The 72,089-nt window shown below is 41.8% G+C and overlaps 1 protein-coding gene and 1 pseudogene across 2 annotated transcripts; one reads left to right on the top strand and one right to left on the bottom strand.

Moving 5' to 3' along the window:
* Nucleotides 1–15,105: 15,105 nt before the first annotated feature.
* On the bottom strand, nt 15,106–54,318 carry LOC111978075 (phosphatidylinositol 3,4,5-trisphosphate 3-phosphatase and dual-specificity protein phosphatase PTEN). 2 transcript variants are annotated; one of them, XM_024007870.2, is made up of 10 exons: nt 53,279–54,317; nt 28,679–28,763; nt 28,423–28,467; nt 28,281–28,324; nt 27,923–28,161; nt 27,547–27,688; nt 25,669–25,737; nt 24,980–25,146; nt 20,543–20,833; nt 15,106–20,407 (listed from the first exon to the last, which is right to left on the bottom strand). In XM_024007870.2, exons 1-10 carry the CDS (start codon nt 53,355–53,357, stop codon nt 20,222–20,224), a joined length of 1,347 nt encoding a protein of 448 aa, XP_023863638.1. In that variant the 5' UTR covers nt 53,358–54,317; the 3' UTR covers nt 15,106–20,221. The 2 variants fall into 2 exon arrangements, with proteins under 2 accessions (XP_023863638.1, XP_023863639.1); XM_024007871.2 differs by lacking the exon at nt 25,669–25,737 and having other exon boundaries at nt 53,279–54,318.
* Nucleotides 54,319–62,290: 7,972 nt separating this feature from the next.
* LOC111977926 (phosphatidylcholine:ceramide cholinephosphotransferase 1-like) lies at nt 62,291–66,278 on the top strand (annotated as a pseudogene).
* Nucleotides 66,279–72,089: the final 5,811 nt, after the last annotated feature.

The raw sequence follows: 72,089 nt of genomic DNA, 5'->3' as shown, positions 1-72,089 counted from the left end.
TGTCTTTCAGCTGCACAAAGAGGAGGTGCCATTCCTTCAGAAAGACCTGATTCAATTGATATGTATTTATTATTACAATACTATACATGCTATATATACTGTAATTATGTAGTACAATTTATGAACAAAAACACATATTTTTGCAACACATTACTTGAGTTGCTTTGAAACCCTGTCTGGTCACATACTGTGTGTGGCCATTTTGTGTTAATTTATGGTTAAAATACATCTTTGAAGATAAGCGTAGTAAGGTTGTTGTGTGTTAGAATGTTTACATCTGACAGACTGAGTATGTACTGCTGCTTTACAGGACTATTTTGTCTTTAAGTGGTATTCACACACGCACACATACAGATGCGATAGATAACACAAGGCCTCTATTCACTGTCATATCAACCCAACCCCCATCCCCCATACACACACATATGCACAACCGTCTCACTACACAAAGGAACCGTGCATGTGTGCAGTCTTTCCCATGCGCGCGCGCGCAAACGCACACAGCTGGCTGCTGGTCTGTCTGACCTAGTTGTGTGGGCTGCTCTAATGGAGAGAGCTGGCCCTGGTGGATTATAGGGATGGAGCTGATTTTCATTTCTGCCCTGTAACTCACAGATGGCACAGGAGGTCGGCAGGAGAACTGGAGAGGTCCCTCTTCAGTCTACACACACTACACATACATATACTGTATATGTATAGCATATGTATGCAGGGTCCCTATCCACATACTACAATACTTCACTAAACCAGCACACACACATACATGCACAGAAGGGGTGGAAAGAGTTTACACCCTGTGCTCTTGACCTATTCATGCTCAATAGGAAGGAAGTGAGGAATCACACTCATTTATTTGTGGTCGCGGGCGTTCAAGTGCAGGTCTTAAGAATTCCTCTTTCGCTAGTTCTTTTGTTCTCTCTCACGCTCTGCTAAAATCACAGAGGAAGTGAACAGACATGAAACCGCAGCACATTGTCATGTACACTAAGTGTACAAAACATTAAGTACACCTGCTCTTTCCATGACAAACTGACCAGGTGAAAGCTATGATCACTTATTGATGTCACTTATTAAATCCACTTCTATCAATGTAGATTAGTGGTCAACAACCGGTCGAGTGCTCAATCTCTAAGGTATTCATAGTCGGCCACCAAACATTTCTGTAAAAACAACAGTCTTGTTCCTATTTTTGTTTTGTTTTTGTCGTTGTCGGTAGGTGACCTTGATTCAGCAACCTTAGTGCCAGAAAGGCAAAGTGTTCCCATTTTGAACCATTTCATTTGTCTGAAGGTAGAACTCTGACTACCCGGCAGGCCCAGAGAGCAAATCAAGTGCACCTTTAGGCCTACCGTTGGCCAATTAGATAGCTCTGATCATCATGTCTGCACACCTCGAGCCATAGGCTGTAAAATGAAAAGAATAAGCCTCAAGCGCACAGCACAGTTGATACTGTGAGATTTCAAAACTTTTAAAACCATGACTAGAGGGACTCAATGAATACAGCAAAGAGCTGCTGTTTTAATTAGTAAGTTAATCCAAGGTATTTAATTAGCTGTTCAGCAGTCTTATTGCATGGAGGTAGAAGCTGTCTTGGAGCCTGTTGGTCCAAGACCTGAATCTCCGGTACTGCACTAGCGGGCAGAACAGTCTATGGCTTCAGATACTGCCTGGTATAGATAGCTACCCCCCCCACATACACACACACACACACACACTCACATGCACACCACTGGTGTAACACTGTTTCTCTGGACCCCCACACGAGTTTGAAAAATGTAATGCGTGTCAGCCTATAGCCAATATACCAATCGCCATGTTGCTGCTGCTGAAACTGCGACATGTCTATGCGACTACAGGTCCATGCGACTACATGCCCATCAAATCGATGATAGGCTTTCTTTGGTGCCAGGGTATGTATAGATTTGGTTTAGATAATGGATAAATGTTTATTGGTAGGCATATTTGGTCGTCATTTTCTAATGTTAAACCTAACATTTCACGAAGCTATACAAGGTGCCATATGCTGCCATTTTTAGACTGCTGGCTGGTGGCAATAATGTAATTACTTATTCAGTAATGAAAGTTGGAAATTAAAACATTGCAGATTGTACCTGATCCTGCATGACACGAGCTATAATTGTGTGCTCTCCCAGCTTGGATAGAAAGTTGTTGTGCTGAAAACCAGTCTATTAATGCCAAATAATACAGTCAGTCCACCCTCAAAACATTACCGTACTAGGGATTGTTTTCATGATGCAGTGTACTATTTATAGCTATATACCATATTGAGTTGCTATTTAGCTGTTATTTATGAACTTGTAATATCTGTCTCAGTATGTGAAYCTCATGTATCTGATGCTGTCTGAACCAAAAGAGTATAACATATTGCCACTGTAGCATTTGATTGACTGATGCTTGTTGGCAAAAGAAATATGTATAAAATAATTAGCCAATCAGCTTTGAGCTGAGCTCAACTGTGGGTTGTCCTGGTGCAGCAAAAGCCCCCCCAAGGAGGCCAGTTTGGATTTGGCTTGACACCAATCAAATCACTTCCTAAGCAAAACGTACTGTTCAGAAAAACGTGTCTGTTTCTGGTCTGGTTGTGTTGATGTTCTGCAGTAGCTAGCTTGCTAAATTCTCTGTACAGGCAAAATGATTATGATGGACATTCTAATGTAACCGTGAATGAATATGTTGTGCCACTGGCCTGAGAATTGAAGTTCAATATGTAGCTGAGTAGGCTCACTTTAACTAGCTAGCTAACTTAACTGGTTCATTGTTACCCATGAGAGAAAGGGAAAGGGGGATACCTAGTCAGTTGCACAACTGAATGCATTCAACTGAAATGTGTCTTCTGCATTTAACCCAACCCCTCTGAATCAGGAAGTTAGGCTAGCAAGTATTTTAGCTAGATACCCTTTGACAACATAAACTAAAAGTGTACTGTATGATCGAGCCATAGACCATTTGGCCAAGATGAAAGAGAGGAGGAAGGCATTGGTGTTCAACTAGTCTACAAGTAGGGTGAGTAATAATGTTTTGTTTTACTTGCACGCACACACAGACAGAAATCAGTACCATGGATAGACACATGATATTTAGCAACATTGATTGGACACATTTTTGGGGGTATCTTTAAGTTTGTTTTCAGTTCATTAAACTAAGCATGCAGTGCAGACACAGGGTTTGCCGGTACAGAGTCAATGTGCGGGGGCACAGGTTAGTCGAGGTAATTTAGGTAATATGTACAGTTGAAGTCGGAAGTTTACATACACCTAAGCCAAATACATTTAAACTCAGTTTTTCACAATTCCTGACGTTTAATCAGAGTAAGAATTCCCAGTCTTATGTCAGTTAGGATCACAGAGTGATCCTTGGACTGCAGAGTGAAGGAAAAGCAGCCAACAATTGCTCAGCATATGTGGGAACTCCTTCAAGACTGTTGGAAAAACATTCCAGGGTAAGCTGGTTGAGAGAATGCCAAGAGTGTGCAAAGCTGTCCATCAAGGCAAAGGGTGGCTACTTTGAAGAATTTCAAAAATAAAATCTATTTTGATTTCTTAAAAAAATGTTAGTTACTACATGATTCCATACAGTATGTGTTATTTCATAGTTTTGAGGTCCTCACTATTATTCTACAATGTAGAAAATAGTAAAAATAAAGAAAAACCTTTGAATTAGAAGGTGTGTCCAAACTTTTGACTGGTACTGTATATTCAGTGTATTTTACATACATTACCAACTTGGGGTCATTTTGACCCCTAGAAGAAACTATTTTAAAAAGCAACAATCATAGCAAAATATAAACTTACTTTTTATCAAAACATCATTATACATGTAAATAATGTTATCTGAWTTTTTTTTTTACCCAAACAGATTGTTATTTTCCATATTCCGTGAAACTAAAATATAAAATGTACCTCATAAATGTGAACTTTAAAAAAAATACAATCCACATTAGTATAAAAAAGTGGATTCAAATTATTGTATTGTAGTATAACTTAGTTTTTTGAACTTTTAAGTAAATATAAATGTTGTCATATTTATTATGGTAAAAACTATTGCAATTTAAAGGGGGAGTACACAAAACAATTGAAATATACTTAATTTGATTGACAACAAGTGATTCATCCATTGATCCTGAGAGACATTGACTAAAAGTTTGGTGTGGTTTTCATTACTTACTTACCCCACAGCCAGCATTAGCATCGCTGTTAGTGAAACAATGGGAGTGTTAGGGCCTACGGCAGGATGCTTCAGAGAGCATGCCCAAATCCTCAAAGTCAATTCAAACCAAATGTTATACCACCCAAAATACTAAAAGAAGTTGCACATTTAGAATATTGGAGGGTATTATAGGAATTCCAGTATTTATATAAAAGATTCAATGCAGCACTATGTGTACATTGAAAGGGTCACAACTAAGCATATATCTAAGGTTACTTAGATTTTGTATACGGTCATACCTAATTATAACCAGTTATAACCATAAGAGAGTGCATAAGGTGCTACATCTCTGCAAGTGATCTGAAGATCACGCCAACAAGCCCCACTCCACACGTTAGCGTTGAGGATATGTATAACCACAGAAACTTGGATTCAAATATACTTTTTTAGATTTTTGGATTTAGATTTGCCCTAGAATAACTCCTTTTATGGAGGAAACACACACCAATACAGCTCCCTTTGTAGATTCAGAGTATATCTGAATTCTGTTTTGCAGTTCTATCTATACCATTTGCAGCCTTTGCATACAGCTTTCTTTTTTTTTAATGCACAAAATAAGATAATTTGGGTTTTGTACACAGCCATATAACACATGGTATAGAAAAGTACAATCTTAGTTGAATACATGGGGAGCTATATATTTGCAGATGATCTGTCTAGCTGGACAAAATATGGTGGTTTGGATAACTTGTTATTATTTCTGCAGAGAAACCTAGAACTCAAATAAAAGGTCCCATCTACCAAACTACCATAGGCTGGATTAGGTGTTTTGGCTGAGGTCAAAATGACCCCAAAGGACTTAAAAATGTTTTTAAGTCCATACTGATAAAGAAACACTAAACCATTTTTTTGATTTATTCAGAACAAGTTAATTGACAAAGTCATGAAAAATCAGAAGAATTGAATAAATCACTTTTGGGCTATGATAAAGAATGTGCCTCTTGGGTCAAAATGACCCCAGACAGTAGTTTGAGGGTTAAATACATTGATGATTTGTCTTTGTCAGGGTTCATACTTGATTGAACAGAGTTATTGTCTAGAGAGAGCCATTAGAGCTGGTCTTGTCTATCAGGGTTCAGTGACAGAGTAGAATCAGCTGAATAGTTCTGTAACAGGTCTGTAATCAATAGAGACGATATCTGTAAGTGGTTTGTCTGGATCCAGGTCATGCTAGAGGGATGGTAGTTCTTCAGTCAGAGTAATTTAAGCCTATGTCTATCAGTCCATGTTATTCATACAGACGTCTGGGTCCTCAACCTCACCATCATCCTCTGCTTCATTGGCATTTTGGTACTTTACTGTTGAAATGTAGTCTCTTCAAATAATCAATGTGTTATTTGCTTCAAAACATATGAGTGTGTGTGTGTGTGTGTGTGTGTGTGTTTGGGGTTAGAAGTCCCGGTCTCTGTGGGTCTAAGTGTGGGTCATGTCGATCTGCTGCAAAGTAGTTTGAGAGGCAGGCAGCGTAATCTGTAGGCAGGCTTTGTGCTGCTCTCGGATTAAAGACATTATGTTTCAAACCTTTCTCACGGCAGTGATATGCCTTCAACTCTCTCCCTGTCCCTCTACCTGTGTCTGTGTGCCTGCATGCATGCCCATGTGTACGCCAGTAGAATGTGTATGACAGTGGATTCACACAGCTGGGTTCAAGAAAAGGACACATTCCTCGTTATTTATGAATCGGTTGGGTTTTAGCATTATCTGAGACGACACATGCATGTCCTATTCGTCTCTTAATTTGCCGTCAGCAGCGCAGCGTAGACGTGGCGTATCGCCTCCAGTGTTTGAGGGGAAACAGCTGCTAATCCTAATCCCCTTCCCCCCTCGGGATTCTGTCAAATCACAGGCCCATTAAAAAGCCCTGGCTGCCTAGCACTGGTTACAGAGAAATATGAACACTACCCACTAACGCACATTCACAAACATACCACCACACACATAGTCACACGCACAATATCCTACCCTAGACGTATTGATGTACGCCCACTAAAATTCTCAGATGCTTGGTACAGTATATCTTATTTAGAGGCCTTATGCTATTACCCATTCTCACACACATAAACCCACTTCACATCCCCCTATACATGTCCATGATTTAAATATCTAACAAGCATCTATCTTTTTCCTATAACTCTCTGCATATCAATCATGTCAGATAGCAACACTCATACAGTGGGGCAAAAAAGTATTTAGTCAGCCACCAATTGTGCAAGTTCTACTTATTTTCCACCATAATTTGCAAATAAATTCATAAAAAATCCTACAATGTGATTTTTTTTCTCATTTTGTCTGTCATAGTTGAAGTGTACCTATGATGAAAATTACAGGCCTCTCTCATCTTTTTAAGTGGGAGAACTTCCACAATTGGTGGCTGACTAAATACTTTTTTGCCCCACTGTATGTGGTCAGGACACCTTTATTTTTTTATTTTACCTTTATTTATACAGGTTTTTTCTCATTGAGATTATCTCTTTTCCAAGAGAGACTTGGTCCAATAGCAGCAGGGGGAACAACGTTTCAGACAAAACAACTTACATACACTAACACAACATTAAACAAAACTATAAACACACATACAGTACACCAATTACATATTACACAAAAAAATATATATATACAGTGGGGAGAACAAGTATTTGATACACTGCCAATTTTGCAGGTTTTCCTACTTACAAAGCATGTAGAGGTCTGTACAACAATTTTATCCCTGATGTCCTTACACAGCTCTCTGGTCTTGGCCATGGAGAGGTTGGAGTCTGTTTGATTGAGTGTGTGGACAGGTGTCTTTTATACAGGTAACGAGTTCAAACAGGTGCAGTTAATACAGGTAATGAGTGGAGAACAGGAGGGCTTCTTAAAGAAAAACTAACAGGTCTATGAGAGCCGGAATTCTTACTGGTTGGTAGGTGATCAAATACTTATGTCATGCAATAAAATGCAAATTAATTACTTAAAAATCATACAATGTGATTTTCTGGATTTTTGTTTTAGATTCCGTCTCTCACAGTTGAAGTGTACCTATGATAAAAATTACAGACCTCTAAATGCTTTGTAAGTAGGAAAACCTGCAAAATCGGCAGTGTATCAAATACTTGTTCTCCCCACTGTATATCTTGACTAAAAACAGCTGGCCTAAAAACAATTACACTCTTCTGTGATATATACATCGATCAAGTGTTTAAACTCCACCAACGAAACTAGATCATCACATTTTGAAATGTTCAGGAGAGAATTCAAGGACCACGGAGCTAAGTAACTAAAACTATTTCTACCATGACCTGTTCTAATTTTTGGTACTGTTAGAAGCAAATCAGAATGGTACCGTAATTGATATTTATTTACTGACCTGACTAAAAAAGAACAGAGAAAATGGCATTTTACCCAATATGGCCTTATAAATCAGTGTATACCAGTGTTTAAGCCTACGCAAGGTCAATGACGACCAGCCAACAGCGCTGTAGAGATCACAATGATGTGTTAGACGTTTCTGATTTGTAATGAACCTGAGGGCTGCATGATACACTGAATCAAGTGCTCTCAGGGTAGTGACTGAGGCCTGCATATAGATATATATATAATATCACAAAAATCTAAAACTGACAGTAATGTACATCGTACCAGCTCCTTCCTGGCCTCAAAAGAAAAACAAGCCTTATGCCGGTAATAATAGTGTGAGGGGAAGGATATACTGTAGCTATCGTATGAGCACACGCACACACTGCTGCTCTCCTCTCGGTATGGGGATGAGACTACAGCGGGTGGGTAACAATCAGTTATCAGTGTAAGGATTAGGGGCTGTCATCAGCAGCCATATGCCTCATATTACCTTCTGCTGACACTTGATAAAGAGGGAGAGGAGAGAGGGAAGATTACACCGGCTCTAAGATTTCAGAGTAAAAGTCAGGTAGAGGGACATGTCACAGTAAAGGCTGATAAATGTGGTCTTTATTCCCCTAGAGGGTGCAGGCCAACACAACTTAGCAGAGAGACGCTTTACCACCACACCCCTGAGCCAAGCCAAATGCAAGTTCCTGTGTGTGTGTGGAGACTATTTCTGTGTGAATAATTTATACTGTAATTGTACACTGTTTATGGACATGTACACATGTACAGTATGTGCTGGTGACTATGCATGCCGTTCAATATGCAATGGGCACTGGACACCAGTCAACTCTGCTTATAACACACTTTAGGGAATGGAAGGGCACGTGCTAGGCTAGTGTGTGTTGGGTAGGGCAGTGTTTTCCAACACCCCTCCATTCAACTCATTGAGGGCTTGATGATTAGTTGAAAAGTTGAATCAGGTGTGCTTGTTCAGGGTTACAACAAAAATGTGTACTGTTGGGGGTACTTGAGGACCAGAGTTAGGAAACAATGCGGTAGGGGGTTAGTGGTGGTGACAGCAGCAACGGTTTCCATGTGCTTCACAAATGCATAGTTCTACATTGAAACACACACGCAAACTACACACACACACACGATTCATAAAACAAATGCACCTATGGCTTATGTCACATGTCAAACTCATTCCAAGGAGGGTCGAGTGTCTGTGGGGTTTTCGCTCCTCTCTTGTACTTGATTGAGTAATTGAGGTCACTAATTAGTAAAGAACTCCCCTCACCTCATTGTCTAGGTCTTAATTTAAAAGGAAAACCAAAATCCCGCAGTAACTAGGCCCTCCATGGAATGAGTTTGACACCCCTGGTTTATACAATAGATTAATGGAAAGAAAAGGCCCAACACCCTGAGATGTTGTCAGACCTTCCTTGGGGTTAAAAGGGAGGGTGGAGAACAGGATACATCACCACATATTTTTCGGGAAAGTAACCAATTTTAGGGTCAGTTTTTTTGTTTAAATATACTTTTTTTTTTAAAGTATTTGTATATTTATTGGATAGAGACAAAAGGAAGCACAGGGTGCTGAAAGAGCAGTGGGCCAGATTTAAACCCAGGCTGGCAGCAGTACATCGTAAATGCACTCCAGAGGCAGCGGCTTAGACCGCTAGACCACTTAGGATAAGTTCTAATGTTCTAATTTAACCTTTTATTAAACCCATGGCCTGCCTTTCCTAATACGGTATATCACAGGAGGTTGCTGAAGGGAGGACGGCTCATAATAATGGCTGGAACAGAGTAAATGGAATGGCATCAAACACATGGAAACCATATGTTTGATTTTTTTTGATACCATTCCGCTCCAGCCATTACCATGAGCCTGTCCTCCCCAATTAAGGTGCCACAAACCTCCTGTGCAGTATATTGTGTATAAGCCTAATACATGCACACATGTATCTCCGACTTGTGTCACCTACCAAATGTCAACTCTAAACCTCCCATTTGGTATTTTATTAGGATCCCCATTAGCTGTTGCAAAAGCAGCAGCTAGCTACTATTTCTGGGGTCCACACAAAACATGAAACAATACAGAATGACATAATACAGAACATCATTAGACAAGAACAGCTCAAGGACAGAACTAAACTCAGCAAAAAAAAGGCATCTTTCTTTTGGTGTTTTTCAGAGTCAGTAGAAAGGCCTCTTTAGTGTCCTAAGTTTTCATAACTGTGACCTTAATTGCCTACCGTCTGTAAGCTGTTAGTGTCTTAACGACCGTTCCACAGATGCATGTTCATTAATTGTTCATGGTTCATTTAACAAGCATGCAGTGTTAAAACTCTTTACAATGAAGATCTGTGAAGTTAATTCATAAAAATCCAACTATCTTTGAAAGACAGGGTCCTGAAAAAGGGACGTTTCTATTTTTGCTGAGTTTATATGAATGTTATCTGGGTAGCTTATCAGAGATAGACATAATATTGAAAAGAGCAGATAAAGCAAGAGAAAAAAAATATGCGGGGTTGAGGCTACGAACCCATAGGCTTGGCTCTCTCATCCCTTCCAGACTTCTGGGAGGGAGGGTGGACAATGAGCCTGTCGTAGCGGATGTACGCAATGTCCCCACATGCTCTGGCAGCTTTCATGGCTGGATCAGTTCTTTCCTCTTCTGGCGCACAGCTTCAGGATAGTCCTCGTTGAGGAAGATATACGTTCCTCTCAAGTTCTTGGCTCTTTCCAGAACAGCTACCTTGTCCTTGAACCTCAGGAACTTGACCACTATCGGCCTGGGCCTGTCGCCTGGGCCGGTGGTGGGTTATCCAGTCCTGTGGGCGCGCTCAACCTCAATCTTCCTGTGGTCCATCTTCAATTTCTCAGAGATCATTTTCCTTACTTTGTCCTCAGACTCCATCCAGGTCTCATGTGGAGATTCTGCAATTTCGTCCACAACCATATTGTTTCGCCTTGATAGTCTGATTTATATGTCATTGTTATCATGGATTCACAGACAGAACTGATGTCCTCTCTCAATGACTTATAGATTTCTGTCATCTTGCCGTTCTCCTGTTTCAACTTGTCGAGCTGACCCTGGGAGAACTGCAAACTGTTCTTCAGATCCTGGACCTCTCTGGTCAGGTCGTCCATTCTTTTATTAGTAGAATCCACGAGTATTTGGACAAAACACTTGAAACTATTTTCTTGTTGTTGTAACAACTGCTTATAGGTCTCTTTTTTGTTCATTGAAAAGATCCTTCACATGTGATAGACACCACTGGCACTGTCCTCAATGGTACTCCCGCCGGCTTTGGTCTTTGTCATGGTAGCTATCAACGTATATTAGGATGTTTTCTCCTCGCAGTTCCAGACACGGCAGGTCACGGGGGAAATTGAAAACAACAAACAGCAGGGATCTAGACAGCCACAAACCCTGGACAATCTGCGGTCCCAGCCACAATGGCTAACCGCGTCACGGCTGCGTTCAAGAACACCTCGCTAGCGCTGCAACGCCAAATAGCTCCTCAGACCCGTCCTTGGTCAGCAGGATCACTGGAAAGATACAAGCAGTCCCAGCAAATGATGCCAACTGCGTCACGGGATCCAACATAAGAAGCTAGGTAACTACCAAGAACTTTCCGCTACAAGACCATGGTGCTTGCCTACGGAGCTGTGAGGGGAACGGCACCTCCGTACCTTCAGGCTCTGATCAGGCCCTACACCCAAACAAGGGCACTGCGTTCATCCACCTCTGGCCTGCTCGCCTCCCTACCTCTGAGGAAGTACAGTTCCCGCTCAGCCCAGTCAAAACTGTTCGCTGCTCTGGCACCCCAATGGTGGAACAAACTCCCTCACGACGCCAGGTCAGCGGAGTCAATCACCACCTTCCGGAGACACCTGAAACCCCACCTCTTTAAGGAATACCTAGGATAGGATAAAGTAATCCTTCTAACCCCCCCCCCCCCTTAAAAGAGTTAGATGCACTATTGTAAAGTGGTTGTTCCACTGGATATCATAAGGTGAATGCACCAATTTGTAAGTCGCTCTGGATAAGAGCGTCTGCTAAATGACTTAAATGTAAATGTAATATACTTTTAAACAACAAACTTCCCAAACAAACAAAACCGAGCTATTCCTCGTTCCGCGGAGTCCATGTTCTTCTCTATTCTACTTCCTCGTTCTCTATAGTTCCTATTTGATATCTGGAAGTCAGACCTACTTCATATAAGCTCAATATACAATATAATATTTATCTGTCACCTTTCTCTCTTGTGATTCATTCATTGTATGACAACTAAATCACACATTTTGTATAAAAAAGAAAAACYAATGCATTATTTGAAGCTCTGAGCCTCTCTGTTAGGAAGAACACTCAGGGAGAGGAGAGAGATATTCCACAGATGTTTCTACCATTTATTATTTTGAGGATCTTTTCAGCTGCAATACCCCTCATCAGCTACTACAATAAATGACCAAAAAAAGTGAGGTGAGGCACTTTGCATGTGGACCATACTGTATGTGTGAGCCAACAGGCAATATGCTTGTGTGTCTGTGTGCATATAGGGGTGTGAAATGTTTCAGACTAAATGTATCTGTGAATTAATTGGGTTCACATTAGGACTGAACATTACTTTCAAAGTTCTTGAAATGCCCTGCATTGACTGACCTTCATGTCTTAAACTAATGATGGCCTATTGTTTCTCTTTGCTTATTTGAGCTGTTCTTGCCATAATATGGACTTGGTCTTTTACCAAATATGGCTATCTTCTGTATACCACCCCTACCTTGTTACAACACAACTGATTGGCTCGAACGCATTAAGAAGGAAAGAAATTCCACAAAGAAATTTTTAACAAGGTACACCTGTTAATTGAAATGCATTCCAGGTGACTACCTCATGAAGCTGGTTGAGAGAATGCCAAGAGTGTGAAAAGCTGTCATCAAGGCAAAGGGTGGCTACTTTTGAAGAATCTCAAATATAAAATATATTTTGATTTCTTTAATATTTTTTGATTACTACATGATTCCATATGTGTTATATCATAGTTTTGATGTCTCACTATTATTCTACAATGTAGAAAATAGTAAAAATAAAGAAAAACCCTGGAATGAGTAGGTGTGTTCAAACTTTTGACTGGTACTGTATATATTCTCAAATAAATAACTCATACAATTCTAAAACCTCAAGTTTACAAGGCAATCATATCACAATAACATATCTTCTGAGCAAAGATCATCATGATGCATTCAGATAGGAAAATAGACATTTCTATAACTATGTGGGTGTCATTGTGCAGCAATGTACAGTAATGGGTAAGTAGAGTGCAGGGCAGAAGMGTTGTGATCACTAYRGTAAKAGWTGGAGTTGACTGTGTGAGGGCTAGAGGCCGAAAGGACCGGAGCACTCCTATCAAGCAGGGCCCACATGTGGGTGCACTCGGAGAATCTCCATAGCTTGACCTGCATGTATTTATAGAGCCCAAGTTATATTGAGATCATTGCAAATGTTGGGCTTAACTCTCCTACAGCCCCAGTTGAATCACATGGAATATTCAACATATCAAACGTAAGGGTAAAGAGGACACTGCCTCGACAGACAAGGAAAGTCTTGTTTGGATAAGTTACAATTGGTTACATGATTCCATATGTGTTATTTTATAGTTTTGATGTCTTCAGTATTATTCTACAATGTAGAAAAATGGTAAAATAAAGAAAACCCTGGAATGGGTAGGTGTGTCCAAACTTTTGACTGGTACTGTATGTGCTTTCAATATGATTCTGTAAATGTGTGTTTGTATGTCTGTACTCTTTTTCCACAGGCTCAGTCGTGCCGCTGAGTCTTTGGTAACTTTACAGCTCCTGTGTTTTTTAAAGCTTTTGTTTAATTTCGACTTCCTGTTTTATTATTGGCCTAATACAAACACAACACAGCTGTTCAGCCAGGCAGAGGGGTGGTGGAGAGTTGCCAGGTCCTGCTGTGCTGAGCCATACTTTGCAACTGCCCTATTTAATCATAATAGTGTGTTTGAATCTATATATTTGATGTAAGCTCTACCCCTCACATTAACAGATAGTGCTGTGAATGTATATAAGATGGTGAAGCCAGAGAGATACACAAGGAAATACCATGAGAAACCCAGTATATTAGAAGAGCTATTCGCTATACCAACATCATGCTGCGTATTTATTTTATTTATCTATATATCACTGCGATGAAGGTCTAATTTAAAAACAACATGTGGGTTGCCAGCTTGAACTGGAATCTTCCAGAGGCCAGTGTATTACGCTTCAGTCTTTATTTACCCATAGAGGGCTGAGGCATCTCTCCCAACTCAACCCATTCAGTAATAATCTAACATACTAGGTACTCTACTCTCCATCGCTCTAGCCAATTACAGTAAGGCCCCAGCGACTCCTGCCAGACTCATTCGCTGGCGAGCTGCGTGTCTTTGATGAGACCGGGGGAGCAACTCTTAATAGAGTAGAGGGGGATTATGTGACTGACTGTCCCTGTGGTGGGAACACTTTTTTTTAATACTTTATTCATATTCTATTTTGTTAGAGGACAAGTGGTCTCACTTTAGCCAGGGTCCTGCTTCCTATCAGTGACATGGTACTTAATCCTGTTACTCTTTCATTTGGGGAGCCACAGAAGTGTGGGGAGCGGAGTAAGCTGCTTTACCCAGGCACAGGCAGCTCTCTCTCTCCAGGGCTGCGTCTCAATTACCAAGAAGTCGTGTGGAGTTTTCTATGTTTCAGCTGCTGGGATGGAGAAAACCTGGTAAAGCAGACAGGCGGACAAGCCCACTGGCATAATGATAGCTGGGTATGAAATCAACTGCTTATAGTTGAGAAAATTGGCATCCACTACAAGACTATGATGCTTGCCTACAGAGCAGCAAGAGGAACTGCCCCTTCCTATCTTCAGGCTACCTATGCTCAAACCCTACACCCCAACCCGAGCACTCCGTTCTGCCACCTCTGGTCTCTTGACCTCCACTTCTACGGGAGGGCAGCTCCCACTCAGCCCAGTCCAAGCTCTTCTCTGTCCTGGCACCCCAATGGTGGAACCAGCTTCCCCCTGAAGCTTGGAGAGCACAGTCCCTGCCTATCTTCCGAAAGCACCAAAAAAAACTACTTCTTCCAAGAGCATCTTAGATAATGCCTCCCTCCCCACAAAAGGGGGATGTAAACAAATGTCTACACAACATTTGAGAGAAATAAGCTTTTTGTGCATGTGGAACATTTCGGGGATCTTTTATTTTAGCTCATGAAACAACACTACATGTTGCCTTTATATTTTTTGTTCAGTGTAGTTGCATGTGAGTTAGACCTCTATAATGGTAGGCCAGTGTGGGACAAGATCAAGGGATCCAAGAGCTCATGTCTGTCATCAGTGGTGGTCCACACTGCTTTGCAATTGGATGAGCTTTCATGTCATATTCTACTCTCCCCCCCTCCATGATGCAATTCACCCCAAAAAGACCAGTCAATCCACAGGATAACCTGAGCGCTTAATACATTGGAAAACGTGTTTCTGCAAGAAAAGACATTGCATACATTTATTAGGGATGGATGCTAAATTCCAATACATGCACACTGCCACAGTCCTTTAAATGTATATAAAGTGTTGACATTGCAACGCTTGTCTCCCTGCTGTTTCGTGTATAATATTTTTTATTTTAGGATAAAAAAACAAAACATTGACAATTAAATGGGATGCCTTGTTCTGCATAATTTAAACATATACACAGTGGGAAAAGGAATGGCAATGCTTTAGACATTAGCCTCTTCATAACTCAACCACGCCCCCAACGCACCGCCTTCATGCAACTTCAAAGGCCAAAAGTCCTCGTCGCGTGACAGCCTGCAAAGGGCACGAGAAGCATTCACAGTAAAGGAAGATGAGGGAAAAGGTGTGGTGGAGGGGGTAGGAGGAGGAAAAGGGGAGAGAAGACAGGAATAGAAACAAAGTGACTGCAGCACTGGCCTTGGTTTTGACAGAAGGAGCTTAGTCCTCCTGATTGTTACTCGTTTCCATTGTCTTTGACACAAAGTTTGTTTACACACACACACACACACACACACACACACACACACACACACACACACACACACACACACACACACACACACACACACACACACACACACACAGAGCTTAATTTGTAAATCGGGAGGTGCCGGAACAAAAACAGAGAGAGGGGGGTGACCTAGGGAGTTCAGAGGTTCTGGAACGCATGAGAAAAAGTGCCATGGAGCAGAGGCACTTACAGAAGTTGCACACATGGAGAAATTTTTTAGTAGCCTAGGGTCCTGGGAAAATTTGGCCTTTCATAAAGACATTTCATGCAATTCTAAGTAAATTTTACATGACTGCAGACTTTGGCATAATATTTTTTAATACCACACAAATGATAAAAATGGCAGGCTACTTGGACACCAACAAACTGAGAATCTGAGATCAATAAAAACGACTCTGCCTTAAATCCATCAATAGCCTAGGTGTGTGGAGAAACATATTGTAGGCTACAATATGAGGAAATAATAGTCCTAAAAATGCTTTCCAGTGTTACTGACTCACCCAATGATGCACAGCTCACTCCCTGGTGATGGCTGAAGCGCTCATGCCAAAAGCCTCTCTCCCTTTTACCTTGTAAAACAATATTTGGAAGTTGATCAAATATTTTGGTAGCCTACAGCATAGTCTCCTATTTTCACCATGAGCCATTTGCTTTCCAACTTGTGTTTTCCCTCGATTGTATTTGAAATATTGTGAAAGGCCGGTTTTGTCTGCATGCATTTTTTTCACTGACAGATTTGCTGCGTGTTCCCGACTGTAGGCTATTCCTTGTTATTGGGCTACAATGCACAGCTAGGTTATTTAAAAAAAAGAAGCTATTGATCCTCTGTAGCTAAATAATAGGCCTTCTCGTGGTGTAGTAGGCTGTTCTGAATTATTTCATTTATTTCTGAACAGACAYCAGTAATTATATAACTTTGGCAAATATATTTAAATTTATCAAGGGTGCTGCAGTTGCTTCAGAACCCTTCGTACGATTCTATAAGGAAATAAATGATGAAGTGCAACACTGGAGAGATGAGTTGCAGGCTCACATCTATCACAGCAGAGGGAGAGAGATCATATAAAGTTAATCTCATTGTAGTTATGTAAGAGACACTGGCCTGCTTCTCACGGAGCCACTGCCACACGTTGGTCTCAAACATAGGTTACAATGTTGCACAAACCATAAACCCTGGCCAGCCCAAACCGAATCTACTTAGAATATTAGGCCGGAGCTGAACATTTTATTTTTCACATTACGTTTATTGTGGGGGCAGGCAACTCGGATGAACTTGGGCGCTTTTGTTCGAATTTTAACATCGCAAAAATGTACAATTATTTGTCATGCAACTGAGAGTTACCGGATCCGGCCAAATATTTTCCGGAAACAAAACAGTCCAAAACAGAGTGGATCCAGCGCAAATTAAGCACTGCACACACAATATATACCAAAGTATGTGGACACACTTTCAAATGAGTGGATTCGGCTATTTCAGCAACGCTTGTTGCTGACAGGTGTATGAAATAGAGCATATGGCCATGCAATCTCCAGAGACAAACATAGGCATAAGAATGGCCTTACTTTAGAGCTCAGTAACTTTCAACGTGGCACAGTCATAGGATGCCACCTTTCCACCAAGTCAGTTAGTAATGGTTTTGCCCTGCTAGAGATGCCCCTGTTAACTGTAAGTGCTGTTGTTGTGAAGTGGAAACGTCTAGGAGCAACAAKGGCTCAGCCGTGAAGTTGTAGGCCACACAAGCTCACAGAACAGGACTGCTGAGTGCTGAAGCGTGTAAAAGTCGTCTGTCCTGGGTTGCAACACTCACTACAGAGTTCCAAACTGCCTCTGGAAGCAACATCAGCAGAAMAACTGTTCGTCGGGAGATTCATGAAATGGGTTTCCATGGCCGAGCAGCCGCAAACAAGCCTAAGAATACCCTGCGTATTCAAACGTTGGCTGGAGTGGGGTAAAGCGCGACACCATTGGACTCTGGAACAGTGGAAACGCGTTCATCTGTCAGTCTGACGGACAAATCTGTGTTTGGAGAATGCCAGGAGAACAGTAGCTGCGCCAATGCATATAGTGCCAACTGGTAAGTTCTGTGGAGGAGGAATAATGGTCTGGGGATGTTCCGGTGAAGAGAATATTAATGCTACAGCATACAATGACAATCTAGACGATTCTGTGCTTCCAACCCCATCGAACACCTTTGGATGAATTGGAACGCCGACTGCGAGCCAGGCCTAATCGCKCAACATCAGTGCCTGCCCTTACTAATGCTCGTGGCTGAATGAAAGCAAGTCCCTGCAGCAATGTTCCAACATCTAGTAGAAAGCCTTCCCAGAAGAGTGGAGGCTGTATTAGCAGCAAAGGGGGGACCAAATGTATATTAATGCCCATGATTTTGGAATGAGATGTTCGATGAGCACGTGTCCACATACTTTTGGTCATGTAGTGAGAGACATACAGTACCAGTCAAGTTTGAACACACCTACTTATTCAAGGTTTTTCAAAATTCAAGGTTTTTCTTTATTTTTACTATTTTCTACATTGTAGAATAATAGTGAAGACATCAAAACTATGAAATAACACATTTGGAATCATGTAGTAACCAAAAAAAGTGTTAAACAAATAAAAATATATTTMAGATTCTTTAAAGTAGCCACCCTTTGCCTTGATGACAGCTTTGACACTCTTGGCATTCTCTCAACCAGCTTCACCTGAAATGCTTTTCCAACAGTCTTGGAGTTCCCACCTACGCTGAGCACTTGTTGGCTGATTTTTCTTCACTCTGCGGCCCAACTCATCCCAAACCATRGCAATTGGGTTGAGGTCAGATGATTGTGGAGGCCAGGTCTTCTGATTTTTTATTTGATTTAACCTTTATTTAACTAGGCAAGTCAGATAAGAACAAATTCATATTTACAATGACGTCCTAAGAACAGTAGGTTAACTGCCTTGTTCAGGGGAAGAACGACAGATTTTTACCTTGTCAGCTTGCGGATTCGATCTAGCAACCTTCCGGTTACTGACCCAAGTAGGCTACCTGCCGCCCCTGATGCAGCACCATCACTCTCCTTCTTGGTCAAATAGCACTTTTTGACCTGGAGGTATGTTTTGGGTCATTCTCCTGTTGAAAAACAAATGATAGTCCCACTGAGCCCAAACCAGATGGGATGGCATATCGCTGCAGAATGCTTCGGTAGCCATGCTGGTTAAGTGTGCCTTGAATTCTAAATAAATCACAGTGTCACCAGCAAAGCACCCACACACCGTCACACCTTCTCCTCTATGCTTCACGGTGGGAACCACACATGCAGAGACCATCCGTTCACCTACTCTGCATCTCACAAGGACACGGTGTCTGGAACCAAAAATCTCCAATTTGGACTCCAGACCAAAGGACAGATTTCCACCGGTCTACTGTCCATTGTGTTTCTTGGCCCAAGCAAGTCTCTTCTTATTGGTGTCCTTTAGTAGTGGTTTCTTTGCAGCAATTCAACCATGAAGGTCTGATTAAGTCTCCTCTGAACAGTTGATGTCTATTTATTTATTTTATTTAACTTTTATTTAGCTAGGCAAGTCAGTTAAGAACACATTCTGTTACTTGATCTCTGTAAAACATTTATTTTGGCTGCAATCTGAGGTGCCGATTTCTGAGGCTTGGTAACTCTAATGAACTTTTCTTCTGCAGCAGAGGTAACTCTGTGTCTTTCTTTCCTGTGGGGGTCCTCATGCGAGCCAGTTTCATCATAGCGCTTGATGGTTTTTGCGACTGCACTTGAAGAAACTTTAAAAGTTCTTGAGATTTTCCAGATTGACTGACCTTCATGTAATGGACTGTCGTTTCTCTTTGCTTATTTGAGCTGTTCTTGCCATCATATGGACTTGGTCTTTTACAAAATAGGGCCATCTTCCGTATACCAACCCTACGTTGTAACAACACAACTGATTGGCTGAAACGCATTAAGGAGGAAAGCAATTCCAGAAATTAACTTTTAACAAGGCACACATGTTAATTGAAATGCATTCCAGGTGACTACCTCATGAAGCTGGTTGAGAGAATGCCAAGAGTGTGCAAAGCTGTCATCAAGGCAAAGGGAGGCTACTTCGAAGAATCTCAAATATAAAATATATTTTGATTTGTTTAACACTATTGGTTACTACATGATTTCATAGGTGTTATTTCATAGTTTGATGTCTTCACTATTATTCTACAATGTAGAAAACAGTAAAAATTAAGAAAAACCCTGGAATGAGTAGGTGTGTCCAAACTTTTTATATATGTATATATATATATACACACACACATACACATATATATACATACACACACACGCACACACACACAAGCACCTTTCCCCATGGGCCAACAGTGTCAATACTTTGCGCATGGTACACGGCCGCGCCAAAGAAAATAATAAAAACATATTGGTCAGGATAATATTTTTTTAAACTAAAATTGGCATTTGACATGATGGTGCTCTATTGCCATTTTGGGGGAGGTAGGGGGACAAAGGTTCTTCTTTTGAGTTCATATTCAAGTTCTCTCCTTTATTTCCTCTGGTGTACATCTTTTTTTCCTGTTAAAAAAAGTTCACACTTTTGTGATTTGCGTGTGCTGTTCCTCGTCAAAAGGTTCATTTTCCGGATCAGAGTCAGTGGTGTCGGAATATCGATAATGGTCAGGCTCATTGTCGCTAACGTCCGGAGTGACGGATGTCGAAGTGCTCACCTCGGAATTCAAAGAATCTTCCACGGTTTTTGTGAAATACAACTTCACCTAAAGCAGCGAGAGAGAAAGGGTAAACCATAATATCAGAAATGGGAACCTTGTAAAAGATTTAAAGATTTGTAGTACCTTCCTCATTAATTTAACCATGATAATCCATTACAACCATTAGTTTGAATGGCTCACCTTGAAATTAGGTGAGAAGTAGCGGTTAGCTTTGTCTTTGTTGGCCTTGTCCAGGTCATTTTTGGTCAGCGCGAGGATGAGGTAGTCCCCGTCACTGTCCTTGCCGCTGTCCCTGCGCTTGGCGCTCTGGGGGGGCTGGGCATGGGGAGGGGGGCCGCCCGGGGGCTGGTTCTGGACCCCTTCTATGTCGTTCACCACCACCACCACCGACCCATTCTCCACCTTCTCCATACTCTCCTCCAATGGCCCGGGAATGAAGAAGGTGTTAACCCAGAAGTGGAACATCTTATCCTGTATAGTGAAGGGAGAGGGTGAGGTACTGAATAACTGTAATGGAGTCTGTCTGAAGGTAATCGTGGTTATATTCACGACGCTAATGCCGGGTTTAGAAAAACTAAACAATTACAGTACATAGGTGTGAAAATCCTCAATTATTCATAGTAAGATGTAAGTAAACACATTTCCAGGTAAGCTAGCCAATTATAACTTCCGAGTGCTGTTTATAACTTTTGTTCATTAGGATGATCATCAGGACGATCATGTATGATACAATAGAAGACACACAATGAAACACTAGGGATGGGTACGGTTATTCGAATATCTGAAAGGACGTTAGTATTACTTGAGTACTAATATACAAAAATATATATTAAAAAACGCCTATTTTAACAATAAAGACAGTCTAAAAAAATATATATATGTATGTGACATTGCTGCATAGCCTACAAGGATAGACGTTTACATTAAACATTTTCGTAAAACAACATTTGAGAGTTTTTTGGAGTGCGCCACATAAAAAAAGACGCACCGGTAGCCTTCACACGTGTAGCTTGTTCGTCAGTCAATCAAAGCAGCGCTACAGTCAGAGGCTCCATGTGTAGCAAGTGGGAGACTTCGAATCAATTCATTGAGTTAGATAAATGAGAAGGAGTAGGCTACAATGATCAACCAACTTAGGGGTTTGTCTGGGGCCAAGTTAACCTCCCTTTTCATGTAAGAAAGTCATGACCATCATGCCTTTAAAGATAGAGGATCATTTTGTACATTTATTAAACAGCAAGTTTGACAAATTACATTCCCCTTGCTTAGGAGGTCCAGGACCCCCGGATAATTTTTATGTAGAGGGACTGGGAAGGTCAGTTCTGGTGACTTTAAAAAAGGACATTCTACTCCCAAAATTAATGAAAATAAAATGCTGACACCATCTAAAATARAATTTCCACCTCCAGAAATGGGCCCAATAACATATTGGTAAACATTATAAAATAATTTTACATATTGGACCATGCATATAGCCTATGCATGGTCTATATTATCAGATACACTACTAGCAATAAGCATGAGTAAGACATTTAAAACGTGTTAACCCTCGCAAGGCTGCTGTCCCAAACGGCATCTCTAGCCGCGTTTACGGACATATTCAATCGCTCCCTATCCCAGTCTGCTGTCCCCACATGCTTCAAGATGGCCACCATTGTTCCTGTACCCAAGGCGGCAAAGATAACTGAACAAAATTACTATCGCACCATGGCACTCACTTCTGTCATCATGAAGTGCTTTGAGAGACTAGTCAAGGATCATATCACCTCCACCTTACCGGCCACCTTAGACCCACTTCAGTTTGCATACCGCCCCAACAGGTCCACAGACAATGCCATCACCATCACACCGCCCTATCCCATCTGGACAAGAGGAATACCTATGTAAAAATGCTGTTCATTGACTACAGCTCAGCATTCAACACCATAGTACCCTCCAAACTCATCATTAAGCTTGAGGCCCTGGGTCTCAACCCCGCCCTGTGTAATTGGGTCCTGGACTTTGACGGGCCGCCCCCAGGTGGTGAAGGTAGGAAACAACATCTCCACTTCGCTGATCCTCAACACTGGGGCCCCACAAGGGTGCATGCTCAGCCCCCTCCTGTACTTCCTATTCACCCATGACTGCGTGGCCATGCACGCCTCCAACTCAAATCATCAAGTTTGCAGACGACACAACAGTAGTGGGCTGGATTACCAACAACGACGAGACAGCCTACAGGGAAGGGGTGAGGGCACTCGGAGTGTGGTGTCAAGAAAACAACTGCTCACTCAATGTCAACAAAACAAAGGAGATGATCGTGGACTTCAGGAAACAGCAGAAGGAGCACCCAACTATCCACATCCACGGGACAGCAGTGGAGAAACTGGAAAGTTAAGTTCCTCTGCGTACACATTACAAACTGAAATGGTTCACCCACACAGACAGTGCGGTGAAGAAGGCTTCTATCTCAAGGCTATCAGACTGTTAAACAGCAATCACTAACACAGAGAAGCTGCTGCCTACATACAGACTCAAATCATTGGCCACTTTAATAAATGGATCACTAGTCACTTTAAATAATGCCACTTTAATGTTTACATATCTTGCATTACTCATCCCATATGTATATACTGTATCTTATACCATCTATTGCATCTTGCCTATGCCGCTCGGTCATCACTCATCCATATATTTATATGTACATATTCTTATTCCATCCCTTTAGATTTGTGTGTATTAGGTAGTTGTGGAATTTTTTGATTACTTGTTACATATTACTGCACTGTCGGAACCAGAAGTACGAGCATTATGCTACACTCACATTAACATCTGCTAACCATGTGTATGTGACCAATAAACATGTATTTGATCAACACGTGTAGCCCAACTGATGCAGAATAGTGGCTGTAAATAAATATGCTGAAGCATGGGGTTTGTACATCTGCATTTATCCCATTGGACTCAACATCCAGATTGTTGTAATTATTATTATTATAAACAATTATTCTTCACTCGAAACATTTTACAAAGTATGAAATTGCCCTTTTAAGAGCTCTGTTGCGCAGCTGTGCCTAAACCATGCTTGGAACTCTGGTTGCAAAAGTGCATTTGAAAAAAAAWATATATATAGATATATTTACATAGTAGCACTGTAAAACTGGGATCCCCTCTTAACTTCTCTAGGATAGGGGGCAGCATTTTCACGTTTGGATGAAAAGCATACCCAAATTCAACTGCCAGCTACTCATCCCCAGAAGATAAGATATGCATATTATTAGTAGATTTGGATAGAAAACACTCTGAAGTTTCTAAAACTGTTTGAATCATGTCTGTGAGTATAACAMAACTTATTTAMRAGSKGYKYKKKCSKYGYKKAAKCATTCAGATTRTRTTTTTTTGAGGTCACTCTCTTTTCAATGGGTTTTCATTGGGAATCCAGATTTCTAATTGACCTTCTTGCAGTTCCTACCACTTCCACTGGATGTCAACAGTCTTTAGAAATTGGTTGAGGTTTTTTCCTTTGTGTAATGAAGAAGTACGGCCATCCTGAACGAGGGTAACTTGAAGTGTACTGTTAGATAGAGGCGCGTGACCAGAAAGCTAGCTACAGTTTGTTTTAATCTTGTATTGAACACAGATCATCCCGTCTTCAATTTAATCGATTATTTACGTWAAAAAATACCTAAAGTTGTATTACAAAAGTAGTTGGAAATGTTTTGGCAAAGTTTACAGGTAACTTTTGAGATATTTTGTAGTCACGTTACACAAGTTGGAACCGGTGTTTTTCTGGATCAAACGCGCCAAATAAATGGACATTTTGGATATATATCGACGGAATTAATCGAACAAAAGGACCATTTGTGATGTTTATGGGACATATTGGAGTGCCAACAACAGAAGCTCGTCAAYGGTAAGGCATGAATTATATTTTTATTTCTGCGTTTTGTGTCGCGSCTGCAGGGTTGAAATATGCTTCTCTCTCTTTGTTTACTATGGTGCTATCCTCAGATAATAGCATCGTTTGCTTTTGCCGAAAAGCCTATTTGAAATCTGACATGTTGGCTGGATTCACAACAAGTGTAGCTTTAATTTGGTGTATTGCATGTGTGATTTCATGAAAGTTTGATTTTTATAGTAATTTATTTGAATTTGGCGCTCTGCATTTTTACTGGCTTTTGGCCAGCTGTACACTGATCTCAAAAACAACCTCTCCAGAATCCATATGATGGAAATCCGTAGCAATTATGGAGAACTTTAACCCCTGGGTAGCCTGTTGTTTCATATGTTGTAGACAAGTAGCGCAAGTCGATTTAGCTACTTTCTCACTCTCTCCCTCTGTGCCACTCAGTCTGTCACACACACCCATCCCTCCCCCACCCTTCTGCTGACACCAGCAGAGCACCGGCTCTCTCGAGTCGCGGGATTAAAAAATATGTATACTTTCTTTAAAACATGTATTTCGACTCTGTGCATATCCGTAAAAATATGAAATATTATTCAAATAGTGAAATGATTTAAAATGCTCATCTCTATTAACCACAATTAATTGGAAAAAACAGCAATTGAAAACGGCCGAAGCCAAGGAAATCCAGCGGGAAACTAGGGACACTCATGTGATGGGTGGAACAAACCAACCTTCTTCATCATTTTGTTTTGCTTGTGAAAGAACTCCACTTTGATGTCTCCACACACGGGCAGCGGTTGGGGAAACTCAAATAGCATGTGCTTTTCTTCCCTCCGCGTGTGAGCCGGGTTGGACGTGTGGATCTTGACTTTAAGTTGATACACCACAAACTGAGGATCTAGAGAGGCGTGAGTGTTTCAGAGACAAGGGGCAGAGATAGGGAGAGAGAGGTGGCAACGAAGGGTAACAGAGGTAGAGAAAGAACAAGACAGTATACAAATGTTAGTTTCTTGGAGTTGCTGCCATGTCCACATTGAAGGACAGTTGGACAGTTAAAGAAAACCCTAGTTGTGAGTTCTTGAAAACAGTGTAATCCCATAAAGAAGGAGTGAGGGAAAGAACCAGACCACAAATAACACCCAAAAAGAACCAAAACCAAAGCCATGGGACCCTATTCTGATGACTGTTGCGCTTTCGTCAATAACAAACGGACTGCATTACATTTGTGAGAGTTCGAAACTACTCATAAGGGGAGTAGGGTGGTTGGTTGGTCTTTATATGCCTCCACACAGCAATGTCTTAACACTACACCTTCTTCTAGCCTTCACTAGAAGAGCATCTACCTAGTTCTTGTTGGGACTGGGTCCAAATGAACAGTGTATGAGGGAAGTACATCAAAATGGATGAAAGGCTCATTTACCCCAATGCCAATTCCCTTTCTTGAAGCCCAGAGGGATCGGCTCGCTCCTGTTTTTAATGGTACTGTCCCCTTACAGAGAGAGAGAAGGAGATTAACACACAGCCTGGCTGGGCTGGCACTGGCTGGGCCTTCAGAACACAGCAGGAACACTTATATCAGTAAATATATAGGCAACTGCCAAAATAATGGAAACACTTCAGTAAATGAGGGATACAAAGTATATTGAAAGCAGGTGCTTCCACACAGGTGTGGTTCCTGGGTCATGTATAAAAATGCTGGGCAGGCCATTATTTTGGCTACACCTCCATAGAATGAGAATTCCACCATCCACAGGGCACGAGTGGTCACTGAATAGTTGATGAGCATAAAAACTATGTAAACCATGTCCTGGTCATCTCAGTCAACAGATCTCAACCCAATTGAACACTTATGGGAGATTCTGGAGKCGCACCTGCGTTTTCCACCAACAAAAAAACAAATTATGGAATTTCTCGTGGAGGAAAGATGTAGCATCACTCCAATAAAGTTCCAGACACTTGTAGAATCTATGCCAAGATGTATTGAGGCTGTTCTGGCTCGTGGTGGCCCAACGCCGTATTGAGAAGACACTTTATATTGGAGTTTCCTTTATTTTGGCAGTTACCTGTATACGCTAGATTATCAATTATGTACATACGCAGCCACACATATAGAAACAACATACTTGGCATTCAAATGGAAATAACTTAAAACTAGTCAACAAGACACAGGACACATGGTGCGATACATTAATAATTCACAGGAAGAAAAAAAACGTGGGAACTTCAGACTAACGTTAGATAGTCCAAGAACGTCTCAAATCCCCATTGCAGAAGGCTGCATCTAGCCTGTTTGTTTCTAAAATGTGCATTCATCAATGAGAAATGTCTTATATGTTAGTATTATATGCTAGTCCCATTGAAAGTCTAGTCTTCTCCAAATTAGCTTCTCACTCAATACACCTCAGCATTTAGCTGACACTTTAGATTGAGTGCTAACAAGTAACATGATGTAACTATCTAGGTCTACGTAAAAAGGGAACGTCAAACTCAGAATAGGGCCCTCTTTAGGGAGTATTAGAGGGAAAGAGAAGGGTGAGTGCAGAGCAGTTGAGCACATTCAGGTGTTAGGTGAGAGCATCACAGAGAATTCAAGGAGGAAACAAGTGACGCATTGATAAACACCAAAAGGAAAGATGATCTGTGACTCAGGCACATTAAACCAGAAATAGGACCAAAATGGAAAAATATTCAAATAACTGTTTCACAGAGGTTTAGCCAAGCAAATTACATACAGTAGATGCACATGCATAGAAATTCACATATTCAATTAGATGAAAGACATAGGATAGATCATTGGAGCTGTTTGATTAAAGATTGGTGGTGAAAATATGTCTACTTGAGCTAGGAGTTGTGCGAACCAACTTGTGCAGTTTCTGAAAATCCTTGAACATCAATAATAAACGCAGTCCTTTTTCAAGAAGAGCAAGTATTGAGAATAAAAAAAACMATCAAATATCATCTCTGTGAGAGGTCCTTGGTGACTTGTTATTTTGAAACAAATTGAGACATAATGCATTCATCCTCTGACTGCAGAAAAAAACAATTTGGATACGCAGGTAAAACCCAGCCCTGATGAATGCAACTGAGAGTAGAGATTGTCATCTATTTTCTCTCTCATTAATAACTAACCATCTTTCTTAAAGAGCACAAGCAACTGATCAAGAGCTTGGCTTCAATGTAAAGTATATAATGACTCTCTACTAACGTGGGTGACCYTATGCACACTCAGAGCCTGCCAATCCGTTTAAAAGAGTTACGCCCTGGGTCAGAGGTGAAGTTAAACATGAGAGTGACTCACTGCAGGTGCCTCCGCTGAACATTGGCAGCGTCTCAAACACCATTTTATGGAAGAGCAGAGCCACGGGCTTGTAGTCCAGCTTGTTCTTCAGCAGGTGGCTGTAGTAGTACACATAGCGCCGTTGGCTCGGGATTGTCACTCCCTGAAAAGGAAAAACAACAAAAAACAGTCAATGCCAGAGAATTAACTCGTAATTTAATAATTACCACATAGTAGGATATACAGATTGTAAAAAATATAAAATATGTCTTGGAAATTAGGTATTGAGATCAAGGCATGTCTAGGACAAAACAAGGAAGATCTAGACCTATTCTGCTTTTGTGAGACTTCCCGCACTGAGTACTAGCGTAGTCATCAACCATGGCAAGTCACTGACCTTCTTGTCCCTTGTCCGCACTTCCCCATAGAAGTCGAGGGCCTCCTGGGGCTCTTGGAACTTGCTGCGGTGCAGGAGGTAGGCGCAGATCATCACCCCAGTGCGGCCCTTCCCTGCCTTGCAGTGGATGGCCGCCACATGATTGTCATCCTCGCTCAGCCACTGGTCCAGATCTTCACAGAATGGCTTGATAAGCTCTAGCTGAGGCGGATTGTGGTCTTCAAAGGGGTACTGTGCAACTGGAGGGTGGAGAGAGAAAAATATAAATACACAAAGTTCCCTTTCAGCCACCTGGCTCTAAAAACTTAAATGTGAGATAGGTGACAGTGAAGTGTCAGGGATGTTTTTGATAGCGTACCTCTGCAGTTAAATTTGGCAGCATCATAGTGTCGTTCTACACAACTGAAATGGGAAGGATTTCAGTCAGTGGTCATGAAGGAGCAATTCATTTGTAAACAAAACATTGATATTAGCATGTAAGCGTTTTGTGGTATACTTACAGATTGTAAATCTTATAATGGCTTTTATGTTTTGAGTCAAGAAACCTGTTGAGGCGCAGTTACATTCAGAACATTACACAACTACAGAAATACAGAAAACGCTACAAAATAGACAACGGCGCAAAATATTTGACACTACACCTCAGGATACTTTATGAACTTGTATTGTTTTGTCTAATGTTAGTCACAAAATACATTCTAGACGCATTCATTACAGATTCCTCACCAGACGAGGTCATGAGCGGCCGTTACTCACCGTACAACGTCATCTATATTGTTTCTGTACACTCCTTCGAGTCGTTCTGCAGGAAAGCCCATAGCAATGATGTTTGGATAGATATCTGTGGTCACCAGTGGGTCAAGGACACATAAAACACACATAGAAGAAAATCCTATATATATATACACACACACAAACACTGAACAAAAATATAAAAGGCAACAATTTCACCCATTTTAACAAGTTCCACTTCATAGAAGGAAATCAGTCAATTAAAATAAATTCAATAGGCCCTAATCTATGGATTTCACATGACTGGGCAGGAGCACAGCCATGGGTGGGCCTGGGAGGGCATAAGAAAAGGGGCCCACCCACTTCAGAGCAATGCTTACCCACTGGGGAGCCAGGCCCAGCCAATAACAAGAGTATCTCCACACAAAAGGTCTTTATTACAGACAGAAATACTATATATATATATGACTCAAATAAATGAATAACTCATACAAAATGACTCAAATAAATAACTCAATACAATTCTAAAACCTCAAGTTTACAAGGCATCATATCACAATAACATATCTTCTGAGCAAAGATCATCATGATGCATTCAGATAGGAAAATAGACATTTCTATAACTATGTGGGTGTCATTGTGCAGCAATGTACAGTAATGGGTAAGTAGAGTGCAGGGCAGAAGMGTTGTGATCACTAYRGTAAKAGWTGGAGTTGACTGTGTGAGGGCTAGAGGCCGAAAGGACCGGAGAACTACTATCAAGCAGGGCCCACATGTGGGTGCACTCGGAGAATCTCCATAGCTTGACCTGCATGTATTTATAGAGCCCAAGTTATATTGAGAMCATTGCAAATGTTGGGCTTAACTCTCCTACAGCCCCAGTTGAATCACATGGAATATTCAACATATCAAACGCAAGGGTAGAGGACACTGTCTCGACGGACAAGGAAAGTCTTGTTGGGATACATTACAGTATTTGGTCAAACAGTAGCCTAAAGTGCATGATTTTCCTTATCCCTGCATGAAAGTGTCTGCCCTGCCCCTGTGCCCTTTCTCTCTGTGCACTCAGAGTAGGCTTGTGGAACAGCAGATGGAAAGAAATGCGTCCTGATTAGAGCTGTGGCGGTCATGACATTTTGTCAGCCGGTGATTTTCATTCAAATAACTGCCTGTCTTACGTTAATTGACTGTTAATAACAAACACATTTCGCATCTCTGGCTTCCACGCGTACCTACAAGCCACTGATATGGGCCTTTGGAACATCTACATTAAAAAAGTTTAATAAATCCATTAAACACCATCACAATAAATCATTTATTTTAAGCAGGTCAAAAGAAGCATAATATGAAGAAAATGTAGCCCATTTCAGAAGAACATATTCTGAGTCGTACTTACTTTATTATTTAGTTTATGTAAAAAAAAACATTAATACCAGTGGTTAATTGGGGGGGTGAGGCCTGGGGAGCTCTGAGGGACCGGAACGCATGACAACAAAAAGAGAATAAAAACAACTTATAATATAATGCGTAGTGGCATTGAGCAGTAGAATTTAGGCACTTACAGAAGTTGCACACATTTTTAGTAGCCTAGGATCCCGGAAAAATGTGTCCTTTTTATAAACACATTTCATGCAATTCTAAGTCATTTAACATGACTGAAGACTAGCAGAATCATTTTTAATAAAGCACAAATTATTTAAATGGCAGGCTACTTTGACACTGAACTCAATAAAAACGACGTTGTCTTAAATCCATCAATGGCCTAGGCCTAGGTGTGCGTGCAGAGACACATTGTAGGCTACAATATGAGGAAATTATTGTCCTAAAAATACTTTCCAGTTTCACTGACTCACCCAATGATACACAGCTCACTCGCCGGTGATGGCCAATGCGTTCTTGCCAAAAGCTTATTTTTCTCGTTTTACTTTGTAAAAAAAAAAAAATACACATTATAAAACTACGCATTATATTATTTTACTTTGTAAAACAATATTTGGAAGTTCATAAAATATTAATTGTGCAATCGTGTGCGAAAACAGGTTTGACTGCCTAATATATAAAAGCCGATCCCAGCTTTCTCTTGCCGCTATATTTAAAAATCGCTCAATTCTTTAAAAAAATATAACTGCACGGGCATCCTGAGAGACGCAGCGGTCTAAGGCGTTACCACAGACCCAGGATCATAGCCAGCAGCATACCACCCTGCATACCACTGCTGGCTTGCTTCTGAAGCTAAGTGGGGTTGGTCCTGGTCATTCCCTGGATGGGAGACCAGATGCTGCTGGAAGTGGTGTTGGAGGGTCAGAAGGAGGCACTCCTTCCTCTGGTCTAAAAAATATCCCAATGCCCCAGGGCAGGAATTGGGGACACTGCCCTGTGTAGAGTGCCGTCTTTCGGCTGGGACGTTAAACGGGCGTCCTGACTCTCTGAGGTCATTAAAGATCCCATGGCACTTATCGTAAGAGTAGGGGTGTTAACCCTGGTGTCGTGGCTAAATTCCCAATCTGGCCCTCAAACCATTGTGGTCACCTAATAATCCCCAGTTTACAATTGGCTCATTCATCCCTGTAACTATTCCCCAGGTCGTGGCTGTAAATGAGAATGTGTTCTCAGTCAACTTACCTGGTAAAAGAACAAATAAATAAAAATAAAACTGTTATAGACCTATATCCATCCTTCCCTTCTAAAGTCTTCGAAAGCCAAGTTAAAAAACAGATCACCGACCATTTCGAATCCCACTGTACCTTCTCCGCTATAAAATCAGGTTTCCGAGCAGGTCATGGGTGCACTTCAGCCACGCTCAAGGTCCTAAACGATATCATAACCGCCAAGGCTTTCAACTCTGTCAATCACCGCATTCTTATCAATAGCCTTGGCTTCTCAAATGACTGCCTCGCCTGGTTCACCAACTACTTCTCAGATAGAGTTCAGTGTGTCAAATCGGAGGGCCTGTTATCCGGACCTCAAGCAGTTTCTATGGGGGTGCCACAGGGTTCAATTCTCAGGCCGACTCTCTTCTCTGTATATATCAATGATGTCGCTCTTGCTGCTGGTGATTCTCTGATCCACCTCTAAGCAGACGACACCATTCTGTATACATCTAGCCCTTCTTTGGACACTGTGCTAACAAACCGCCAAACGAGCTTCAACGCAATACAACACTCCTTCCATGGCCTCCAACTGTTTTAAATGCTAGTAAAACTAAGTGCATTCTGTTCAACCGATCGCTGCCCGCACCTTCCCGCCCGACTAGCATCACTACTCTGGACGGTTCTGACTTAGAATACGTGGACAACTACAAATACCTAGGTGTCTGGTTAGACTGTAAACTCTCCTTCCAGACTCACATTAAGCATCTCCAATCCAAAATTAAATCTAGAATTCGCTTCCTATTTCGCAACAAAGCCTCCTTCACTCATGCCGCCAAACATACCCTCGGAAAACTGACTATCCTACCGATCCTTGACTTCGGCGATGTCATTTACAAAATAGCACCCAACAATACTCAGCAAACAGGAAGAAGTATATCACAGTGCCATCGGTTTATCACCAAAGCCCCCCCCCACTGCGACCTGTATGCTCTCGTTGGCAGGCCTTCAATACATATCCATCGCCAAACCCACTGGCTCCAGGTCATCTATAAGTCTTTACTAGGTAAAAGCCCCGCTTATCTCAGCTCACTGGTCACCATAGCAACACCCACCCGTAGCACGCGCTCTAGCAGGTATATTGCACTGGTCATCCCCAAAGCCAACACTTACTTTGGCCGCCTTTCCTTCCAGTTCTCTGCTGCCAAAGACTGGAACGAATTGCAAAAATCTGAAGCTGGAGTCTTATATCTCCCTCTCTAACTTTGAGCATAAGCTGTCTGAGCAGCTTACCGATCACTGTACCTGTACACAGCCAATCTGTAAATAGCACACCCAACTACCTCATCCCTACATTATTACTTACCCTTTTGCACGCCAGTATCTCTACGTGCACATCATCTGCATATCTATCACTCCAGTATTAATGCTAAATTGTAATTATTTTTGCTTCCTGGGCCTATTTATCGCCTACCTCCCTACTCTTCTACATTTGCACACACCGTACATAGAATTTTCTATTTTTCTTTTGTTTTGTGTTAATGACTGTACGTTTGTATGTGTAACTCTGTGTTGTTGTTTTTGTCGCACTGCTTTGCTTTATCTTGGCCAGGTCGCAGTTGTAAATGAGAACTTGTTCTCAACTGGCCTACCTGGTTAAATAATGGTGAAATAAAAACAAAAATTTTAAAAAGTATCTTGGGGTATGTCTCCATGAGCTTGGCACATCTAGCCACTGGGATTTTTGCCCATTCTTCAAAGCAAAACTTCTCCAGCTCCTTCAGGTTGGATGAGTTCCGCATGTGTACAGCAATCTTTAAGTCATTCCACAGATTCTCAATTAGATTGAAGTCTGTGCTTTGACTAGGCCATTCCAAGACATTTAAATGTTTCCCCTTAAACCACTCTAGGGTTGCTTCAGCAATATGCTTAGGGTCATTGTCCTGCTGGAATGTGAACCTTTGTCCCAGTCTCAAATCTCTGGAAGATTGCTTCACTGTGGGGATGTTGCTCTCGGGGTGATGAGAGGTTTTGGGTTTGCACCAGACATAGCGTTTTCCTTGATGGCCAAAAAGCTCAATTGTAGTCTCATCTAACCAGAGTACCTTCTTCTATATTTTTGGGGAGTCTCCCACATGCCTTTTGGCGAACACCAAATGTGTTTGCTTATTTTTTTCTTTAAGCAATGGCTTTCTTCTGGCCACTCTTCCGTAAAGCCCAGCTCTGTGGAGTGTATGGCTTAAAGTGGTCCTATGGACAGATACTCCAATCTACGCTGTGGAGCTTTGCTTCTGTGGAGCTTTGGTCTCTTCTGAGTAATGCCTTCCTTGCCTGGTCCGTCAGTTTTGGTGGGCGGGTTTGTTGTGGTGCCATATTCTTTCAATTTTTTAAATAATGGATTTAAAATTGTGCTCCATGAGATGTTCAAATGTTCAAATATTTTGTTATAACCCAACCCTGATCTGTACTTCTCCACAACTTTGTCCCTGACCTGTTTGGAGAGCTCATTCGTCTTCATGGTGCCACTTGCTTAGTGGTGCCCCTTGCTTAGTGGTGTTGCAGACTCTGGGGCCTTTCAGAACAGGTGTATATATATACTGAGATCATGTGACACTTAAATAAAATCCACCTGTGTGCAATCGAACTAATTATGTGACTTCTGAATGTAATTGGTTGCACCAGATCTTATTTAGGGGCTTCATAGCAAAGGGGGTGTATACATATGCACGCACCACTAGTCTGTTTTAGATTTTTTTTTAAACAAGTTATTTTTTTACATTTCACGACACCAATTTGGACTATTTTGTGTATGTCCATTACATGAAATCCAAATAAAAATCCATTTAAATTACAGGTTGTAATGCAACAAAATAGGAAAAATGCCAAGGGGGGTGAATACTTTTGCAAGGCACTGTATATAAAATAAAAAGTAACTGCACGTAACCTCCATTCGCTATTCAAGTGCAGGCTATGGATGACTTTTTTGTGGGCCATTTCTAAATCAAAAATAATTCCACACATACAGTATATTAGTAGGTCATATGTGAAGACCAGATTTAATATAGAATACTGCATCATCATGGTCACTCTGGAGGAAACCAGGCACCGCTCATCACCTGGCCAACACCATCCCTACGGTGAAGCATGGTGGTGGCAGCATAATGCTGTGGGGATGTATTTCAGTGGCAGGGACTGAGTGACTAGTCAGGATCAAGGGAAAGATGAACAGAACAAAGTACAGAGAGATCCTTGATGAAGTCCTGAGCGCTCAAGAGCAGGTTCTCAGACTGGTGCAAAGTATCACCTTCCTACAGGACAAAGACCCTAAGTACACTGCCAAGACAATGCAGGAGTGGCTTCGGGACAAGTCTCTGAAAGTCCTTCAGTGGCCCAGACAGAGCCCGGACTTGAACCCGATCGAACATCTCTAGAGAGACCTGAAAATAGCTGTGCAGCGACGCTCCCCATCCAACCTGACAGAGCTTGAGGATCTACAGAGAATGGGAGAAACTCCCCAAATACAGGTGTGCAAAACTTGTAGCGTCAAACCCAAGAACACTCAAGGCTGTAATCGCTGCCAAAGGAGCTTCAACAAAGTCCTGAGTAAAGGGTCTGAATACTTATGCAAATTTGATATTTCGGTTTTACATTTTACATAAAACAAAACCTGTTTTTGCTTTGTCATTTTAGGGTATTGTGTGTAGATTGATGAGGATTTATTTATTTAATATATATATACACACACACATACATTTTAGAAGAAGGCTGTAATGTAACAAAATGTGGAAACAGTCAACGGGTCTGAATACACTGCATTAGAAATGAGCTTTAATTTAGAATGGGCCATTGTCATGCACCTGTCGGAACAGGGGCAGGGTACAAAAAGACATGTCATCTGTATGCACTTGAATAGCGAATGGAGGATGCTTTTCCCATAGTTCATTTTCATGCCAGCCAGGTAGGCTACTCGTGTTGTAAAGCGAAGCAATGTACTTAATATATGGAAAGTTAAAAATAGTGGAAGAAAGCTGATGGGATCCTATTTTTAATAGAGGCCATCAAAACACTGTTTTCTCATGCAATTGCATAGCCTATAGAAATGTTGCGCAACAGGAACACATTTTATTCCATGCAACAATCAGCTACGAGGAGCTGGCTCTTGCTGTGCAACAGCTGATCCTACTCCGCTCAAACTCTGAATGCCAGGGCTCTCACGAAGTGTTTAATTTGCGATTCTATTTGCATTGATGTRAGAGTGAAAGGGACAATAGAGCGCAGAGTACCGGCCATTAGCAAGTTTGGTAGGCTACTACGACCATCAGAGGCATCAGAGCACAGTTTTGGAGAAGCATAGTGACCATAACTCATTCACTTGGAATTTGACTGTGGTCATTACTCCTGACTGCCGGTAATATGGTCACCGTTACCGGCCCTAGTACTGACTGCTACCTTTTCAAAATTAAATTGCATAATTTTTAAGTGTAGGAACAAAAGTGTTGGTCAGTGTTTCCTAGGGGACCCTATAATATTTGGCTACATTACAATGTTCTCTCTTAGCTACTTCATGTTGGTAACATTCATGCTTCACCTAATCCTCTTTGGTTTAGAAGATACTGTTTCACAAAACCTGCTGATTTACGCTTAKACCATCACTGGTATCAGGTTGTATAGCTAGCTTCCGGAAGTCGGAACCCGGTTGGCTCCGGGTTCCGGCTTTGCGTTCCTTGGAAAATATGCAGTATTATGTTTTTTTATGTGTTATTCTTACATTGGTACCCCAGGTAATCTTAGGTTTCATTACATACAGTCGGGAGGAACTACTGAATATAAGAGCAACGTCAACTCACCATCGTTACAACCAGGAATATGACTTTCCCGAAACGGATCCAGTGTTTTGCCTTCCACCCAATACAATGGATCTGATCCCAGCCGGCGACCCTATGCGACGCCGTAAAAGGGGCAAACGTAGCGGTCTCCTGGTCAGGCTTCGGAGACGGGCACATCGCGCTCCACTACCTAGCACACTACTCGCCAATGTCCAGTCTCTTGACAATAAGGTTGATGAAATCCGAGCAAGGGTAATATTCCAGAGAGACATCAGAGATTGTAARGTTCTCTGCTTCACGGAAACATGGCTCACTCAAGAGACGCTAACGGAGTCGGTGCAGCCAGCTGGTTTCTTCACGCATCGCGCCGACAGAAAACATACATCTTTCTGGTAAGAAGAGGGGCGGGGGTGTATGCCTTATGATTAACGAGACGTGGTGTGATCATAACAACATACAGGAACTCAAGTCATTCTGTTCACCTGATCTAGAATTCCTCACAATCAAATGTCGACCGCATTATCTACCAAGGGAATTCTCTTCGATTATAATCACAGCCGTATATATTCCCCCCCAAGCAGACACATCGATGGCCCTGAACGAACTTTATCTGACTCTTTGTAAACTGGAAACCACACACCCTGAGGCTGCATTCATCGTAGCTGGGGATTTTAACAAGGCTATTCTGAAAACAAAACTCCCTAAATTCTATCAGCATATCGATTGTGCTACCAGGGCTGGTAAAACCTTGGATCATTGTTATACTAACTTCCGCGACGCATATAAGGCCCTCCCCCGCCCTCCCGTAAAAGCTGACCACGACTCCATTTTGTTGCTTCCAGCCTACAAACAGAAACTAAAACAACAAGCTCCCTCGCTCAGGTCTGTTCAACGCTGGTCCGACCAATCTGATCCACGCTTCAAGACTGCTTCGATCACGCGGATTGGAATATGTTCCGCATTGCGTCCAACAACAATATTGACGAATACGCTGATTCGGTGAGCGAGTTCATTAGAAAGTGCATTGACGATGTTGTACCCACAGCAACGATTAAAACATTCCCAAACCAGAAACCGTGGATTGACGGCAGCATTCGCTGAAACTGAAAGCGCGAACCACTGCTTTTAACCAGGGCAAGGTGACCGGAAACATGACCGAATACAAACAGTGTAGCTATTCTCTCCGCAAGGCAATCAAACAAGCTAAGTCCCAGTATAGAGACAAAGTAGAGCGCAATTCAACAGCTCAGACACAAGAGGTATGTGGCAGGGTCTACAGTCAATCACGGATTACAAAAGAAAACCAGCCCCGTCGCGGACCAGGATGTCTTGCTCCCAGACAGGCTAAATAACATTTTTGCTCGCTTTGAGGACAATACAGTGCCACTGACACGCCCGCTACCAAAACCTGCTGGCTCTCCTTCACTGCAGCCGAGGTAGTAAAACATTTAAACGTGTAACCCTCGCAAGGCTGCAGGCCCAGACGGCATTCCCAGCCGCGTCCTCAGAGCATCGCAGACCAGCTGGCTGGTGTGTTTACAATATTCAATCAATCCCTATCCCAGTCTGCTTCCCACATGCTTCAAGAGGGCCACCATGTTCCTGTTCCCAAGAAAAGCTAATAACTGAGCTAAAACGACTACCGCCCCGTAGCATCCACTTCCGTCATCATGAAGTGCTTTGAGAGACTAGTCAAGGACCATATCACCTCCACCCTACCTGACACCCTAGACCCACCCAATTTGCTTACCGACCCAATAGGTCCACAGACGACCAATCGCAACCACACTGCACACTGCCCTAAACCCATCTGGACAAGAGGAATACCTATGTGAGAATGCTGTTCATCGACTACAGCTCAGCATTTAACACCATAGTACCTCCAAACTCGTCATCAAGCTCGAGACCCTGGGTCTCGACCCGCCCTGTCAACTGGGTCCTGGACTTCCTGACGGGCCCCCCAGGTGGTGAGGTAGGTAACAACATCCCACCCCGCTGATCCTCACACTGGGCCCCACAAGGGTGCATTCTGAGCCCTCTCCTGTACTCCCTGTTCACCCACGACTGCGTGGCCATGCACGCCTCCAACTCAATCATCAAGTTTGCGGACGACACTACAGTGGTAGGCTTGATTACCAACAACGACGAGACGCCTACAGGGAGGAGTTGAGGGCCCTCGGAGTGTGGTGTCAGGAAAATAACCTCACACTCAACGTTCAACAAAACAAAGGAGATGATTGTGGACTTCAGGAAACAGCAAAGGGAGCACCCCCCTATCCACATCGACGGGACAGTAGTGGAGAAGGTGGAAAGTTTAAGTTCCTCGTGTACACATCACGGACAAACTGAATTTCCACCCACACAGACAGACGTTGTGAAGAAGGCGTGCAGCGCCTCTTCAACCTCAGGACGCTAAAAAATTCGGCTTGCACCAAAAGCACTCACAACTTCTACAGATGCACAATCGAGGCATCCTGTCGGGCTGTATCACCGCCTGGTACGGCAACTGCTCCGCCCACAACCGTAAGGCTCTCCAGAGGGTAGTGAGGTCTGCACAACGCATCACCGGGGGCGAACTACCTGCCCACCAGGACACCTACACCACCCGATGTCACAGGAAAGGCCATAAAGATCATCAAGGACAACAACCACCCAACACTGCCTGTTCACCCGCTATCATCCAGAAGGCGAGGTCAGTACAGGTGCATCAAACAAGGGACCGAGAAGACTGAAAAACAGCTTCTATCTCAACGCCATCAGACAGTTAAACAGCCACCACTAACAGTTAGTGCCGCTGCCAACATACTGACTCAACTCCAGCCACTTTCATAATGGGAATTGATGGAAATTATGTAAAAATGTACCACTAGCCACTTTAAACAATGCCACTTAATATAATGTTTACATACGCTACATTATTCATCTCATATGTATATGTATATACTGTACTCTATATCATCTACTGCATCTTGCCATCTTTATGTAATACATGTATCACTAGCCACTTTAAACTATGCCACTTTATGTTTACATACCCTACACTACTCATCTCATATGTTTATATAGTATATGTATATACTATATAAACTGTCATTTTTCTTTTGTTGATGAAAAGGAGCCAAAGAACGTCAGGCGGTTGCAGTACATATTCTGCTGTTCTGTTGCGCGTTCAATTATGTAATAAAAAAAATGTTTGTTGTTTGCAGTAACCTCTGTTGTAATATCACAAACGGACATGGCAGTTTCACCAAATAAGGATTTTAGCTTTTAAACTACTAAAATATCTGTCTCTGGATTAAAAATGTCATAACCTCATACAGTTGAAGTCGGAAGATTACATACACTTAGGTTGGAGTCATTAAAACTTGTTTTAATTTCACCAATTTCTTGCTAACAAACTATAGTTTTGGCAAGTCGGTTAGGATATCTACTTTGTGCATGACACAAGTAATTTTTCCAACAATTGTTTACAGACAGTTATTCACTGTATCACAATTCCAGTGGGTCAGAAGTTTACATACACTAAGTTGACTGTGCCTTTAAACAGCTTGGAAAATATCAGAAAATTATGTCATGGCTTTAGAAGCTTCTGATAGGCTAATTGACATAATTTGAGTCAATTGGAGGTGTACCTGTGGATGTATTTCAAGGCCTACCTTCAAACTCAGTGCCTCTTTGCTTGACATCATGGGAAAATCAAAAGAAATCAGCCAAGAACTCAGAAAKAAATTGTAGACCTCCACAAGTCTGGTTCATCCTTGGAAGCAATTTCCAAATGCCTGAAGGTACCACGTTCATCTGTACAAACAATAGTACGCAAGTATTAACACCATGCGACCACGCAGCCGTTGTACCGCTCAGGAAGGAGACGCGTTCTGTCTCCTAGAGTTGAACGTACTTTGGTGCGAAGAGCGCAAATCAATCCCAAAACAACAGCAAAGGACCTTGTGAAGATGCTGGAGGAAACAGGTACAAAAGTATCTAGATCCACAGTAAAACAAGTCCTATATCGACATAACCTGAAAGGCCGCTCAGCAAGGAAGAAGCCACTGCTCCAAAACCGCCATGAAAAAAACCCAGACTACGGTTTGCAACTGCACATGGGGACAAAGATTGTACTCTTTGGAAAAATGTCCTCTGGTCTGATGAAACAAAAATAGAACTGTTTGGCCATAATGACCATCGTTAAGATTGGAGGAAAAAGGGGGAGGATTGCAAGCCGAAGAACACCATCCCAACCATGAAGCACGAGGGTGGCAGCATCATGTTGTGGGGGTGCTTTGCTGCAGAAGGGACTGGTGCACTTCACAAAATAGATGGCATTATGAGCAAGGAAAATTATGTGGATATATTGAAGCAACATCTCAAGACATCAGTCAGAAGGTAGAAGCTTGGTCGCAAATGGGTTTTCAAAATGGACAATGACCCCAAGCATACTTCCAAAGTTGTGTCAAAATGGCTTAAGGACAACAAAGTTGAGTGGCCATCACAAAGCCCTGACCTCAATCCTATAGAAAATTTGTGTGCAGAACTGAAACAGCGTGTGAGAGCAAGGAGGCCTACAAACCTGACTCCGTTACACCAGCTCTGTTAGGAGGAATGGGCCACACTTCACCCAATTTATTGTGGGAAGCTTGTGGAAGGCTACCTGAAACGTTTGACCCAAGTTACCAAATACGAATTGAGTGCATGTAAACTTCTGACCCACTGGGAATGTGATGAAAGAAATAAATGCTGAAATAAATCATTCTCTCTACTATTATTCTGACATTTCACATTCTTAAAATAATAGTGGTGATCCTAATCCTAATTTTTACTAGGATTAAATGTCAGGAATTGTGAAAAACTGAGTTTAAATGTATTTGGCTAAGGTGTATGTAAACTTCCGACTTCAACTGTATATGTCTATCAACTTCAATATCATATATCTCACTTTTTATTTTTTGAATTGCACATATTAACTCCTGCCTGTAACTGACATTCTGAAGCCTGCATGCAACATAAGCGGTGGGATTTTCCAATTTAACCACTGACAAAAGGGCACCCTTTTAGTACATTTCCTGTGTTACGGTGTCAGAAATAGAAAGCTGAACAGTTCTAATTGGATACCCTGTCTCCTTCGTTTCTAGCAGAACTTCTTTGAGCGCAAATTATTTAAAAACTGGTCTTAAAGATTTGACGCACACCACTGACAGCTCTGGTGCGAAAGGTGACAATTTCCCTCACTTAAACTGTATCTCATTTCTGCATTGTGCATGCACACAAACAATACTGTGGCAGGATCTGTAAATGCAATTAACACATTTGCCAAGATCAAATTTAACTGGGCCAATTTGGGTTTTTCATGCCTCAAACCCKAAAATGCAGTAATCAATATCAATGTAGCACTAAAATCAACGGAAGGTATAACAAAAAACAAATAAATAAAAATGAGAACATGAGAAAATAAGACGCTATATACAGGGTCTGTTCCAATACCATATTTCCAATGTGCAGTGATACTGGTGTAGTAAAAGGTAGATATGTATAGGGGTAAGGTGACTAGGCATCAGGATATATAATAAAAAGAAAAGCAGCTGCGTAAATGGTGATTGTATGAGTTACTCCAGTATCCCTGCAAGATGGCGGCAGCAGCTTTGTAGTATTTAGTTTTTTTGTGTGTTATTTCTTACATTATTAGTCCAGAATTTTTTMGGTGTTATTGCATACAGCCAGAAATCGCATTTGGATATCATAGCGGCGGTAACTCACCAGCATTGCGACCAGGAATACGACTTCCCTAATTGGATCTTTTGTTCGTACCCCACAGCAAATTTTTACTATTCAAAAGGCTGCTCCAAAACCGCCAGCAGAGAAGATGTATTCGGAGTGGACATCTAGTCCGACTCAGGAGGCGTGCACACCATCCACCACTTCTGAGTATATTACTCGCTAATGTTCAGTCTCTGGATAATAAAGTAGATGAGCTCAAGGCGAGGATCTCCTTCTAGAGACATCAGTGATAGTAACATTCTCTGTTTTAAGGAAGCGTGACTCTCTTGGGATATACTGTCCCCGTCCATATAGCCAGCTGTGTTCTCAGTACATTGCGCTGACAGGAATAAAGAACTCTCAGGGAAGAAGAAAGGCGGAGGTGTATGTTACATGATTAACTACTCATGGTGTGATTGTGATAACATACAGAAACTCAAGTTCTTTAGTTCACCGACCTAGAATACCTCCCAAGAAAATTATCTTCGGTTAGTCACAGCCATGTATATTCCCCCTCAAACCGATTCCACGATGGCCCTCAAAGAACTACACTGGACTTTATGCAAACTGGAAACCACATATCCTGAGGCCGCATTTATTGTATCTGGGGATTTTAACAAAGCAAATTTGAGGAACACGCTACCGAAGCTCTACCAACATATTGACTGTAGTACTCGCGCTGGAAAAACTTTGGACCACTGCTACTCAACTTTTCGAAATGCCTACAAGGCCCTCCCCCGTCCTACCGTCGGCAAATCTGATCACGACTCCATTTTGCTCCTCCCTTCCTATAGCCAGAAACAGGAAGTACCCATGATAAGGTCTATTCAACGCTGGTATGACCAATTGGAATTCATTTTTCAAGATTGTTTTGATCACACGGACTGGGAATATTTTCCGGGTAGCCTCTGAGAATACCAAAGACAAATACATGGATACGGTGACTGAGTTCATCAGAAAGTGTATAGGAGATGTTGTACCCACTGTGAATTTTAAAACCAACCCAAACTAGAAACCGTAGATAGAAGCATTCGCGCAACACTGAGAGCGTGAACTACCGCATTTAACAATGGTAAGATGGCTGGGAATATGGCCGAATACAAACAGTGTAGTTATTCCCTCTGTAAGGCAATCAAACAGGCAAAACATCAGTACAATGACAAAGTAGAGTCGCAATTCAACTGCTCAGACACAAGACATATGTGGTGGGGTCTACAGAAAATCAGACTACAAAGAGAAAACCAGCCACGTCATGGACACCGACGTCTTGCTTCCGGACAAGCTATACCCATTCTTCCCCCGCGTCGAGGATAACACAGTGCCACCGACGCAGCCCGATACCAAGGACAGTGGGCTCTTCTTCTCCGTGGCCAACGCGAGTAAGACATTTAAGTGTGTTCACCCTCGCAAAGCTGCCGGCCTAGACGGCATCCCTGGACGCTTCCTCAGAGCATACGCAGACCAGCTGGCTGGAGTGTTATTGGACATATTCAATCTCTCCCTATCCCAATCTCCTTTCCCCARATGCTTAAAGATGTCCACCAATGTTCCTGTACCCAAGAAAGCAAAGGTAACTGAACAAAATGACTATCGCCCCATAGCACTCACTTCTGTCATCATGAAGCGCTTTGAGAGGCTAGTTAAGGATCATATCACCTCTACCTTATTTGACACCCTAGACTCACTTCAATTTGCTTACCGCCCCAATAGATCCACAGATGATGCAATCGCAATCGCACTGCCCTAACCCATCTGGACTAGAGGAATACCTATGTAAGAAAGCTGTTCATTGACTATTGCTCAGCATTTAACACCATAGTCCTGACGGGCCACCCCCAGGTGTTGAAAGTAGGAAACAACACCTCCACTGATCCTCAACACAGGGGCCCCACAAGGGTGTGTGCTCAGCCCCTTCTTGTACTCCCTGCTCACCCATGACTGCGTGGCCAAGCACGCCTCCAACTCAATCATCAAGTTTGTAGACGACAGCAGTAGTAGGCCTGATTACCAACAATGACGAGACAGCCTACAGGGAGGAGGTGAGGGCCTTGTGAGAGTGGTGCCAGGAAATCAACCTCTCACACAACGCCAACAAAACAAAGGAGATGATCATGGACTTCAGGAAAGAGCATAGGGAGCACGCCCCTATCCACATCGACGGGACCGCAGTACAGAAGGTGGAAAGCTTGAAGTTCCTCAGCGTACACATCGGTGACAAATCTGAAATGGTCCACCCACACACAGTGTGGTGAAGAAGGCGCAACAGTGCCTCTTCAACCTCAGGAGGCTGAAGAAATGTGGCTTGGCCCCTAAGACCCTTTTACAGATGCACAATTGAGAGCATCCTGTCGGGCTGTATCACCGCCTGGTATGGCAACTGCACCGCCCGCATCCGCAGGGCTCTCCAGATGGTGGTGCGGTCTGCCCAACACATCACCAGGGGCAAACTACCTGCCCTCCAGGACACCTACAGCACCCGATGTCACAGGAAGGCCAGAAAGATCAAAGGACATTCATCACCCGAGCCACGTCCTGTTCACCCCGCTATCGTCCAGAAGGCGAGGTCAGTACAGGTGCATCAAAGCTGGGACCGAGAGACTGAAAACAGTTAAGATCTCAAGGCCCTCAGACTGTTAAATAGCCATCACTAGCCGGCTTCCACCCGGTTATGCAACCCTGCACCTTAGAGGCTGCTGCACTATATACATACACTTTAATAATGTTTACATACTGCTTTAGTTCTCATCTCTATACACTGTATTCTATTCTACTGTATTTTAGTCAACACCACTCCAACATTGCTCTATCTAATATTTATATATTTCTTAATTCCATTATTTTACTTTCAGATGTCAAATCAAATCAAATTTTATTGGTCACATACACATGGTTAGCAAATGTTAATGCGAGTGTAGCGAAATGCTTTTGCTTCTAGTTCCGACCGTGCAGTAATATCTAACAAGTAATCTAACAATTTCACAACAACTACCTTATACACGCAAGTGTAAAGGAATGAATATGAATATGTACATATAAATATATGGATGAGCGATGGCCGTGTGGCATAGGCAAGATGCAGTAGATGGTATAGAGTACAGTATATACATATGAGATATACTGTGACTAGTGATATATGTATTACATCCAATCTTTAATTATTAAAGTGGATAGAGATTTGAGTCAGTATGTTGTCAGCAGCCACTCAGCCACTCAGTGATGGCTGTTTAACAGTCCGATGGCCTTGAGATAGAAGCTGTTTTTCAGTCCCTCGGTCCCAGCTTTGATGCACCTGTACTGACCTCGCCTTCTGGATGAGTGTATTGTTGTGAATTGTTAGATACTACTGCACTGTTGGAGCTAGGAACACAAGCATTTCACTACACCCGCAATAACATCTGCTAAATATGTGTATGTGAGAGTCAGTATCAATATGTGTGCATATTGTGTGTGTTGAAGTGTGTAGAGTCCTGTGAGTGAGCCTACAGACAGGCCAAAAATGTAAATAACATACAAGGATTAACTCAGTCTGTGTAGCCATTCTGTTAGACTCCAGCCACCTAAGTCTAACAATTTTTCGGGCCTTCCTTTCACATATAAAGTCCGGGGTTACAACCTACGTCTCGGGTCCTACGGGCAAAATCATTGCACTCTGACTAAGTGTTTAAAAAGTTCTCAGGGTAGTTACATCCTAGGGAGCAGGGGGGCATGGCGTTCTGCAGCTGCGACGAAACGCACATGCGGGACCCCAGACGGAAAGGGCCCTATAAAATCTCTTTTATATTCTGCCGGATTACGTTTTAGTTTTCACCAACCAGCAAGAGACCGTTGTTTGGTTAGCAATGTTTCTGTAGTACTCATGTGACTGCAGAGTTTTCAAAACAAATGGACACTGGATTGATACAAAAAATCATGATATCATTCTGCCAGGTAGGTATAGGCTACATTTAATTGAGAACGTTTTTTGGAAAGCCTTTGCATGTTTACCAGAGGACCGATATCATTAGCATCATCGTTAACGGCTACACAAAGTGTAGACATGCGCACACGTTCTGTGCAGTTTCAAAATACAAATCACTGATGCATTTTGTTAATGTCTTATGATTAAGCAAATTCATTCATTTTCGATTAAGTTCAATGCATGTAGTTAATTACCTACTATACATATGGAATGTTGTTGAATTTTATAGGGCCCTACTCTAGCCAACTCCACAGCTGGGAGCACCAGAAAAAGAGTGAGAGTAGATGGGGAGAACGTGGAAAAAAGATAAACAGAGAGGAGCGGGAAAGAGAGCAAATGATATGGGAAGTGTTAGGGTGGGTAAGAGAAGAGAATGCAGGAAAGAAAGGGTGCTATGGAAAATGGAAAGGTGGTGGGTTAGAGAGGAGCCCTCGCAGGCAGCATTGCTGATACAAGATCACTGGTGCTTTAAGGATTGTTCCCAGAACTCTGCATTACATAACTGCAAAAAGCCTATATTGCTTTAAGACAACATGCCAAAACCGATAAAACATTACAGCAACATGGTCTCTTTACATTTTAATACTATATCGCCTACCACAACACATACTATGGGAACATTTGCTCAGTCACACAAGTAGGTTAACTGATCAGATTCCTCAGTAAACCGTCACATGTATAGCCAGTTCATTAGGCTAAACACCTACCACACAATAGATAAGGTGTGTACAGTCCCTTTATTTATTTTTAATCAACAAAGCCCTGCATATTTATGACGGCTTGGAATTTGAACAATCCCTGCACTATTACCTAGGGATAAACTATATAGTTGGTGAACCATATTGGAATCGGACGATATTAGCTAAAAGTGCCAACATCGGTATCAGCCTGATGTGAAAAACCGACGTCAAAGCTGATGTGCATACCTATATAACTTGACGTAATGACGCCACGTAAAATTTGGCGCTACACATGCAACACAGCATTCCTAACCTAGCCCACAACGCCTGCTGTGTGGGCTAAGTCGAGCAGTTATTTGAAAGATGAAGAAAATTTCAGCAAGACAACTCAAAGGCGAAATCCATTAACGGCAAGATAATGTAATGCATTGCCCTTGACAATCAACCGTTCTCTGTCGTGGGTGATGTTGGCTTTCGTGACTAGTCGAGCACCGGTACACACTACCAAGCGTGCTATTTTTCAGATGTTGCCCTACCGGAGTTACACAGTAATAGTGTCACTGCTGTTAGATTCACGACATACTATGTAACGCCATTTGGGTCTTTGCGTGTCAAAAAAGACACACGTCAAATAACACTTTGTTAATAAATAAGCTTAAAATTTGACACGTCAAATAACGCAGTTCTATTATAGAATGTTGTGTGTTCTGAATTTGCACGTGCAAGCCAAGTGCCACCACTACTATCAGTAGCACTGTCAAAGCTGTACAAAAAAGTCTGCAAACACCAGCCACAAACGATGTGTTTACAATACCGCTTTGGTAATAAAGCATTATTTGTTCGACCGCAACTTCTGGGGTAGCTAGCTAACTTTAGCTTGGTACCAAGCTAGCACCAATACACCAACCTGAAAACAATGACCAGTAGAAACTGCACTCATTTTCACTATTCTTAGCAATGATTTAGGAATCCTTGTGAGTAAGTATTAGCTATGTAGCCACTTGTTGTTRGCCTACTGAAATTGAACTTCAGTTCATGAAAATAAATAGCTAGCCAGCTACTTAACCCTGTTGCCCAAAGCTAACGTTATAAGCATGCCAGCTGGCTTCATCTGGCTAGTGACGCTCGACCTGACTGGGTTATGTGTTGTGAAGCTAGCCACAATAAGGCACAAGTTGAATTTTCCGTTTGCCTTCAAAATAAAAGTACCTCTTTGAAAGTGATGGTGAAGGTTACAAATTGGTGGAACCATGCCATATTTAGARGAGACAATGTTAAACAAGGTTGGAATGTGAAGCAAAGAAATGGGTTATCAGCCTACTCGGTGACACCCACAGAACTGTGAAGAGTTTAGGCAAATATTAGCATTGTAGCTATTATCGCGGGACTGTGACTGTGTGAAATCACCTCCTCAGTCAGCCTATTGTGTGTATTGACATTCATATTGCACTGTACAGCTTTACCTAAGGATTGGGGATCAACAAAATTGGGTAACAGTATACTCAATATTCAATATATTTTTTCCCAACGTCCTCCTCAGTTATCAGACTCCAAAACATCCATGCAGTATTGTTTTTCCTCTGGAATAGGGTTCAATACACATAGGTTGACAACAAACGTGGCTCAATTCACAGTTGTTTCAGAGTCACGCAACAAGAGCTACGACGCTAATGTTCTCTGGGTGTCACTGAGTAGACTGATACCCCACGTCATTGATCCACAATCCGTAGGTAAGGCTGTAGAGTGAAATAAGTATGCCCCCAATGCAATTCTAAAGTATAATACATCCAGTGTGATTAACTGATTTGTCAAATTAACAACTGATCTTTTGTTGATTTTTATATATTTATTAAATTTATTTCACCTTTATTTAACCAGGTAGGCCAGTTGAGAACAAGTTCTCATTTACAACTGCGACCTGGCCAAGATAAAGCAAAGCAGTGTGAGACAAACAACACAGAGTTACACATGGAATAAAAAAAAGGTACAGTCAATAACGCAATAGAAAAGTCTATACACAGTGTGTGCAAGGGAGGTAAGGCAATAAATATGCCATAGTGGCAAAATAATTACAATTTAGCAATTAAACACTGGAGTGATAGATGTGGAGAAGATGGATGTGCAAGTAGAGATAATGGGGTGCAAAGGAGCAGAAAAGATAAATAACAATATGGGGATGAGGTAGTTGGGTGGGCTATTTACAGATGGCTATGTACAGGTGCATATAACATTCCAACCTCGATTAGCATGATCTATTCAAATATGGCATAATTCTACTATTTGTATTCATTTGCACCACTGTCAATGACATACTTTTATTTTGAAGGCTAACCGCAAAGTCCACTATTGTTGTTAATCCTTATTGTGGCTAGCTTTACATAGATGGGTCTGACCACCATTAATCAAATAACAACTGTCTTATAAATTAGGGTTATTTTAGATGACACCTACTTATATAGTTAGCTAGCTAACAATAGCAAAAAGACATCTGTTTCAGTAGCTATGTTTTTGGGGAAGAACATTGCTTGCATCCATGAGCTAGCTAGCTTTTTTTTTATGACCAGCACTGTAGGTGCGCGCGACAACTTTACCAGTATCTTAGCATACCTATCGATGAATCGTTGTGACATATGAAATACGAGTGATAGTGTAATCAATGTGTAATATCTACGTTAAAAAAATATGAACGCGTTCAATTATTATGTGAAGTGCAGTCCTATTCAGGTCCTGATTGGTCAACAAGCTTATTTGACACGTCAAATAGTGTTATTTGACATGCATCTTTATTGACATGCAAAGACCCAAACAGTGTTCCATAGAAATCCTGGTTGAGAATGAAACAACTGAACAAATGAACAACGAAACAGCACAGCAAGTAAATAAAATAAATAGGTTTTGATTGTGTTTTACTGGTAATGGGGACATATGTAAATGCCAACATAATAACTTTTTGGTCAGTGTGGTGTGTGTGTGTGTAACCTTTATTTAACTAGGCAAGTCAGTTCTGAAGAAAGACGGCCTACCCTAGCCAAACCCAGACGACGCTGGGCCAATTGTGCGCTGCCCTATAGGACTCCCAATCACGGCCGAATGTGATACAGCATGGATTCGAACCAGGGACTGTAGTGACGCCTCTTGCACTGTGATGCAGTGTCTTAAACCYATGCGTCCATGTGTGTGTGTTAACTATTTAACTGTACTAGAATGCTTAAAAGGCCGCWAAAWTTTTTTATATTAGTTATCGGTATCAGGTTTTTTGGCAAGGAAAATATCGGATATCGGTATTGGCCAAAAATGTCATATCGGTGCATCATTACTATTACCGTATACAACAGAAATCACTGCAATATTACTGCATAAAACTGTCTGATCGTAGCATTACAAAAAGAGGGCTTTTAACCAATGAACTTTTACTGCATAAAATTAATGGTTCAGTCAAGCCAAACTCCTCCCCCCATCAGCACATGTGACAAAATCGTCCCAAATTGCTATTCAAAATGTCTGAATTGCTGCAGAAATATCAAGCATTTTTGCCCGCAAATATCACAAAGAGACACTGAATTCCTGTAGGGACTGCCATTAGCCTCTGAACTATACTGAACAAAAATATAAAACGCAACATGAAACAATCAAAGATTTTACTGAGTTACAGTTCATAAGGAAATCAGTCAATTTAAATATTTTCATTAGGCCCTAATTCATGGATTTCATGTGACTAGGAATACAGATATGCATCTGTTGGTCACAGATACCTTAAAAAAAAAGTAGGGGATAGATCAGAAAACAAGTCAGTGTCTGGTGTGACAACCATTTGCCTCATGCAGCACAACACATCTCCTTTGCATAGAGTTCATCATGCTGTTGATTGTGGCTGGTGGAATGTTGTCCCACTCCTCTTCGATGACTGTGCGAAGTTGCTGGATATTGGTGGAAACAGGAACACGTTGTTGTACATGTTCATCCAGAGCATCCCAAACTTGCTCAATGGGTGACATGTCTGGTAAATATGCAGGCCATGGAAGAGCTGGGACATTTTCAGCTTCCAGGAATTCTGTACAGATCCTTGTGACAGAGCCATGCATTATAATGCTGAAACATAAGGTGACGGCGGCAGATGAATGGCATGGCAATTGGCCTCAGGATCTCGTCACAGTATCTCTGTGCATTCATTTTGCCATCAATAAAATGCAATTCTGTTCATTGTCTGTAGCTTATGCCTGCCCATACCATAACCACATCCCAGATCACAACGTTGATATCAGCAAATGCACGCCATACACGTGGTCTGTGGTTGTGAGACCGGTTGGACACACCGACAAATTCTCTAAAACGATGTCGGAGATGGCTTACGGTAGAGAAATTAACATTCTCTGGCAACAGCTCTGGTGGACATTCCTGCAGCCGGCATGGCAATTGCACACTCCCTCAAAACTTGAGACATCTGTGGCATGACAAAACTGCACATTTTAGTGGCCTTTTATTGTCCCCAGGACAAGGTGCACCTGTATAATGATCATGCTGTTTAATTAGCTTCTTGATATGCCACACCTGTCAGGTGGGTGGATTATCTTGGCAAAGGAGAATTGCTCGCTAACAGAGATGTAAACAAATTTATGCACAACATTTTAGAGAAATAAGCCTTTTGTGCATATGGAACATTTCTGGGATCTTTTATTTCAGCTCATGAAACATCTAACACTTCACATGTTGCGTTTATACTTTTGTTCAGCGTAAGTTGTTTTGAAAGGCATCACCATTGCATTGCAAATATTAAATTGCACAAAATTCTCCAAATAAACATTGGGCACATTATCCACGTCAACAGAGAAAACTATGAAATGAATGCAATACTTCAGTCGTTTGACCAGGGTTCAATCCGTGTCCACCCTTCCCACCGTCTCGCCCCCATTTGCCTATCTCCCCTTCTGATTTCCAACATGAACTCAAGTGTCAAAACACATTAAAATATACATTTTAAAAAACAGCCAGGTAGAAGATGTCACAACTTGACCTTTGATGTCAGCTTGTAAGACAGTCTTCAGTAGTTGCTCCAGCATTTTCTTCTGCCAAGGTATTTTACCATACCGAGCAGATTCCAAGCACACACCCGTTCAGTGCACTCGCTTGAACTGGTCTTCAATATCAGGGCCAGGTTGGCCAGGTTTGAGATGTGCTGCAAGGGACTACCATCCTATGGGTTAACAAAATGGATATAGGTCTAGATCACAAACGTCACTTGACAGTATATATGCGCATGTTCTGAAGTTAACCTCTAGAAATGATTAGCGTGAATGTGGGGCGGCAGGTAGCTTGGCGGTTAGAGAGATGAGCCAGCAACCGGGATGTTGCCTATTGGATTCCGGGTCCGACTGGAAAAATCTTTTGTGAAGTGAGCTTGCAACCGGAGGTTTACTAGTATCAAATCCTAGATACCATTGCCTACCGTTGTGCCCTTGAGCAAGGCACTTAACGCCCCCACAACTCTCCAAAACCTGTATATTTAGGTGTCTTTTGGAGGGGGTTGGGTTCATTTCCTAAAGATCTTCTCAATTATAACATTTGCATAAAGAACTGCATTGAGGCCCTTTTGGAATTCGCTAGTGTTCTTCAAATATTTTTTAACCAAGGATGCCAGATAAATTACCATTACCCAAATTTAGATCACGTTTGACAGCTAGCAGCACATGGCGCAAGATTGACCAATTCATGACACCATATTTTGTTTCTTTTAATCCGGATAGCAGGACATTTGAAAGGTGCATTGCACGGTCTTAAACATTCAATTGATTGCTTCCCAACATGCCCAATAATTAAATCCATGATAAAATTGGCCTCTGGGCCATAGTGCCAGAACTGTCAGGCTGCATTTACACACTAGCCAAATTCTGACCCATTGCCCATAATTGGGCAACATATCAAAATTGGGCTGCCTGTGTAAATGCAGGCTCTGTGTTATTGATTAGCTGATCAATAGCTAGGTTCGCTAGTTATAGCTAGTCATAGCTAGATAAGAAAACATTAATAACGCAGCCAACCATCTTCCCTGCACTGTCAAATAAGAAGCCACGTTTTACTTTAGCAAGCTACAGTAGCTACCTAATGGCAAAGTAGTCATGTCTAGAGATGGACTATTTGTAACCAATAAAGTTATGTAATATTGACTGGCTGCTAATCGGAACCAAGCTCTTAAACCCTTCTCTGTATGTAGGGTTTTCAGCGGTTGCATTCGCCCACGGTTGGCTCCATGTGAACTACAATTCCGACACTGTTTTAACGTTTAGATGCATCAATAATCATTGCTTTCTAAAAAGCTTTCGAAAGACACTGATATGCCCCTTATCTTTCATGTGTGCGAGAAATAACATTTAAAAAAAACTGCTACAGTAAGTGTTGCACAGATCCATACACTACGTGTGCCTCCAGTTGAGGAAATACACTTCCTTCCCAGTTTATCTTGCACACTAGATATAGTTAACTTAGCCTAGGCGGCCTCCGTTTCTAATTTAGCTAGCTATGTCCGTCTGTCTAGTGTAAACAAGTGCTGTAACATGGAGATATGGATTTGTGGGAACATTAATCCTATAAATATGTGTAGTAACTTAACCTCATGACATTTGACAGCTTCACACCACCTTTCAAACATGCTTTCTATTCTGTCGTATCAATAAATTAGCAAACATTAGCCAGCTAACGTTAGCTACCTTAACGTTAGTTAGCAATCAACGATATTCCATTGACAACAGTAGGTATACTAACGTGGCTAGTTAGCTAGTTTACTGTATGCTAAACTGTATAACYTTAGTTATTTAAGAAAAGGATACACGTTAAGTCCAAGTCGAACCCATCCTCCTGGTATCTCCTTTTGTTCCGGCTGACCATTTCTTTTATTATCGCAGCCATTGTAGCTAACTAGCTTGATGGCTAGTGACAGGAGTCTGTGGGTTTCAAATTATGAAAAGTTAGCTAACTGCCGTTGCTTTTGCTTCGGTTGGCAATGGCTTTGCTTCTCGATCGCCCTTTGCTCTTTTGATTTTGCAGCTCCTTCCTCGCAGAGACAAGCCAGCAGTGGTCGTCGTCGTGAGTAGGATTAACGCGTTAGCTCGCTAGAATGYCCTTTTCTCTGGATCATAGAGACGGGCCTTGCTCTGCTCTTCCGCGCAGGCCAAACTTTCCCAATATTGGAATTTGTCTTGCAACTCCCCCTTGAAAAATACATACAATTATCCTCCCGCCTAACCGTAAGGTATAATACAGTCCGAATCTCTTGATCTACAGAAGCCGCCGTGATTGACCGACCAGCGAGGAGATAACTCTCCGGCGCTCGCTCGAATTTGAAGACTACCGGCCTTTGGAAAGCCCAGCAGTAATTAGTTACCGTATCCACTCAGACTTAGCTAGCCATCTAGCGAGCTGCAATAGCTACCCACTTTTTAAAAAATCCAAAAACCTCCTAGCGAATCAACATCTTCACCAATAGATTGCCAAAATACACGCGAAAAAGTGTCAGGCTCCAACGTGCATGTATAATGGCTATACAAAGACCAAATATTTGCACAGACTCGTTTGACATATGTCCAGGGAAGCATCTTCTTTTTGCGTTTCTCTCAAGCTTCCATCATGGCTTCCAACGGAGGAAAAAAATATGTAGAGGTTTAAAATATATATATCCCACCGCCGCAAATATATAGATCTAGAAATAAAAAAGTTTCTATCAAATAAATACATGTGCATTCTTAGAATAGCTGTTTCATTGCAGAAGATTTACAGTGTACGTTTTTCCGATTGGCGTTTTTTTGTAGTCGGCTAGCTAGTTCTTTTGTTGGCAGCGGAAGGACACATCAGAGCACATGCAAGTCTCTCCTCTGTCAAAGTGATCACGTGTTTTTGTAATTATGAAAGTTTCCAACATGTCATTTTTTCGCTTCTAGTGTACCTTATTGCATTTATCCATGTGGGCCAATTGAGTCCTTGAATTGACAGGGGGATATCTGTTTGTGTGTGTGTGACTAGAGTGGGGTGTGGAAGTAGGGGTGTCTGTCAGTTGTATTTCTAGATACAAAAAACGGCAAACATATTATTTGCTCAATTCAAAGGCTTAGACCAACTCTCCCTGCCTAAAGTTTAGGTTAGGATAAAAGGGCCTGCTTAGAGAAGGCTATTTGGCATTTTCTCTGATTCTGTGCTAGATGCTTTATCCCTGTTGCAACTTGTAAACCATCATTTCCCAAATGTGGATGCATTTTGATGTTACACCCTTAAAACTGAAACTGTGGCTGATCAACCATCCTGATCAACCACCGGTAATCAAAAACCATTGTGGAACATTTGTCACAAACCGCCTCGAATTCCATAACAAAAAGGGAGATAAGGAATAACAAAAATATATTTATTAACTGAAGTAACTTAAATACAATTAACAATGGTGTGTGTGTGTGTAGTCAGTAATCAGTAGTATAAGTGAGTGGTTGCGTGCATACACTAGATGTGATAATGAGGGGTGTTGAAAGGTGCCAACGCAGACAAACAAAACAGACACAAAATTGCCACAACCAAAATCTGACAGTGTGTCTGCATGGAGAGAGTCTCCTCAATGAATGGGGAAAAGGTGTAATTATTCCAGGACACACGAGCCCAGGTGTGTCCCATTTCGCTGACCACCCTCCCAGCTCCGCCCACCGACATCCTATTAAGGAAAACAAGAGCAAAGAGAAAGAATTCGGCAGACAGAGTGGGAGGGTCGTCACATATTCCAAATCCTTCTGGCTTGTGAACAAAACCCTGCAGCACTGCATGTTATAAGGGCTCAGGGCCAGACCCAGATGCAGACACAGGAGGCAGATGGTTTGAGTGTTTGATATTTATTAGTTCCAAAAGGGGTAGGTGGGAGAATAGTCGTGGACAGGCAAAAGGTCAAAACCAGATCAGAGTCTAGGAGGTACTCAGGTAGGCTCGAGGTCAGTGCAGGCAGACTGGTCAGGCAGGCGGGTACAGGGTCCAGAAAACAGGCAAGGGTCAAAACCGAGAGGACTAGAAAAAGAGAGAATAGCAAAAGCAGGAGCACAGGAAAAACATGCTGATTGACTTGAAACAGACAAGACGAACTGGCACAGAGAGACAGGAAACACATGGATAAATACACTGGGGAAAATAAGCGACACCTGGAGGGATGGAGACAATCACAAGGACGGGTGAAACAGATCAGGGCGTGACACAATATATAGGATTTCAACAAGCAACCCAATCATTGCTGACAGCTGGGCTGGAGGATGTGCTGTGGTGGGCTATAGTTATCACTTGGACTGGACATGATATATACATTTTGATGTGCAGTTCCCCTGTTGGAAGTCCTAAAAAATACTGACGGTACAGTTAGCAGATCTAAATGGAGTTACCTGGGACATAGCAGATGAAACAAACCGATCCACCTATAATGCTAACTGGAAATCTTCTTCTTATAGACTGGGCCTGCAATACCAAAAAAACTGACATTATGTCCAGTCAAAGGTTTCTCAGTGGATTATGCTTGTCTATCTTCTACTGTTGCGATTAAGCTTAAGGGCCACCCTGGATTTACCTGTTAATTGAAATGCATTCCAGTTGACTACCTCATGAAACTGGTTGAGAAAATGCCAAGAGTGTGCAAAGCTGTCATCAAGGCAAAGGGTGGCGACTTTGAATAATCTAAAATGTATTTTGATTTGTTTAAAACTTTTTTGGGTTACTACATGATTTTATATGTGTTATTTCATAGTTTTGATGTCTTTGCTATTATTCTACAATGTAGAAAATAGCAAAAATAAAGAACAACCCTTGAATGAGTAGGTGGGTCCAAACTTTTGACTGGTACTGTATATTTCATCAATAGGATGCTAACTAGTTAAAATATTACATTTGGAATCTAGCTAATGATTAACACAATAGTGTAAATGCAGATAGGCTGTCACACCTGCTCCTGCTCCGGCCCAACATTACGCACACCTGTCACCATCGTTACGCGCATCAGTGCTTTATTGGACTCGTCTGGACTCCATCACTTATTGATTGCCTCCCCTATACAGTATCTGTATATTCCTCAGTTTCATCCCAGTGTCAGCATTAATGTCGTTTATGTTCCACGTCCAGACGCTGTCCTTGTTTCATGTCAGTTATTTATTCAATATTCACTCCCTGTACTTGCTTCGCGTCTCCCAGCGTCTGTCCTCACAGAATGCTGACACCACAATATTGGAAGCATCAGGGAGTTTTTTGTTGGTGACGTAAGATCCGGGTGCCTCTGCCGAAGGAACCGGGGATGCCTCAGCTGGCTCGACAGGTTTCCATGCCTTAGCTGGCTCGAGAGGTTTTCTTGCCTCGGTTGGCTCGGCAGGCTCCCATCCCAAGTCATACCTCAGCTGTCTCGTCGGGCTCCCACGCCTCAGCCGTCTCGTCGGGCTCTCACGCCTCAGTCGGTTCGTCGGGCTCCCATACCTCAGCCGGCTCGTCGGGCTGGGACGTCGGGTGGTGCGCCTAGAGGAGGGGTACTGTCACGCCTGCCTTCACTCCCCCTCTCTGGCTCTTGAGGGCGCCAGGCGGCCCATCGTTACGCACACCTGTCACCATCTTTATGCGATTCATCGGACTCACCTGGACTCCATCACTTATTGATTGCCTCCCCTATATCTGTCTATTCCTCAGTTTCATCCCTGTGTCGGCATTAATGTTGATTTTGTTCCCCCTGTCCAGACGCTGTCCTTGTTTTGTTTCATGTCGGTTATTTATTAAACATTCACTCCCTGTACTTGCTTCTCGTTTCCCAGCGTCTGTCCTCACAGAGGCAACCTCACCCCTATTTATTTATAGCAACTGTGATGCATCAGTTGGGCTACAGGTGATAATGCTTATTGATAATAGCATACCTGGCAATATGGACCATGGCCAGCCTATGGATAGGCTATATTTATGGTCCAATATGTATAAATAATTTAACCAATTTTGGGGTCATTTCTGGAGGTGAAAATTATATTTTCATTAATTTTGGAGTAGAATGTCCTTTTGAAAAGTCACCAGAACTGAGCTTCTCAGTACTTAAAAATAAAAATGATCTGGGGGGTCCCCGGATCCCCTTCACCCCAAGAAATTTGGCATGACACCCCAGGTCCTTTCCCAATACTACCGCTGCACCCTGGTATGGGAATTGCTCCATCCACAGCGGCAAGGCCCTCCAGCAGGTTGTGAAAATGGCCCAGTACATCAATGGGGACGTTTTCCCATCCATCTAGGATACTTTCTTGAAACAGTGCCTGAGGAAGTCCTGCAGCATCATCAAGGACTGCACACACTCCAGCAACGAGCTGTTCACTCCCTTAACATCGGACAGACAGTATCGGAGCATGAGGTCTGATGCCAACAGACTCAGATACAGATTTTATCTAAAAGTCATCAGACTGCTGAACACTTGAACTGGTCTGACCACCTGCACTGGAAAAACCAACTTAGCACACATGCACTCACGCACGCATGCACCTGTCTCTTATACACATCTAGATGTGTATAAGAGACAGCACACACACACACACACACACACACAGTACAGTACATTCATGCTACACACTTCACAACTCCTTACTCTTATTATGATTGCTAAATACTGCACAATTTAAACACTTTCCCCCCCAATCCCCGTCCCCAGAACTTGTAAATATTGGAATATAAAATTGTGCCTTCCTGTATTACCCATACAGTGCATTCGGAAAGTATTCAGACCCCCTGACTTTTTCCACATTTTGTTTCGTGACAGCCTTATTCTAAAATGTATTCAATTATACATTTTTCTGATCAATCTGCAGCATTGAATGTCCCAAAGAACACAGTGGCCTCCATCATTCTTAAATGGAAGAAGTTTGGACCCACCAAGACTCTTCCTGGAGCTGGCCGCCCGGCCAAACTGAGCAATTGCGGGAGAAGGTCCTTGATCAGGGAGGTGACCAAGAACTCGATGGTCACTCTGACAGAGCTCCAGAGTTCCTCTGTGGAGATGGGAGAACCTTTCCAGAAGGACAACCATTGTTACAGAACTCCACCAATCAGGCTTTTATGGTAGAGTGGCCAGGTGGAAGCCATTCCCCAGTAAAAGGCATATGGCAGCCTGCTTGGAGTTTGCCAAGAGGCAACTTAAGAACTCCCAGACCATGAGAAACAAGATTCTATGGTCTGATGAAATCAAGATTGAACTCTTTGGCCAGAATGCCAAACGTCACATCTGGAGGAAACCTGGCACCATCCCTACGGTGAAGCATGGCGGTGGCAGCATCATGCTGTTGGGATGTTTTTCAGCGGCAGGAACTAGGAGACTAGTCAGAATCGAGGGAAAGATGAATGGAGCAAAGTACAGAGATCCTTGATGATCCTTGATGCTCCAGAGCGCTCAGGACCTCAGACTGGGGCGAAGGTTCACCTTCCAACATTACAATGACCCAAAGCACACAGCCAAAACAACACAGGAGTGGCTTCGGGACAAGTCTCTGAATGTCCTTGAGTGGCCCAGCCAGAGCCTAAATTTGAACCCAATCGAACATCTCTGGATAGACCCCATCCAACCTGACAGAGCTTGAGAGGATCTGCAGAGAAGAATGGGAGAAACTCCCGAAAAACAGGTGTGCCAAGCTTGTAACATCATACCCAAGAAGACTCAAGGCTGTAATTGCTGCCAAAGGTGATTCAGTAAAATACTGAGTAAAGGGTCTGAATACTTATGTCAATGTCATATTACAGTTTTTTTGTTTTTAATACATTTGGAAAAAATTCAACAAACAATTTAATCAATTTTAGAATAAGGCTGTAACGTAACAAAATGTGGAAGAATTCAGGGGTCTAAATACTTTCTGAATGCACTGTGTGTATACAGTTGAAGTCGGAAGTTTACATACACCTTAGCCAAATACATTTATACTCAGTTTTTCACAATTCCTGACATTTAATCCTAGTAAAAATTCCCTGTTTTAGGTCAGTTAGGATCACCACTTCATTTTAAGAATATGAAATGTCAGAATAATAGTAGAGAGAATGATTTATTTCAGCTTTTATTTCTTTCATCACATTCCCCTGGGTCAGAAGTTTACATACACTCAATTAGTATTTGGTAGCATTGCCTTTAAATTGTTTAACTTGGGTCAAACGTTTCGGATAGCCTTCCACAAGCTTCCCACAATAAGTTGGGTGAATTTTGGCCCATTCCTCCTGACAGGGCTGGTGTAACGGAGTCAGGTTTGTAGGCCTCCTTGCTTGCACACGCTTTTTCAGTTCTGCTCACAAATTTTCTATAGGATTGAGGTCAGGGCTTTGTGATGGCCACTCCAATACCTTGACTTTGTTGTCCTTAAGCCATTTTGCCACAGCTTTGGAAGTATGCTTGGGGTCATTGTTCATTTGGAAGACCCATTTGCGACCAAGCTTTAACTTCCTGACTGATGTCTTGAGAAATTGCTTCAATATATCCACATAATTTTCCTACCTCATGATGCCATCTATTTAGTGAAGTGCACCAGTCCCTCCTGCAGCAAAGCACCCCCACAACATGATGCTGCCACCCCCGTGTTTCACGGTTGGGATGGTGTTCTTCGGCTTGCAAACCCCCTTTTTCCTCCAAACATAATGATGGTCATTATGGCCAAGCAGATCTATTTTTGTTTCATCAGACCAGAGGACATTTCTCCACAAAGTACGATCTTTGTCCCCATGTGCAGTTGCAAACCGTAGTCTGGATTTTTTATATCGGTTTTGGAGCAGTGGCTTCTTCCTTGCTGAGCTGCCACAGCCCTAGACCTACCAATTAGTTTGTGTTTTTACTGATAACAATTCGGTTTCAAATCAAATTTTATTTGTCACATACACATGGTTAGCAYATGTTAATGTGAGTGTAGCGAAATGCTTGTGCTTCTGACAGTGCAGTAATATCTAACAGTAATCTAACAATTCACCAACAACTACCTAATATACACAKATCTAAAAGGGGGGAATGAGAATATGTACATATAAATATATGGATGAGCGATGGCCGAGCGGCATAGGCAAGGTGCAATAGATGGTTTAACATACAGTATATACATATGATATGAGTAATGTAAGATATGTGAACATTATTAAAGTGGCATTATTTAAAATGGCATTGTTTAAAGTGACTAGTGATCCATTTGTTAAAGTGGCCAGTGATTGGTCTCCATGTAGGTAGCAGCCTCTCTGAGTTAGTGATTGCTGTTTAGCAGTCTGATGGCCTTGAGAATGAAGAACAGCTTCTGTCTCTCGGTCCCAGCTTTGATGCACCTGTACTGACCTCACCTTCTGGGTGGTGGGGGTGTGAACAGGCAGTGGCTCGGGTGGTTGTTGTCTTTGATCTTTTTTGCATTCCTGTGACATCGGGTGCTATAGGTGTCCTGGAGGGCAGGTAGTTTGGAAGACTGTGTCCTTTCTCTCTGGTCAGTCTCACCGGAGGAAAGAAAGGAGAGAGCAGGGACCGTGAGTGGCTGACCCTCTGCTGCTCTCTCGCTCCCTCCGTTGAGACTAATGCCATCTTTAAAACAACTGGGAACTCGGGAAATCTACGACTTCAGTGAGTTCAAGACAACTGGGAACTCAGGGAAAAAACGAAATCCGACTGGATTTTTMGGGGGAGGGGAGCTGTCACCCAACTCTGAAACTCTGACATCTTTCTACAGCGCTGACTTTCCGACCTGATGTTCACTGACATCGTGATTTGACCTCGTTTTTTCAGAGTTCCCAGTTGTCTTGAAAGCACCATGACCATCAGATGCAGGTAGCATCAGTCCAGTAAAATAAAAAAAGCGAATTATTTGAATTTAGGCTCAGCTGTGCCTCACAAGTGCTACACCAACATATTCATGTTGTTCCTATGCCTAGAGAAAGTGAAAACTCCTCGATATTAAAATAGACTTGACTAGCTCCTAATAATAATAAAAACACAAGGTTTTCAATACACTTTGGCTACTCATTGCAGCTGCAGCACGAGTGGAAGTGGAGAGAAGCGCGTTTTGTAATACTGTTGAATAAACTTAAATATGAACTCACTCAAAAAAACAGCAGCTCTTTGCTGTATTCTTTGACAGTCTCTCTCTGGTCATGTTTTTAAAAGTTAAGAAATCTCACGTAGGCTAGTATCAAATTTTGCTGTGGCCGGAGTCATGGAAGCTGTTGGTAGGCATGGCGATTTGAGCTTATCTGATTGGCCAGCACAGTAGGTGCACTCGATTTAGCCATAGATCTCCATGTCTGCCGCGTAGGCCGAGTTCCTCTTTTCAGACAAATGAAATGGTTCAAATTGGTAAAACTTTGCCTACCAGGTGCACAGGGCTTCTGAATCAAGTGCACCTACATGTACCGCCAACCTCGCAACACAGGGGGAAACAAAGTAGAAGAAGCCTTTATGCCTTTATCGTTGACRWGGAATGCCTTGAAGATAGACCGGTTGGTGACCACTGGCCTAGTCTCATCATGCAGCCCATATTTGTTATGACAAATAGACATTTTAAGGTTTGTATCATTCACAACTAAAGTTGCCAAATAACTATTTAAAAAAAAAWATATATATTTTTAACCCCTTTTTCTCCCCAATTGGTAGTTACAGTCTTGTCCCATCGTTGCAACTCTCGTACGGACTCGGGAGAGGCGAAGGTCGAGAGCCATGCGCCCTCCGAAACACAACCCCAGCCGTACTGCATCTTGACACAATGCACACTTAACCCGGAAGGCAAGCGCACCAATGTGTCAAAGGAAACACTGTACACCTGGCGACCGTGTCAGCGTACATGCGCCCGGCTCGCCACATGAGTCACTAGAGCACAATGGGACAAGGACATCCCGGCCGGCCAAACCCTCCTCTATCCCAGACAACGCTGGGCAAATTGTGCATCGCCTTATTGGTCTCCCAGGTGCGGCCGGCTGCGACAAAGCCTGGTATCAAACCAGGATCTGTAGTAACGCATCTAGCACTGCGATGCAGTGCCTTAGACCGCTGCACCACTCGGGTGGCCCAAGTAACTCTTAGCCTAGCATTAATTCGGTGCCAGTGTTTTATATTATATGATTTTATAGTAATAAGAATATATGCTGAACAAACAAATAAATGCAAAGCATTATTTATATTATTTATATTATAAATGCAACTGGCTCCATGTTTCATGAGCTTAAATAAAAGATCCCAGAAATGTTCCATACTAAAAAGCTTGTTTCTCTTCAATTTTGTGCACAAATTTGTATTTCATCCAGGTGTGGCATATCAAGAAGCTGATTAAACAGCATGATCATTACACAGGTATACCTTGTGCTGGGGACAATAAAATGCCACTCTAAAATGTGCAGTTTTGTCACAGAACACAATGCCACAGAGCTGTTGCCAGAGAATTTGACTGTTTATTTCTCTACTTTAAGCTATTTCCAATGTCGTTTTAGAGAATTTGGCAGTACGTCCAACCGGCCTCACAACCGCAGACCACGTGTATGGRGTTGTGTGGGCCAGCGGTTTGCTGATGTTGTGAACAGAGTGCCCCATGGTGGGTGTGGAGTTATGGTATGGGCAGGCATAAGCTACGGACAACGAACACAATTGCATTTTATCGATGGCAATTTGAATGCACAGAGATACCTTGATGAGGTCCTGAAGCCCATTGTCGTGCCATTCATCCACCGCCATCACCTCATGTTTCAGCATGATAATGCACAGCCCCATGTCGCAAGGATCTGTACAGAGTTCTGTACACAAAGCTGAAAGTGTCCCAGTTCTTCCATGGCCTGCATACTCACCAGACATGTCACCCATTGAGCATGTTAGGGATGCTCTGGATCGAAGTGTATGACAGCGTGTTCCAGTTCCCGCCAATATCCAGCAGCTTCGCACAGTTATTGAAGAGGAGTGGGACAACATTCCTCAGGCCACAATCAATAGCCTGATCAACTCTTTGCGAATGAGATGTCGCGTTGCATGAGGCAAATTGTGGTCACACCAGATAGTGACTGGTTTTCTGATCCACACCCATTTCTTTTTTTTAAGGTATCTGTGACCAACAGATACCTGTATTCCCAGTCATATGAAATCCATAGATTAGGGCCTAATGAATTTATTTCAATTGGCTGATTTCCCTATATGAACTGTACCTCAGTCAAATCTTTGAAATTATTGCATGTTGKWTTTTATATTTTTGTTCAGTATATTTTGAACTGGAATAAATGCTATATATATATCCAACCCAACTCCATTTGTGACCCGCGACCCCATAAAGGAGTGGTACAAAGCTTGCACCCGCCACGCACATGCACACGCGAATATGCGAACACAATCGCTGTGCAAATGTGGCAGTGCAATTTAACAACGGCTTATCTTTAAACATATAGCCAGTAGCCACCCAAATTAGGCCTATCTGAAATATGAAAATGATCAATCAAATCGCCAGGTTGTTCTGGCAAGTATGAGTCAGGAATAGTTTGCTAAACGATATTTTTTATGGATAATAAACATAGGCATACTCTGTTTTTGCAAGTAAAAATTGAACACGTTCTTTCTGGTCTCTAATCTGGATATGCGCCAATGCCTTACTGCTCCAATGCTGATGACTGAACATTGGTCAATAGTCTGAAGCATTGATGAGAATTTAACAAGAACCTGCAGGCACTGGGTTCCGAACAACAATGACAAAAATGTGAAGAAATAAAATTGCACKATTTTTTTGTGGAAATTATAGGCCTACCATCACCGAGAAGGGCACTTTCTTGAGAGGGTGCCGGCCAAGGAGCACACCCCACCACTGCCCGATAAGTTATTTGACCTTTTTGACCGGGTGGAGTGGGCCTTCTCTTGCTGTGAGATCAATGGCATGCTGCTGGTAGGGCTGTGCCTGCTCAAGTACAGGTGAGACACAATGATAGTGGACTGTTAGAGTAGACCGTGGAGCAATGTTTACCTGTTTGAATTGTAACCTTAAACTTTGCACCTTGAACTACTTTTTCTGGGATATCCAATGGCAGCATTCCAGGCTGACTGCATTACAAACGTCTGCCAGATCTCACAATGCCTGGATATGTGTTTAACATATCAGATAATCACAATGCCTGGATATGTGTTTAACAGATCAGCTAACCACATCATATGATATAGCAGTCTGATGCTCGACTGTGCAGTCGATGACGTGGCATGCAACCATTGGTTGATGCAATGCAATATCTGCAAACAATATAGATGTTCTGGAATGTGGCCAAAGTTAACTAACCAATACCCTGTATTATGGATGTGACACATTCACGGTTTTGCTTAACGTTTAAACAGACATTTTCGGGGTTGGTTTTCCATTAAAACAATGACAAAAAAACATAATTCCAAGTCTATTCACAATGGGCCTGGCAATGAAGTTATATCTACCACTTTAGATACCCTTGAAAGAGCCTCTGCAATGGCATGTTTGTTTGTTTGTCTAAGGGACACTATGACTTTTTAAATGCCGACACAAAACCTTCCCTGGAGATTCTAAGCACCACTGAACTTGCATTTTACTTATCTGTAAAGTAATGGTGCGTCTGAAGCGAAACTAACGTCCATAACTAGCAGAGCAGAACTGTCAATCAAATAATCTCGAGCTGCCTGCTTTCTCCTAAAAAAGTACTTTAAAGTTTGTTAAATACCGTGACTTACCAAAGCATTTAGTAGAAAGAAAGRACATCTTCCGCTAGGAATTGACTCCTAGGATTCAGTATTTTTGGAATGGAGGAGGCTGATTAGTTGCCGTACTTCTGAGCATACAATCACCTGCATCTTTCATAGCGAGGGACGGAGGTAGAGGGAGGCGTAGAGTATAGGCAGTTCGGCCACCAGGCAGACGGAGAACCGTGCACTAGGCCTATCATCGGCAATCAAAAGCTGTATTTTGCAATGGTATGCTGTGTTTAGCAATTTCTTGGCTTGCAATGTCTTGCAACTTCAGTAAAGCAYGGCCTATCATCAATGAATAGGCTAGGATATTCTACATACAACAGACCTAAGACTGAAAACACTTGCATCATTAGCAAAGAGAAAGAGCAAGCGAGCCAGCTGCACTGTGATTTACATTTTGTGGGGGAAAAAKCGTTTTTCTGCTAGGGAATTTTGTTAAAGTTAAGGATCCCAATTTCGTTTAAATGTTCACACTCCTACACTGTATTTCTGTTTCCAGATCAATAATCATCCATCGGTTCTTCATTGTGGGCACCCTCTACCTGTACAGGTGTGGCACAACGTACTGTACACCACCACTCTGCCTGTTCCAGGGATGCACTTCCAATTCTCTCCACCGGTTTGTTTCCTTCGAAATCCAAGCCATAATATGTTCCATTAACCCTACGCTGTCTCAACCTCCCCTAAGAGGTTTTGGTGGTACCACTGGTTTTGCTGGACTCTGAGTGCAGTGGGCATCTTCTGCATCCTGCTGGCCCATGACCACTATACTGTGGATGTGGTGGTGGCCTACTATCTCACAACACGCCTAATTCTGGTGGTACCACACCCTGGCCAACCAGCAGGTAGGGGGCTAACACATACATATATATATATATTTTTTTWAATCTGATGTTGATCTAATTTATTCTGTGAAGTAAAATTTTTGTATTTTCTGTTTGGTTGTCATTCAGGCGCTGAAAGAGACATCTCAGAGCAACCTGTTCTCCAGAGTCTGGCGGTATCGACTGTTTCAGTACTTTGAGGAGAACGTCAAGGGCATTGTTCTTCGGAATTATCAGCTGCCGTGGTCATCGTGGTGATCGCCTTCTTGGAGCCGGGGTGTGAAGTACAGCAGACTGGACACCCTGTGACCCAGGTCAAGTGACGGGTGGAAGAGAGCACGAGATTTCCTGAAGTTGTGATCTTCTGAAAGACAAGATGGCGTCGCATCGTGTCACCAAGCTAGTGCTGTTCCCTTCACCTGTAGGACTTATATCAGTCAAATCCCAGTCCAACTGGCTAGGACTGTGACCCTAGTCTTACTTTAGCTTTCTAAATAAGCACTAATTTGAAAATATAATTTTTTCTTGAGACACTTTGTAATTGCTGCTTTGTCTGCAGCAGATCTGGCAATTTMTTCAATAATATAGTGAAATTATTTTGTTCGCTTTGACCATGGCTGTAAGAAGTAGTTTAGACTTTTTGCAATTCTGGTCCAATAAGGTCTACCAAGTGCAAATCATGTCGCTGAAATGTTTTATTTGATAACCACAATGCCATGCTATCTTGGAGAGTTTTAGATGAAAATCCTTATTTATTTTTTAACAAATTACTTTTTTGTACACTAAAACTTGGCAARGGTGCAATTTCTTGGGGACTTTTCTAACTATTTCAACAACTGTATTTTTCAAAACGAATGATGGCCCAAAAAATATTTTTAGATTTTTACCTTCTTCAAGATGGAAAAAAGCCAAAGAATCTGTGGAATTCAGAATTTTTCCAGTGCCTTCCTTAGATGGCAGTCCACAAGGTGGCTTGAGGCGGTTCCTAATGATCGTTCAAATCTTGTTCGCATGAATGTAAGAATAATAATGCCAGTCTTATGTGATAATTGGTCTCCCCAAAACAAAAAACTGTGAGATGAGTGAAATGTCCTGTCTATTTATTTATGTTTTTATATGTAATTATTTTTTTCCACAGCTGGTAAGTGCTGTTATATCAATTAACAAAGGACTGTTAAGTTGTTTGGTAATGTCCTAATAATTTCCTCATCCTTAGCCAGTCTTGACTGTGTTCTAATCATGTTCCAATCCTATTACAACCATGTCCCCGCAAGACTGTGGTGCATAACCGTGGTCCCAGAAAGTTTTCAATCCTTTGTAACATGTCATTAACACTTTAAAGCTCATTGGCTTGCTAATCACCTTGTATCAAAGGTCTAGATTACTTGCTAACTTTGACAGAATGATGAAAACCCTCTGGACCTCAAGGACTGGAGTTGTGCAGCACACATACAAATATTTGTAAGCGATACTATCAGAATGTCTTACTGATAAAAATAAACTTATTGGGATTATTTATTGTCTCTTATCTACCTGCATATGCTATTTGTTCTAATAATGAATGTCTTGAACTCAATTTTAATTTTGCCTGTTAGCTTGAGGCAGCGGTGGTTGTTGTCTTCTAAACAAAGTTTGTGACACCTTAGTTGAAGGGGTATAAGACCATCTGTTTATGACTATATTAAAAGTACATCAACATTAATGAGTTTAGCATGTACCCATGTGACATAAAGTGCTGGTCTCTCATTGACAGCTTAAGCATTGTCAGGTAAGTTTAGGAATATGATTGTGAAGATCAGATATATATATTTTTCCTTTTCCTAAGCAAGTCAGTTAAGAACACATTCTTATATACAATGACGGCTTCGGAACAGTGGGTTAACTGCCTTGTTCAGGGGCAGAACGACAGATTTTTACCTTGTCTGCTCAGGGATTTGATCTATCAACCTTTCGGTTACTGGCCCAACGCTCTAACCACAAGGCTACCTGCCGCCCCAGGATGATATATCTCTATGTATATACTGATGTAAACCAATCTAAAGCCATCTACAGTGCCTTCAGAAAGTATTCACAACCTTTGATTTTTTRCCCAAATATTGTGTTACAGCCTGAATTTAAAAAGGATTCAATTGAGATTTTGTGTCACTGGCCTACTACACACAATACCCCACAATGTAAAAGTGGAATTGTGTTTTTAGAAATCTTGATTTCATTTTTAGTTAATTAAGTATTCAACTTTGTTATGGTAAGTGTAAATACGTTCAGGAGTAAAAATGTGCTTAACAAGTCACATAAGTTGCATGGACTCACTCTGTGTGCAATAATAGTGTTTAACATGATTTTTGAATCTCATCTCTGTACCCCATACATACAATCATACAAGAGATGCATACAAGAGGATTATATCTGGGAGGTTTTCAAATAAAACAGTTTGCTATTCAGTATTTTAGCAGTGTCCTCTGTCCATTATTGGAAGCTGTGGCCGAAGACGGACCCCAGTAGAAGAAGATCGTTGTGGTCTTATGTCCCATCTGGACAAAGATTGGGGCATAACAGACCTTGGGTGAAAATGTTGCAATGCACTGAAGGTGGTGCTATAACACAAATATTCAGATAACTTTTCAACATGCAGTACTTCCACAACCTATGGGCTTTCCTCTTTATTGGTCTTATTATTGCTGAGCAACCCTGTTCTTTGGGGTGATGATAAAATAACCCTGACCGTATGATGTATATGCTCATCAGAGTGAAATAAATTGGTTTGCATAACCTCCAGTATAGTTCTAATGGCCTGTGAAAAGCTGGAGAACTCCAAAGTGTAATTTGCTGAATGAAAATAGCAGCAGATTATATTTATCTTAAGTGCTGGGTCCTCGGCTCACTCAGGCCAGAGTGACCATGGTCTTTGGGAGTGTTGGAGAGTGTGAATCTCTTTTAGAATGAAGTCTTGTACATTCATGCATTTCTGTGTGCTCTATTTACTATGAATCCTCTGCATGTATAAGCTGCAAGACCTGCAATATTAAGAGAAACTGTCCTTAAAGACATTGTGTATTTTCTGGCAGAATGGGCCAGTCTGTCCTTCAATCTGCCCCTCTACTGTCCACTGTTGTCAAGTCATCTACCAAAATATACAGTAATTCTACACATATACTGTATATGGTAATTGAAGAATGTGTTGGATTCATACACAATGTTTACCATCTCAAAGCTATGCTGTGTACAACATAGTTGCAAATCATCTTGAATGATACAAAGATTACTTAAAATTGCTCTGTTACACAATGCTACAATTACAACATGATCAACAGTGTCAAACTAACTACTAGTTAGTTCAATTACATAACCTGACCCTAAAACTGTCTGATACTAACATGACCATAATAAACCAATACTAACAAGAGGCTAGATGAAGCCATTATACTGTGCTGTCAGATCTGCCCTTCTTTCATCAGATGCTGCCAAGGCAAACAGCACTCTGATGGAGGAGTTCACAAATACATTCTATTCCAAGTAGTGGTGCATTCTCAAGCCGTAATACCAAACTTAGACTGGACCATGTTCTTGGAGTGCTAATGGACAGAGAAAACTATTCATGGATGACTGAAAGAAGGCGTCATTTGTGGGTCAAAACTTCCATGGGGCTACTTTAGTGACCCCCCCCCCATCACAAGGGTGGGCTACACACACCTTGCGAGCAAACATTTTAGTGGCCCCTCTTGACAGTGAAGAGAAAAACATTTAAGAGTTAAATTCCTGCAATTCTACACATTTTACCAGGGCGTGTAGAGAAAATGTTGAAGTTTCACAAGCAAGGTGCTGCTATTCTACACATTTTGCCATGGGGCGGAAATAAGATTGAGCAATTATGACTAATTTCATGCAATTCTACTCCTTTTTCCATGGGGAGGAGAAAACAATGAGCAGTTCTACAGCCAATTTCCTGCAATAAAAAAAAACAGAGAATGGAGACAAATGTTAGGCAGTTTTTAATATGAATATCTGATGATCAATAGGGGCAGGTCAATAATTCAAACCATTGTTAGATAGCTGGCCCCTAGACTAATTTACCAATCTAATTGAGTGACTGTGCAGTAGCGGTTCCATCCAATTGGCGACAGATGTTAATGCAAAATTCTAAAATCCGCATAAACAATAAGCATTTCTCACCAGAGATGTGTTTCCATCACATATGACATGTTGCCGATAAAAATGCTGTGCTCGATGACGTGGTGCACATAAAAATACCTTTTGCGATTAAATTCCCATGAAACCAACAAATAAAATACAAGTTAAATGGGTTTCCATCACATTTTCAACACTACTGATGGTTTTCTTTCAAAACATGTTTCGTTATATAACGAGTGTGCCACAGCTGCAGAGCTACTGTATCTTTGAGGTTGTTATACGTATTAAAATAATGTAGGAGAATATAACACAATACATATGGTAGGAGAAAATGCAAAGAAAAACCAACCAGATTTTTTTGAGAGTGAGAGACCATCCTCTTAGAAAGCAAGAGAAAGGTCATATTGAAAATTAGCTCCCTGGATGCAATTCATATGGCTTCCCACAGCAGTCTATGTTCAAGTTTTCAGGCTTGTAACTTCAAAAATAAGAAAAATACATTTTTAGCAGAAGGACACAGTCTTGGAAATTCGTGTTTGTGCGCGCATGAAACATTACGCACCTGCTGAAATCGGTTTTCCTATTGAACAATACTTCTTTCCATAAGAAATATCATAGTTTGATTACATTTTTAGGGTATCTGAGGAGTATATAGAAACTTATTTTGAGTTGTTGAAACAAAGTTTAGGGGTAGATTTTCGGATTCCTTTGTCTGCATGTTGAACGAGTGGATTACTTAAATCGATGGCGCCAACTAAACAGACTTTTTGGGATATAAAGAAGGATTTATCTACAAAATGACACTACATGTTATCGCTGGATGACAAATCAGATGAAGATTTTCAAAAAGTAAGTGAATATTTATTTGAATTGCGCGCCCTCCAGTTTCAACCAGAAGTTGTCCAGCTAGCAGGACTCCTATCCCATAAGATTCTAATTCGCAAGTATACAAGACATCAGCTATAATATAATTTGACAGTTCTGTTTTGCCTTTTAGTCAATATACTTTATGTAGGTTAATTGTACATTACTCTCATACTTACTCAAGGGCAAAGACCCCACAAGAAGTAACATATTGATGGCATGGGTGAGGAAGGGTACCACATGCCCATCTGAGATATACACCCCTTCTCTCTCAGGATGATCTGAACATATATGTTAAAGTACAGCATTTTGAAAACTTAATATTGATTACATTATAGAGATTTAATAACAGAGGGGAATCTGAGAATGCAGGGATTCCAGCAGGGTATGAGTTGAAGTAGTCAAATCTGGAGCTGACAAGGGCTGGAATGTTAAATGATGTGATCATCTGGGGTTATCTAACATCTGAGCATGGGCAGGCATTCCCTCAGATGAAGAGAATCTCCGTCTTGCTGATTAGGTGCTGTCATCAGGTGAAATGTCACCTGCATATCCGATGTAGGAAAAGAGATAAGAGATAAAGTGAGTGTCCTGTGAATATGTTTATGTGTCAGTACTGTACATGTGTGTGTATGTGATATATATCTTGGATATACAGTATTTTGATTTATTTTAATTTCTATTATTTATTATCATTATTGCTTTTTGGTGGAGGGGTGGGGAGGTTGATGGGGATATGGATGTGCTGGGGGTTCCTACTGAGGGCGAAAGACCTATTGGGGAGGGATTCTTCATGAGGCACATTCAGTCATAGTTTTGTTTACTATATTATTATACATTTATTCCTTTTTTTCTTATTTTTTCTATATTATAACAGTTTACTGTGATTATGTGATATGCCATCATGTTGACTTATATATTGAACTTAATTTTCACCCAGAGTACACTTTTTGATTTATTATTGTTATTATTATTTTTATTATTACTACTGTACCTACATTCTTAAAAACGAAAACAGAAATGTGTAAAAACAATGTAGGAAAAGCCATAAGAGGGAAAAGCACGATGGCTGGGTGATGAAGGATGGGTAGAGAGAACAGTAGAGGGCTCTGAAAACTATTATTGCTG

Source organism: Salvelinus sp. IW2-2015, linkage group LG18, assembly GCF_002910315.2.
Source record: "Salvelinus sp. IW2-2015 linkage group LG18, ASM291031v2, whole genome shotgun sequence".
Lineage (NCBI taxonomy): Eukaryota > Metazoa > Chordata > Actinopteri > Salmoniformes > Salmonidae > Salvelinus > Salvelinus sp. IW2-2015.
Note: the sequence above shows the minus strand (reverse complement) of the source record. Positions and strands in the feature narration are given on the sequence as shown.

What these genes read in the sequence shown, in the direction of transcription:
- LOC111978075 (XM_024007870.2), bottom strand. Translation starts at nt 53,357, where the DNA reads ATGGCTGCGATAATAAAAGAAATGGTCAGCCGGAACAAAAGGAGATAC. An exon ending in AATATAGATGACGTTGTACG is followed by an intron (nt 28,468 to 28,678) that starts GTGAGTAACGGC and finishes GCGCCTCAACAG; the next exon opens with GTTTCTTGACTCAAAACATA. An exon ending in TGCGGACAAGGGACAAGAAG is followed by an intron (nt 27,689 to 27,922) that starts GTCAGTGACTTG and finishes TTTCCTTTTCAG; the next exon opens with GGAGTGACAATCCCGAGCCA.